General features: G+C 29.1%; 3 protein-coding genes and 1 pseudogene across 3 annotated transcripts; 2 read left to right on the top strand and 2 right to left on the bottom strand.

Annotated features, from left to right (window-relative positions):
• The first annotated feature begins 30,724 nt into the window (after positions 1–30,724).
• LOC111311124 (uncharacterized) lies at positions 30,725–32,507 on the top strand. The gene has a single exon (XM_022910494.2). The coding sequence runs from the start codon at positions 30,769–30,771 to the stop codon at positions 32,137–32,139; it is 1,371 nt and encodes a 456-aa protein (XP_022766229.2). The 5' UTR covers positions 30,725–30,768; the 3' UTR covers positions 32,140–32,507.
• Positions 32,508–33,833: 1,326 nt separating this feature from the next.
• Positions 33,834–35,622, top strand: LOC111310652 (uncharacterized; annotated as a pseudogene).
• A 106-nt stretch (positions 35,623–35,728) lies between these two features.
• On the bottom strand, positions 35,729–36,449 carry PSRP4 (plastid-specific ribosomal protein 4). The gene is made up of 3 exons (XM_022910492.2): positions 36,253–36,449; positions 36,097–36,161; positions 35,729–35,998 (listed from the first exon to the last, which is right to left on the bottom strand). The coding sequence occupies exons 1-3, from the start codon at positions 36,416–36,418 to the stop codon at positions 35,864–35,866; spliced, it is 366 nt and encodes a 121-aa protein (XP_022766227.2). The 5' UTR covers positions 36,419–36,449; the 3' UTR covers positions 35,729–35,863.
• Positions 36,450–38,944: 2,495 nt separating this feature from the next.
• On the bottom strand, positions 38,945–43,515 carry LOC111311122 (auxin transporter-like protein 2). The gene is made up of 9 exons (XM_089762395.1): positions 42,969–43,515; positions 42,445–42,662; positions 42,156–42,341; positions 41,873–41,985; positions 41,586–41,769; positions 41,379–41,476; positions 40,583–40,790; positions 40,111–40,368; positions 38,945–39,505 (listed from the first exon to the last, which is right to left on the bottom strand). Exons 2-9 carry the CDS (start codon positions 42,616–42,618, stop codon positions 39,284–39,286), a joined length of 1,443 nt encoding a protein of 480 aa, XP_089618521.1. The 5' UTR covers positions 42,619–42,662; positions 42,969–43,515; the 3' UTR covers positions 38,945–39,283.
• Between the last annotated feature and the right edge of the window lie 28,574 nt (positions 43,516–72,089).

The raw sequence follows: 72,089 nt of genomic DNA, 5'->3' as shown, positions 1-72,089 counted from the left end.
TATTGTCGCAACAAACACTATCCGGAAGGTTCTATTACGGAAAGATATTTAGTAAGGGAATATATGACATTTGTTCTTGGCATTTAAAAGATGTTGAAACGAGATTTAACAGACCATCAAGAAATCTTGGTATGTGACATATTGACTTTATCTACACTTATCTTTTTGAAAGTTTTGGATAACCAATATACAAAGTTGAAGTGGTGGAGTTAGATGATAAATCTTAGGCATAGGGATATCGATATATTCTTTTCCATCATGACTCAATTGAATCGTTTTGCACCTAAGTTATTCGTAAGAGGAAATCATTCATTCTATTAAGCAAAATTTATAAACTTTGCTTCCTATTGTTAATACTTTATTTTGATGCATGTAGTGTATATAGAAATAATTTGAGAGCTTGTGCACATTATCGACAATCAAATATTTGAGAGCTTGATAAGTTGTTCACAAAAAATTTTCATGAAAGGTTAGGAAAAACTATAAGTAATACCATACTTCCCATTTTGAGAATTATACATAAAATGCTTAGGGTATGAATAAAATTAATAACATATATTTTATTCTACTTTTATAGGTTTGGAGTGGAAGGCTTGTTAGTAAAGAGGTGAAATGTCTTTCATAAGGTCTAAATAGGATTGCAAAATGATACAAAAGGTTCATCATCAATGAATTTAGATTTTCCATCAAATCCCATAAGAGATTTAGAAGAACACAAAATTTAGGAGTTGTTACTTTGTCAACTACTAACTATGCTAATGCTAAGGACACACACCCTTTAGAGGGAAATGTTGACTACTATGGCATGATTAATGATATCATTGGGTTAGATTATTATGGCAAGATGAAGGTTGTCTTATTTCTATGTGATTAGGCTTATGTGAATAATTTGAAGGGTATTAAGAAAGATCAGTTTAGATTTACAATCATAAATTTTTCTCGATTAATTCACATTAGATAACAACTCATCGATGAACCTTATATTTTTTCCTATCAAGTCAAACAAGATTTTTATTTTGAAAACCCCAAAGAATCAGATTGATTTGTTGTTCTTCATCACACATCTAGGGACTTATTTGATATGGGGTTAAATACTAGAGATAATGTTGAATATGAAACTGAATATTTTCTTTTTGCTGAATAAAAATTGGATAGAAATATCTCTAATACATATACTTAGTGGGTTCACGAAAATGATGATGAAGACATTTATGAACGATGATGATCATCTATATTTTGTAATTAGAATGTTCAAAACATAATGTAATAAATGCTTTTATGTAATTTATGTGGCATTCGCTTTTGCATATTTATTATGTTGTAAATTATACATTATCTTTTAATTTAATTAAATCGATATGTTTTTTATATATCGTTGGTTATGATTTCTTAACTTCTCAATGTCTATATATGTTCTTTAGATATGTTCTTTATATATAGTTGGTTGTATATACAATGTTTGAACTTTTCAATTTTTAACTAATTTTCTTTTATAATGCAGCTAAGTTACAATGTCGAGGAATAGATTAAGGGGAGTAGATATCAGAGATATTAGCTTAGAACCATCTACGATACCTATTGATCTTGGCCATGGACTTAATCCTTTAAAGGGAAATGTGTCTACTATCGATTCTAACTTAGTTGCTTCTAATCCTTCAACTGATATTGGATCTGGCAATATAAGAGGTCCAAGCTTATATAGTATCCCACTAATTAATTCTGCTTCTAATTTGAATGTAGATATCATAAACCTCATATTTAGTTTTTGATTATAATCATTAAAGTATTGGTAATTTACTATTTACTTTTTATTTTTTATAGTTAATAACAATGGTCAACGAAAAACCAGAAGCAAGGCAACTTTAAAGGAATTATGGATAGCATCTTCGAACAAGCATATTGTAGTTAATACAAACTCTGTTAGGTAACCAATTGGTGAAGAGTGTTAATTGCTAGCTGGATTTTTAGGAATGATTGCCCGTAATGGCATGAAATTGCCTATTCATTATGAAACGTGGCATAAAGTTCCAACAAAACTCAAGACCAAAGCTTTAAACTTTGTTGAGGTATTAGTATAATTAATTACATATTAGAAATATTAATTCTTTTAAAGTTGGTCTATAAATTGTAACTTTTCTTTTTGTATTGTTACAATCAAGATTTCTACTTGAACTACCTACTTCATTTGTGCTTAAGTCATTGGGAAAGAAATAAAAAGACTATAAGCATAATTTGAAGAAAAATATTTCAATCGAAATAGTACTGTAGAGGTTACAATAGATAATCTACATTATGGCATGATTAGGTGGCAATATGAGCAGTTGGTTAGATTTTGGTTTTCAAGGAAATGAGAAGTACTAATTTATAACTTTTAATATTATTTTTAATAAAAAAGGTATTTTATGACAGTTGGTAATATTTGTATTTTTGTTATATACAGGATTATTTTTTATGACAGGAAAAAAAATTGAGATTACCAGCAAAAAGTAATGTAATATAGCCACATGAGTGGATCAAAAAGCTTTGCAAGAAAGCAAAAAAGAAAAGGTAAGTAATGCATCAAATAAAAACATTGTTGTTTATATTTGTTTAGCATTTGTGTCATTAAAGGGCAAAAATGTAAATATGCAATTATTTTTTTATTTTAACAGTTTGGATAGCTTCAATACATTATATTAAACTTTCCCAAATGATTGAACTTGGTTTTTATGGTTGATATGTGTGAAAAAGTTGTCATTTATGCTTTTTAAGGACTTTGTTATGCCATTAGAAGACAAAAATGCCATTTTGCAGTTATATTTATTTTTTAACAGTTAAATAGCTTAAATACATGATATTAAACCTTTTTGAATGATTGGACTTAGTTTTCATGTTTGTTTAGTACTTTTCTGTGTCGTTAAAAGGTCAAAATATAAATTTATGTTTGTTATTCTATTTTAACAATTTAGATAGCTTCAATATATGATATTAAACTTACCTGAATGATTGAACTTGGTTTTCACCGCTGATATGTGTGAAAAAGTTACCATTTATGTCTTTTTAGGACTTTATTACGTCATTAAAAGGCAAAAATATAATTTTGCAGTTATATTTAGGTTTTAACAATTTAAATAGCTTAAATACAAGATATTAAACTTTTTCGAATGATTGAACTTGACTTTTATGATTGATACATATAAAAAAGTTACCGTTTATGTCTGTTTAGCACTTTTTATGCCGTTAAAAAACCAAAATGGAAATTTGTGTTTATTATTCTGTTTTAATAATTTAGATAGCTTCAATACATAATATTAAACTTATCTAAATGATTGAACTTAGTTTTCATGATTGATATGTGTGAAAAAGGTATTGTTTATGTCTTTTTAGGACTTTATTGTACCACTAAAGGCAAAAATGTAATATTATTGTTATATTTATGTTTTAACAGTTTAGGTAGCTTAAATACATGATATTAAACTTATCCGAATGATTGAACTTGGTTTTCACAAATTGATATGTATGAATAAGTTATGATTTATATATGTTTAGGACTTTTTATAATGTTAAAAGGTAAAAATAAAAATTTACAATTATTGTTTTATTTTAATAGTTTAGATAGCTCTTATTACATTATATTAAATGTGTCCAATCATTATTGCCACGCTTGATATGCATAAATAATATATGGTTGATATGTGTTTAACAATAATAGTGTTTTTTATGTAGGAGATTGAGTTGGATGAAAAAATTGGACATGTGAAAATTTTTCGATTAACCTACACGAAAAAATATGGCTCTTACCTGAATGTCAAAATACAAGAAATTATGGTAATTTTTTGGATTCGTTTTATATATAAAGTAAATATTTACTATTTCAAATATATTATAATTAATTATTAAACTTGATAACTTTATTTGATTAATTTATGGGAGAAAGCAAAAGAGAAAATGGCCATTGAGATTAAAACAGCATGCAATTGTTTTGTTAACATACAAGAATTGAAAGATTGGATTTTCACAGAAGTTGTCAGAAAAGAAAAATACGGATGGGTTCAAAGCTTTGGATTGGGTCTAACACCATTTAGCTACTATAAAAATAGCTTTTAGCAATTTACATTCTCAACAAATCAATTTTCATGAGAAATCTTAATATTGAGAGAGGGGTTGCAAACTATGCAACAATGTGCAGCAAATGGAAGCAAAAAAAGCTGAGAAAAATGCTAAAATGGATGATGAGCGCAATTAGTTGCATAATCAATTCAATACTTTTATGAATTTTGTCCAACAATAATTTTCAAAGAACAATCTAGGTGGTCCACCCACTCATGTTTTATATTTAGTCATTATTTATATTTTTTAACATTAGAAATAACTTATTTTAAGTGTAAAAACTTGTTTTACTTTTTTCAATAAGCTCCTGAGCAGGCTAGTGATTGTTGTGGAAAAAATGCTTCATCAAATGGTAGTCCTCTAAATCTATCCAAATCTAAGTGGTTATTAATTTCATACATTTTAAATTTCTAGTTAATATACTGAAACAATTTGAATGTTAATATATTAAACTTTGTGATGTATACTAGAATACATTATGCATTTTGATATTTAAATATTAATAATATACAGTTTATGAATTTAAATTCGTTTTTATGAATTTAAAAATATTTATCTATTTTTTTATTTAATTATAGTAGTAAATAATTTGAATGTTAATATATTAAACTTTGTGTTACATGTATACTAGAACAAATTATGTATTTAGATATTTAAATATTTATAATATTTAGTTTATGAATTTAAATTCATTTTTATGAATTTAAAAATATTATCTATTTTTTATTTAATTATAGTAGTAAATATTTTAAAAAAAGTAAATTTCCTAATTTAGTGACGTTTGTGTCAAAGAACCACTAAATTAGCAGCGTTTCTGGACATAAATGCCTCTAAATGATGAATTTAGCGGCATTTATGGACACAAACATCGTTAAATTTATCTTTTAGTAGTGTTTTCGTCTGAAAATGTCGCTAAATTTAGCGACATTTTTGAATACAAATGTTGCTAAGTTAGAAATTTAGCTGTGTTTTGTTTGAAAACACTGCTAAATTTAACAACGTTTCTAGACACAAATGTCACTAAGTTCGTGGTGTTTTTTCTTAAAACGCAGCTATTTTCCCTAACACAAGTATAGCTTATACTTTTATGGACGTTTTTGGCAAATGCTACAACTCGTATAGTGGCATTTATAAATGCCACTAAACATGAAAAAAAAAGCCACTAAAGACCTATTCCCTTATAGTGAATCCAACAGAACATAGAGAAACAACTATTGCTAGACCTATAGGTGTTCCATTTTCGAAATGGGAAAAGTACTCTGGTAAGAGAGATGATAATGGTAAGAAAAAGAAAAAGCATTGAAGTGGGAAAAAAAAACATGAAAATGCTTTGGAGATGAAATAAAAATATAAGGAAAAACTACTGGGGTGAGTTCTTACACTCATAAAGATGGTAAAACTATCTAATGTTTATGATGGGATGTGGAGATGGGATATGGAGTATGGGGAGACACCTTCTTTTGACCCCATACCACGGGAACCTTTTGATGAGTAACCATTCTGTTTCTAAATGAAATTGAGTAAAGAGAAGATACAAGATGTTGTACCTACACCAGAACAACTTTAAGATCAACTTAAGAGATAAAGAGATGAACTAGAAGAAATAAATATGGCTAAAAAAAAAAAAGAAACAACTAAACCATTTTTCATTAGCAAGAATTTTTCAAGTGAACAAAGAATCACACTAATTCAACTCTTGAACTCTTGAAAGAATTCTAATATGTTTTCGCTTGGACGTATGAACAAATGCCTAAACTAGAAGAAAATTCAGTTACACATGAATTACACATTGTTTTTGAAATCAAACCTATTAAGCAATATGTTCAAGTGTTCCACCATGAAGTTGAGAACCAGATTAAGGAGGAAATCAACAAACTTCTCAAAGTTTAGTTCATTAAACCAATACATCATCCTACTTGGTTAGCTAATAAAGTTCTAGTAAACAAGAAGAATGGAACAATCAAGATATGGGTAAATTTTAAAAACTTGAATAAAGCATGTTCCAAAAATGATTTTCCTTTTCCCAACATTGATACTTTAGCTGATGCTACTAATGGCCATGAAATGTTGTCATTTTTATGGATGGATTTAGTGGCTAGAATCAAATCAAAATGGCCCAAAGTGATACGGAGAATACGGCTTTTGGAACTCTATTTAGAAATTTTTATTACACTATTATGCCTTTTGGATTGAAAAACTTATGTGCAACTTATTAGCGTGCTATGACAACCATTTTCCATGACATTATGCATGATTGTATAAAAGATTATGTAGATGATATAGTAGTGAAGTCCAAAAGAGCCTCAGATCATTTCCAAGATTTATGTTGAGTCTTTAAGCGGTGTATAAAATACATGTTAAGGACAAATCCTTTGAAGTGTGCATTTAGAGTTTTAGCTGGGAAGTTTTTTGATTTAGTGGTTTATAAAAAAGGAATTGATGTTGATATAGTGAAGATAAAGACTATCCAGTCCATGCTACCACGAACAAACTAAAAATAACTCAAGAGCCTATTAGGGAAAGTATCTTATATCCGAAGATTTATTCTAGCTTTGGGAGAAATAATAATTCTTTTTCAAGCTCTGTTGAATAAGGGAATTTCTTTTGATGAGGTGAACAATAATGGAAAGCATTTGATAGGATTAAAGAAATTTTAACTTCTCTAACAACCATGATAATGCTTGTGAAAGATCAGCTAATGATATTATATCTTACTTCTACTTCACATTCAATTGGTGCTTTATTAGTATAAAAAATAGAAAAGTAAGAATGACCTGTGTATTACTTGAGTGGACGTCTACATGGAAGTGAGTTAAATTACTCACCAATGGAGAAACATTGTCTTCCATTGATATTTGCTACTCAAAAACTTCGTCACTATTTTCTGGCCCATAAACTTATAATAGTGGTTAAATCAAATCCCATCAAACTCTTACTTTCTAAACCAGCTTTATCAAGAAGAATAGAAAAATGGCTTATTCTTATTGGAGGTTTGATATGTCGGTTGTTCAGCCAAAAGTTAAGGTCACAAGTATTTTTAGATTTGTTAGCACATTTTCCATCCTAATAATAAAAAGGTCTACACTATTCTATTCCAAATGAATTTCATGAAGAAGTATGTGCAATAAATATAGAAAAAGAGGAATGATACTTATATTTTGATAGTTCTTTTACAACGTCTAAAAGAGGTGTTGGTATAGTTCTAATATCACCAAGTAAAGAAGTTGATTCTTTAAAAAAGAGTATGACTTAAACTCCTCTTATTTGAGTAGAAGAGACATCTCCTAGGATGAAGAGGCAAAAAGAGAAGGATACTCCTTGATTCTAGGTTTAGAGTTAAACACCTTAGAAACAGGTAGAGAACCAATCTCCTTAACCTTCAAATTGGATTTTCCATGCACCAATAATGATGCAGAATATGAAGTATTAATTTTTAGATTGTTCATAGCAAATACCATTAAAGTTAACAATCTTTTTATTCATAGAGATTCTAATCTTGTTGTTAGGGAGGCCAATGGTGTATTCGCACTGAAAGAACCAATGTTAGCTTTTTACAAAACACTTGTTCACACTATATGAAAAAAGTTTTAGAATGTAATATGTGAATATAGCCTGAGATCCACAAATAGATATGCTGATGCACTTGCCACCTTAGCTTCCAAAATTTTGATCCTAAATGAGAATCAAAGTATTGTTGTATTAGTAATCAGAAGATCTCTTCTATATCTATTTAATGAGTTGTTATAGCCTATAGATTATGAAGATGATGAATATTGATGTTCACTTATCATCAATCAATTGGCCACGACTATTTCTACTATATTCCAAATTTGAAACATTTTATTTTAATCCATGGTGTTTTATACCATAAAAGTACCAATAAGTAATAGCAAGTTGTGTTTCTAAATGTAAAGCATAAAAAAGATTGAAAGCAACGCATGAACAATGGTATAGGGAGAAAAGCCTACCATTATATTATTTATTTTAAAGAGCTTGATACTTTTGGCCAACAATGTTTAAAGATGCACTACAACTTCAAAAATCTTGTAGTGAGTGTTCTAAACCTCTTAATGTCAAATAATGCAATTTTTTTAGGAATGTTGGTGATTGGCGTAGGCCCTATATTGATTATCTTAAAAAAAGAGTTCTTTCAACCAATTATCATAATGCAAGACTGCTTAAAAGAATAGTTCAAAGATTTTTTTATGAATGAAAATTATTTATTTTGAATTTCATTCACAGGAAAGTCTTTGAAATGTTTTTTTCTAGTTGACATACAATTATTGTTAGAAAAAATACGTTGTGGGAGTAGTAGAGAACATGAAAGAGGTAGGAAGCTCTATAAAAAACTATTAGATATTGGGTATTACTGGCCTACCATGGAAGTAGATGCTTTGAATCATACACTACAACTTCAAAAATCTTGTAGTGAGTGTTCTAAACCTCTTAATGTCAAATAATGCAATTTTTTGAGGAATGTTGGTGATTAGCGTAGGCTCTATATTGACTATCTTAAAAATAGAGTTCTTTCAACCAATTATCATAATGCAAGACTGTTTAAAAAAACAGTTCAAAGATTTTTTTTATGAATGGGAATGATTTTTTTATGAATGGGATTGATTTATTTTGAATTTCATTCACAGAAAAGTCTTTGAAATGTGTTTCTCCAATTGACATACAATTATTGTTAGAAAAAATACATTATGGGAGTAGTAGAGAACATGAAGGAGGTAGGAAGCTCTATAAAAAACTATTAGATATTGGGTATTACTGGCCTACCATGGCAGTAGATGCTTTGAATCATGCAAAGAAATGTTACCCATGCAAAGTTCATGGAAATGCCATACATGCTCCTGCAATAAAACTCCATAGCATTACCACTCCTTGGCTTTTCCATACTTAGGCATTCGATTTGATTAGGACTATTAGTCCTCTTTTCAAAGGTTACACATGGATACTAGTACCAACGGAGTGTTTAATGAAATAGGTAAAAGTTATTCCTTTAAAGAATGCAACAAGTCTAGTAGTAGCAAATTTCATCAAAAAGAACATTATTTGTCATTTTGAAATACCCAAAAAAATTCTTTCAGATAATGGCACTCCATTCATCAACTCAAATGTGAGAGAATTACTTGCACTTTATGATCTTGATGATGTGAAATCATCTCTTTACGATCTAAAAGGAAATGGGCAAGCTGAAGCCACCAATAAAACTCTACTTAAAATACTTAGTAGAATGGTCCATGAATAATCAAAATTATGGTGTGAAGCTTTCCTAGTAGCACTATGGGCATATAGAACTTCGAAACAATGACCTAGAAAAGCAATTCCTTTTTAATTGGTATATGGAATAAAAGTTGTACAACCACCTAAAATACTAATGCCTTTTATAAGACTAGCTTTAGATGCTTGGTTTGACAATGATGCTTTTACGAATTTTAGAACTAGAAACATTAAAAGAAACAAAAGATAAGGCAGAGAAAAACTTGTTAGTATACCAAAGAAGATTGTCTAGAGCTTATGATAAGTTGGTAAAAAACAAGGAATTTTGAAGAAAATGATTTGGTACTACATGCTACAAAACACATCAGAATCAGAACACCAACTTCAAAGTTCAGACCAAAGTGGGAAGGGTCATATATTGTATATGAAGTAAATGATAGTGGCTATTACAAATTGATGAATCCAAAAAACAATGCTATCATAACACCCATCAACTTTCAGTATATTAAGAAATTTCATGTATGAGACCTAAACTTCACTTTTTTGTTTGATAATTGAAAAGTGAATTTTACCTTAGCCAAAGCTTTATCGCATATATTTTGGCTGTACTTCATTATTTATAGTCACAATATTTATTGATTATGTTTTGGCTATATTTTTCTATTTATACTCCAATTGTAGCTTTATCGTTCATATTTTGGCTGAGATGTATTACATATGCCTATAAATCATACACTGGCCACAGCTTTAACGCTTTCTAAAAAGATTGAATTAATCTCCTGAACATTGAGTTAAGAGATACTCTTTTCTTAATGTAAAGTTAAGAAAACTTCTCCTTGGTCGCATATAAGTAGAAATGAACAACAATTACTAGCAATGGAGAAATAAAGAAAAGATGTCAGTAAAAAAAATGTGTTCAACCAACACTAAGATAGAAAAGTTCAAAAAAAAATGTTAAAGTAAAGAAACAACAAGAGAAGATCTAATTGACTATGTAGCCCATGAAGAAGAGTTAGTTTTACTAAACTAAGAAATAGCTTCCAATTTCTTCCTTAACTCAGTCTGACAAACTCTTTACAGCTTTAATTCTTTTTGAAGTGAGATAATCTTTTTTATAATCACTTCCAATTTCGCTTCTACTTTAGTTTTTTCAGCTCGTATAAAAAGAAAGGCTTTGGCTTTAGACATACATGTGTTAATACACCCAAGTCTGAATCTAACTTTTAAGGCATTATCCATAAATTGAACATTAATCACAATCTTTCTGAAAAAATATCAGACAATGGAGTATTTACAATCAACAAAGCTTTTCCCAAAACATCCAAAGTGCAAGAGATAAGATCTTCACTATGAAAAATATAGGTATTCCAAAATTGCCTTTTTCTAATAAATATAATCTAAATACTTCACATAATGCGATAGAACAAAAAAATTATGAAAATCCACTCTGGTCAAAACACTCCCAGAATGTGTTTCAAGAACATCAGAAGCACTAATAGCATCTTTGTGCCCGATACTGGAAAGGAAGAAACATAAGAAGCCATATTAGAAGCAACAACAATCTAAACAAGTTAAGTTTGAACAATTTAAGGTTAAGCACTCTGAACAACATCACCAACAACTTCATTCACTTTCGAGATTGCAATTTTGTCACTATGAATATCCTTATTAAAAAAATCAACAACATCAAAATCAACTAAAGATTTAGAATTATCTACTTAGACATTATTAGCATCAACTTCATTATCATCTTTTTCAACATCATCATCAGCATTAAGAAAGTATTCACTATCAGTCCAACTATAATATTCATCATCACAAGACTTTTCACCATCAGTAACAATAAATTTTTCTTTTTATGTAAATTTTCCTTACAAAAGTAAAATATGAAGATAAAATAGTAATATATGAAGATAAAATATACATCCTTACCAAAAAAAGGAAAAAAATGAAAATAGCTTACTTTATGAGAAGACACACATTTCTCTTTTAATTGACATGAAGCATGAAAAGCAACAATACTAGTGCTTTCTTCATCTATTTAATTCTCATATGTTTTTTCTTTTTTATCAAGCGCAAAGAAACATTAAGAATTAGGAGATGTTTCTTAGAATCAGACAACGCTATGTAAAAGGTTTTAAAATAAAAAATACACTCATCCTAATAAGCAAGCAATCCAAAACTATAGTAGCTAACTTTATCAAATGCTGGCGTAACATAGCATCTAACCTCTTTATATTTCTTCTAAACTTCATCAAAAAGAAACTAAAAAACACAAGAGGAGAAATCTTTATCCAAAGGCGTAAGAGGAGCACGTGGAACCATTTGATCATACCTAAATTGACGTGAAACTCTATATATTGAATATATTTCAACGAAAAATGCATCTCTATCATAGAAGATAGCATATGCAGTTGATCCAGAAATACAACTTAATTTCTTACTTGCTTAATGTCTGAGAATGAGGTTGGCTTGGAGTACCATAGTAAGAAGTAAGATCACCATAACCATTTTTCATCTACAAATATGAGCACTAAATAAACTGTTTAACATTTCAAGAACACTTTTCTTTGTACTCTGATTATGCCATGCCCAAGCTCTATAATTATTTTTGAAAAGAATGTTTATAAAGAAATAACAGGTGGAGGATATGTATTAGGTATTGTGGAACAAACACTAAATCTTTCCCATAAGCACATTTGAATGAAGAAAATATCAATATATGTCAGAATCTTATATTGACCAACTGATGCTTCAATTTTGGAGAGATATAGATCCAATTGCCTATAAAGAGATCCTAAATAGAAAGGAGCTAAAGAGAATCATATACCTTAGCAATTTTAATAGCTATAAAATGAGAGCTGGACTAATTCCATCATTTGGACATCTTGGAAATACATGTCAAGCTAACCACATCATCAATAGTGCCTTCAGTCATGCTCAGAATCAAAAAATTCAAGAGAGTTACATTCACCTTCTTTTGGTTTGAACTTATAAAAATAGAGTCCAACACAATTAGAGAATCAAGCTGCCTTTGATTTTTCCTTTTAAAACTTGAGCAAATACAAAAAAAGCGACAAACTTTCTCTTCCTCTTTAGACAATTCAATAGTACAAATATTATGTCTCTCAAGGTAAGGAAGTTTAAGAAGAATGTGCAAATATTTTAAAAAAAAAAGTGAATTGTCCCCATGTAGTGATTACAGTATGAGAAAAAGTACTCCATCTGGCAAGAATAACATGCCATACATCCATTCGACCTTCTTTACGAATACGAAGTTTGGAGGTAACTCACACAGCATTAAACACCCCTAATAAAGACAAAACTTTTCTATAAGTAGGCTTTTCAATTATTTTGTTCACCCAATCTTCCCAACCTTGAACAAGTTGTGAATTTGAACCAAACTTAGTAACAAAAAGTGGAAATTTCCATGCTTAAACTTGAACTTCAGAAAAGAGGAGCCTATAATATAAACTCTATAAGTCTATGCTTCAGAACCAATACTTTGTCAAGAATAGCCAACATGAGGACTTCGATTAGAAGAAATCTCTCTCATGCACTTATTCCCAAAAATGAGCTTTTCCTTATATTTTAATGATTTTACTGACCAATCTTCATGAACAGAAGAAAGTACATAATTCTTTCCAATGTGAAGACATACTTTCTTGTCAAGATACACTTTTGGAATAAAATCTTTTGGAATACTATTTTTTCTTTTTCTTACAAGAGCTTAAGTAGTGCGAGAAGGCTGGCCATAATTGACTCTTGACATTAAGATTGAAGAATACTTACAAGAAATCAATAACAAAATTCAAATAAGTTTTTCTTAAAAACATTCAATAATTTTTTTATTTAAAAAAAATCAAATAACTTAAAAAAATTCAAACAATAAATGAAAAGAAATTTGCTAGAGGTCTTGAACAAAGAATAACTTGTTAAAACATTATTCATACACACGATTAATACATCATATAAATACACATAATTGATACATCATATAAACCATACTCATCAGACTAACCAATTCTTTTTTTTTCTATAACGATTCATATGTATGACATAGAATGATGTAACATAAAAAAAATGAACTATAAAATATCATGTTAATAATGTATTAATAAATTCTATTCTTTACTTTATTTACATTTTTCTATAAACAATAGTGCCAGAACTTTAAAGTTTACTATTAAAACTATTCTTTATTATAAAACTACAATCCATCAAAACTATTATTAAAACAAAAACTATCCATCAATTTTTTTATTATAAACGTAGAAGTTATGATGCCATACATATAAGAATATCACAAACATTTTTTTTATTCAATTGATTTGATGAAAAAGGTTCTCCTGGGAATATAGTTCCCAAAGAATTCAACAGTGATCTAATCCACCAACAATCTTCATGAAAAAAAAATGAAGATAGACTAAAAAAGTAAAAAGAAAAAATAATAAAACAAAGATGAATACTTGTCCAAAAGATAAAAAAAATAATTTAAGAGAAACTAGACTTTTACTTTGAATTGAAAATTTTCTCAATATAATTTTATATTTATAGAGTTAAGAGAATCAATTTCTTTAATAACAAATATTTATTTTCTTTATTCAAAAATATTTTTAATAAAATTTCAAAGCCTTCAATTTTTATTCCTCCAATTTCATTATATTTTATTCTTAAAAGATTTTAATATTCTTGATATCTTATAGAAGATTCTACTATTTTGTAATTAATTTATTCATTGATTTGAGTAAGACAAAACATAATTGAAGGGCATGATTAAATCTTTTAAAGAATTTTGGCTCAATTCTAACATAACACAAGGTGAAAAATATCGACATACTAATTTTAACAATTTTTTTTTTTTTTAAATATGAAAGAGTTGCTTTGGCAGCTGCCATCTTCCAAATTTTGTAGTGAAAGGAAATTCAATGGATTCTTTATAAACTTGACTCATGGAACAGTAAGTCTCCTAACTTTCTCGTAGAACATCAATCAATGAGTTCTTAATACGAGTATGCTTGTCCAAGTTGTATAAACCCATATTCTCACTTTTTAAGCATATGTCAAATGCTTCATGTCTTGATGTTAAAGTTATATCCCATTACATATAAACAATTTTTTTAAGAATAGTATATAAACTGATTATGGTTCACTGAAACATCACATTATTAATAAAAACTTTTATCGACTTTCTTATGAAAAGAAGTGATGAAAGAAATAATTACATACTTCACTTTTTTTTTTACTAGAAAAAAATTTATATATATTACTCTTCTTTATTTTTGTTACATGAAAAAAAAAATTTATTGTTAAGCATTGAATTTATGCATATTCTTATTTATAGGAAATAGTCCCATTAATTGTTTCATTAAATTAAAAAAGAAAATATTCTTTTTTATTATTCCATTTAAATATTTCCTTATTTTTTAGAGAACACCCCATTACTTATTCTTTTTAATAATTTTTCTATATTTTAGAAAAATATTCTTATTACTTGTTCACCTATTTTTAGGAAAACATTTTAATTACTTGTTATACTATTTTTTAGGAAAACACTTTTATTACTTATTCTTCTATTTTTTAAAAAATAAACAAATCTACTACTTGTTCTTTTATTTTTTTCTAGGAAAACACTTTAATTACTTGTTCTATGCATTTAAAAGTTTTCACAACTTTTACAATTTGATCAATCTATACATGAAATATTATTTGATTTACATCAAACAATTTTCATGCAGGGGGCAAAGAATCCTCACATATATCATCAAAAAATATAAAAATATATATTTCTTATTTCCATATATATATATATATATATATTACTTTTTCATTGTACTAGTGCATGAGAATTTTTTATTCTAAGAATTCTCATGCACGGGGCAAAATATAAATACTTATTTGGTTACTAATATTCTATTCTAAGTTTCTCTAAAGTAATTAAAATTAAAAATAAGTCAGAACAGGTAACAAGACTATTTCAGTGAAGGTTATTTTACTAAACATGTGATAAAATTGTTTCAATAAAGTTATTTTACGAAAAAGCTATTCATAGAACAACTTTTTTTTATAGAATAATTGTTTATAGAATAACTATCATCACAAAAAAAATGATTCTCAGAACAACTTTCTCAAGGAACAAGACCAACACATTTACTTAAAACTCTTGAAACACAAGTTGCTTCACTAAGACTTATTTCACAAAAGGCACTTCACCAAATGTTACTTTACAGAAAAAAGAAGTGAAAATAACCATAGAATTAACCATAGAATATAGTAGGGTTCTTGGGTTAATTCCACTATTGGGATGTTCCGAAGAGTTTGGCTTAGTGGATTAAATATGGAGATAGTTATGAGATTTTCTCTTCACATTTTTTTTTTTAAATATGAGTGCTTCTTCCTTTCCTTTAAAATAGATAGTGAACTTCTATATTCACCATATTGATTGTCTTAACAAATAGATCCATGGACCTATCACTAGATATAGATTAGAAGGAGTCGCCACTAATCTTTTTTGTTTAGGTATGATTGGTCACCTGATTAAATCTGTCTTATTTAAATAGAAGTCTCAAAATTAACTTAAGTATATTTAAATAGTAGATTTTGATCTACAAAATCAGATTTTAGATTCGAAAGTGTGGTTACACGTGAGGAAGGTTATGGCACCCCCACAACGCTTATCAAAAGATAGTACCAGTTCGATTTTAAATTATCTAAACCTTAAACATGTTTGTGATTTACCAAAATATTTAATATTGAAAATTATTCTTAAAATTACCCTAATAGTTTGGTAGCAATTTAAAATAATTCTTTCACCTCAGGAGTATTCATGGAGACTACTATCTCACCCTGAAGAGGCTTCGTCATCAGATTTATTATAGTATTTTACTCAAAAAAATTAGTAAAGTCTCCTAATAGTTAGGTATGACTTACTTCAAAGAAGATCTCTTAATAGTTTGATGAGATTTTATTGTTTATAAAATTTTATTTTTATTTTTTAGAAAAAATTAATTAAATCTCTTAATAGTTTGATAAGATTTAATTTAAAAAATAATCTTATAATAATTTGGTAGGATAAAAATATTTCTTTTTAGAAATTGATTTATGAAATTTTCTAATAGTTTGGTGGATTCTATATTATTTAAATTCATGAAATTCTCAAATAGTTGGTAGGATTCATGAATTTGTTTGAAAAGATTTTTTTAATTATTTTTTTATTTCCTCCTTTTTTTGTTTTTCATAAAAAATATTTTTTCAAAAATATTTAATAAATATAGAGTTACTAAATAAATAAAAACTAGTAAAACAAAATGAATAAAAAATTAAAAATAAAAATAAAAACTTAAAATATGAAAATAAATTAAAAATTAAAATTAAAATAAAAAAAAACTTGCGAATCGAGCCAGGTCAGCACAAGGGTCAATGGGTCATGCACAGATCCTAGGTATGCAAAAACAACACCATATTAGGTCAGTATAAAAGCTAAGTCGCATGCATTTCCTTCAAAAAGCTAGTCTCATCTCTCTTTCTAACCTAAAAATGTTCTGACCTTTCTCTAAAAGGTCCCAAGAATTTCCATTGAAAACTAGAAATTTTATCAATTTCTAGAAAAGTCATCGAAATCCTACCGAAAATTCAAATCTCACTAGAAAATTCAACCAGAAACTTCAAACATTCAAACCTAAAACCCAGTTTTTCCAAAAAAACCCAAAAATTCTAGATTTTTTATATTTTTCCCAAAAATTCAACTTTAATCCCAAAATTCTAAAACCTCAAACCTAACAATCCAGAATAGAAACCAAAAATCCTAGCCCTCTCAATCACCAAAATCTCGAACCTAAAAACTCTCAAAACCAAAATCTCAGAAATCTAACTCCTAGAAAGCTTTTCAAGAAATTTTAAACACTAAGCTTTTTCTCACCCAAAATTAACCGTGTCTGTTCAATCAAACATTATTCAATTTCTAAGCATCATTATGAGAATCTTTAGGAAATAGATAGAACCAATCCAAGCTTAAATCTTGGGATTGGGTTTTGCTTGAGCATAATCTTAGGTCTCTGATTTGGTCCTAAATGAATTCAACAATTATTCTGACTTGATTCTACATTAAAAAACTTTTGACTATGGGATTCTAATTTGGCTTATTCAAAATTTCAATTTCTCAAAATTCTTATCATTGATTGAACAAGAAAGGAAAAAAGAATAAAAACACAATAATAATAATAATAATAATAATAATAATAATAATAATAATAATAATATACTATAATATATTATAATATACTGTAATATTAATATAATATCATATACTATAATAATATAATATAATATAATAGTAATAAAATAATAATATAATATAATATGCTATACTATAACAATAATAATATATAATAACATACTATACTATCGAAAATCGACCCCGATTGGTCCCAAACACAGATGGGTGTCTATAGCTACCCCATTTTGTACATAACTATTAGACGGGGATGATACAAAGACCTAGACATCCACTCTATTTCAGTCCAAAACAAAAGTCAAATTAGTGAAAACGATCGGGACTGAGTTGCAAGCCAAACAACTGGTATTGAATTGTGAGTCTAAAAAATTGACCTGAACCGAGTCGAGGTCAAATGACCAGGGTTGAACCATAAGTCTGGGAAAACTAACATGGACTGAGTTGAGGTCGAACGATCAGGATTGAACCACATGTTTAGATAACCAACCTAAACCGAGTCGAGGTCAGATGATCGGGATTGAACCGTAAGTCTGAAAAAATTGACCTGGATCGAATTGAGGGTGAATGATTGGGATTGAACCATAAGTTTGGAAAACTGACCTGAATCGCGTCAAAGTCAGATGACCAAGATTGAACCGTAAGTTTAGAAAAACTGACCTAGACCAAGTCAAGGTCAAATGACCAGAATTGAACTGCAAGTTTGAAAAATGATTTGGACATCGATTAAAGGGAGTCGCCACCAATTTTTTTGTTTGGGTGTGATTGGCCACCTAATTAAATCTGTCATATTTAAATAAGAGTCTCAAGATTAACTTAGGTACTTTAAATAGTAAATTTTGATCAATAAAACCAGATTTTAAGTTTAGAAGTGCGGTTACATGTTATGAAGGTTATAGCACCACCGCAATGCCTATCAAAAGATGGTAACAGTTCGATTTTAAATTATTCAAGCCTTAAACATGTTTGCGATTTACCAAAATATTTAATATTAAAAATTATTCTCAAAATTATCCCAATAGTTTAGTAGCAATTTAAGATAATTCTCTTACATCAGAAGTATTTATGAAGATTAGTGTCCTACCTTGAAGAGGCTCCGTTGTCAAATTTATTATAGTATTTTATTCAAAAAAATTAGTAAAGTCTCCCAATAATTTGATAGGACTTACTTTAAGGTAGATCTCGTAATAGTTTGATGAGATTTTATTGTAAAAGTGTTTACAAAATTTTATTTTTATTTTTTAGAAAAAATTCATTAAATCTCCCAATAGTATAGTAAAACTTAATTTAAGAAACAATCATCTAATAGTTTGATAGGATAAAAATATTTCTTTTTAGAAACTAATTTATGAAATTTTTCAATAGTTTGGTGAATTTCTTAAAATTTAAATCCATGAAAATTCTTCAATAGTTTGGTAGGAATCATGAATTTATTTGAAAAGATTTTTTTAATTATTTTTTTATTTCTCCCATTTTTTTGTTTTCCAGAAAAAATTTTTAAAAGAATATTTAATAAATATAGAGTTACTAAATAAATAAAAATTAGTAAAATAAAATGAATAAAAAACAAAAATAAAATCAAAAACTTAAAATATGAAAATAAATAAACAAAATCAAAATCAAAAAATAAAATTAAAATAGAAAAAGAAAAACCTACGAATCGGGTCAAGTCAGCACATGAGTTAGCAAACGGGTCAACACACAGGTCATTAGGTCAAGCACGGATCTTAGGTATGCAGAAACGACATCGTGTTGGGTTAGTATAAAAGCCAAGTCCTTTGCGTTTCTTTTAGAAAGCTAGTCTCCTATTTCTCTAACCCAAAAATGCTCTAGCCTTTCTCTAAAGAGTCCCAAAATTTCCCACTGAAATTGAAAATTTTCACCGATTTCTAGAAAAATCATTTGAATCCCACCAAAAAATTCAACTAGAAACTTCAAACATTCAAACCTTCAACCCAATTTTTCCAAAAAAAAACCCAAAAATTCTAGATTTTTCAGAGTTTTCTTAGAAATTCAACTTTAATCCCAAAATTCTAAAACCTCAAATCCAACAATCCAAAATAGAAACAAAAAATCCCAACCTTTTCAATCACCAAAATCTCGAACCCAAAAACTCCTAGAACCAAAATCTAAAAAATCTAACTCCCAAAAAGCTTTCCCAAAAATTTTAAACACCAAGCTTTTTCTCACCCAAAATTAACTGTGTATGTTCAATCGAACAATATTTAATTTATAGGCATCCTTATGAGAATCTTTAGGAAACGGACTGTAGACACCTATCTGTGTTCGGGGTTGATTTTCATCATTATTATTACTATTATTTTCTTTATTATTATTAGTATGATTTATACTATAGTATAATATGCTTATCATTGTTATCATAATTATTGTTATTATTATTGTATTATTATTATTATTATTATTATTATTATAGCATAGCTTAGTATTATAGTATAGTATTATATATTATTATAGTTTTTTTTTTATTATTATTTTTAGTCGATTTTTCTTTCCTAATCAGTGATCAATCAAAGATTCAATGCAGTCAAAGGGTTTTAATTCCTAATCAAAAGGTTTTTAGGTCAACCCAAGAAATCAACAATGAACCTAGACATATATTGAGGTTTGGGCAGAATCTTATCCCATGACTCAAGCTTGGGATTGATTCTATCCGTTTCCTAAAAATTTATCCTAAGAGGCCTATAAATTGGACAAGAAATCACAAAACAAAAACACAATGGATTTTTGGGGGAAATGGTTGATTTTTGGGAGAATGAGTGTTTTAAAAGATTTTGGCAGAATGGGAGTTTCTAGATTTTGATTTTTGATTCTAGGTTCGTTTGAAAAATTTTAGGATTAGATTTAGGTTTCTAGGATTGAGTTTAGGCTTCTAAGAAGTTTTCTTAAAAGGATCTAGGCAAAATTCGAAGAATTTGGAAATTTTTTTTTATTTTTGGATGAACTATAAATTTTTTGATGAAAAGTTGAATTTTTCAACCATTTTTTGGCTAGTTTTCCAGAAATCGATGGGTTTTCCAGTTTTCGATTGAATTTTTTGATAATTTGTTTAGAAATTAGTGGAATTCCTAATTTTCGATTGAAGTTTTCAGTGGGTTTCTAGAGAAATCCTAGAGAGAAGTCAGAGTTTTTCAATCTAGAGAAAAAAAGGGTAAAGGAGATTCTAAGGAAAAATGTTGGGACTTGGTTTATATATTGTCCCAAAACGGTGTTATTTTGACAGTGTAGGATCTATACCTCGACCCGTTAACCCTTGCATCAACTCGCATCCTAACCCTACCAGATCGCAAGGTTTCCCTTTTCCATTTTTATTTTATATTTTGATTTTTATTTATTTTCATATTTTAAATTTTGTTTTATTTTAAATTTTTTTATTCTGTTTTATTTTATTGGTTTTTATTTATTTTATTTAATAATTCAATCTTTATAAAAAAAAAAAAAGTCTTTTCTTTCTGGAAAAACATAAAAAAAATCTTTTCAAATAAGTTTTTGAGATAAAATTAAAAAAAACAAAAAAAAATCTTTTTAAGTTTTCAACAAAAATATTTATAAAAAAAGGAAAAATCCTTTCAGTAAATAAAAAATAAGAATCTTTTTTAAATAAAAATCCTTACAAAATAAATTCATGAATTCTACCAAACTATTAGAAAATTTTCTTAGATTTAATTTTTAAAATGGAATCTACCAAACTATGGGAAATTTTCATAAATCAATTTTTAAAAAATAAAAACAAATAAATAATAAATAACTTGTATCCTCTATATTATTGGAGGATTAATTCAAATTAAGTCCTACTAAACTATTGAGAGATTTTACCTTTTTTAAAATAAAATAAATCAATAAATCTGATGACAGAGCCTCTTCAGAATGGGACACTAGTCTCTATAAATCTCTTGAAGTGAGAAAATTACCTTAAATTGCTACCAAACTATTAGGATAATTTTAAGACTAATTTTTAATATTAAATTAATTCGATAAATTACAAATATGATCAAGGTTTGGATGATTTAAAATCAAACTAGTACCATCCTTTAGATGGACATTGTGGGGGTGTTATAACCTCCCCCATGCATAACCGACTACTAAACTTAACATCTAGTTTCATGGATTAGAATATATTCCATGTGGCTAATCACACCTAAACAAAAAAAGATTGATGGCGATTCCTCTTACACATACTAGTGGTAAGTCCATAGATTTATACGTTATGACAATTTGACGACTCTTCTTGGGACATCAAGAGTTAGGCTAATAAATGATTTCTTATTATCCAAGCCTTGCTTAATAAACTTGAGATTTTTTTCTGCCTTTCCTATTTTTTTCTTTTCATTGTCTATATTTGATTAATTATTTATTTATTTTCACTTTTTTTCATCATTTATATTTGCTTAATTACTTGTTTATTATATATATATATATGTCATTCATTTGCATGTGCATAACATAAGCTCTCCACCTAAGCTCTAACTTTAAGAGGGAGTGAAGTACCTATGCCCTTGTGAGATTTTATGTCTCCATATAGGCCTGTAAAACACTTCTATTCAAATGGGACCCTTTCCGCTTATAGTCTATGATAAACTATGATGTAAAAAATAATTTGGAAACCTTTTAAAGGTTGTCCAAACCACATATTGTTAACTTTAAGAGCCTAACCATAGATAGAGCAATATCCTTTCACCCTTTATAGTTAACCCAAATCTAAGGTCATGTTGTTAGTTTACTTACTTTGTGGTGTTTATTCTTTCTTTTAAGGTGACTAACTGATTTTTTGTCTTCTTTTATTTCTTTTATTTTTATCCATATTCATAAACATACATACAGATTACATTTTATGCTTACTAACCCTTTTTTTATCATGTATGCATGCATTCATGCATCATTGCATTCATTCTCATAGATCCATAAACGTTATCTTAAATTTGTACCATAATTGTGAGAAATCAAGGTTCAAGGAAATACTTAAAGAAAAATTAAACCTTAAACCTTGATTTCTCAAGTTAAAGCCAGAAAAATGGAGTAAGATAATGTAGACTGGCTTGAAAGAATAAAAAAGGCTTAGGAAATACTTGAAGAAAAATTGAGCAAAATCTTGAAAACTCTGAAAAAAGAAAATAGAGGAAAGGCAACAGAAGAAAACATCTTACATGAAGATACTGAGCCACTATTCCTTTAGGTTTTGGTCCACATTAGACTCAGACCACTTCAAGCTTTCATCAATAATAGACTACATTCTCAAATTTTAATTAAGGGAATGTTAAGAGCTATACCAATCCTGTATTCACTTAAAAGGCAGATGAGCCAATCTAAATTCCCAAAATGGATAAGACTAAAAAGAAAAAAAGATGTAGATGGTTGTATCCCTATAAGACTCTAAAATCGATCAAGCCATGAGTATGATTAAAAAAAGATTACGAGCTATAAAGGACATTGATTTTTATAGATCCATGGATGTTGTCAACTTTTGTCTAGTTCTAGATGTTGTGATTCTTTTAAAGTTTAAAGTACCAAAAATTGAGAAGTATGATCGTACCAAGTGTCCCACCATGCATAGCACAATATATTGTCATAAGATGGCAGCTTACACCGTAATAAAAAGTTACTCATGCATGTGTTTCAAGACAACTTGATCGAGTCTACTACAAGATGGTATGTCTAGCTGGATATAACTCACATTAAGTCATGGAAGGAACTAACTCGATCTTTCATTAACCAATATCACCACATCATAGATATGGTTCATGATTATCTCTCATTACAAAGGATGAAAAAGAAAGCATTTGAGTCTTTCAATGAGTATGCTCAAAGGTGACAGGATGTTGTTGCTCAGGTACAATTCTTTTTAATAAAAAAAAAGATGACAGTGCTATTTGTAAGCACTTTCAAGTCGCCATAATATCAAAAAATGATAGGGAACATAACTAAGAATTTTATTAATGTGGTGATTTCTTGGGAGATTATCGAAAATGCAATCAAGAGCGACAACTAGAAGAAAGAGAATCATTTACAATTAAAAAGATGCCCAAAAAAAAAGAAAATGATACTCAAGCTATGAGTTTTGATAGACAACAATATAGAAACTACCCTTAACCAATCTATCCGACATATCATTCTCTTACAAGTCATGTTTCTATTGCACTCTACCAATCAACTCCATGACCCTCTTATTCATCCCTTTTTAGGCCCTTCATTCATCTCACTATCCCAACGAGTGGTGCACAAGAATCACGAAATAGGGAAAAGCCTATATTTGACCCTATCCCCATGAGCTATACCAAACTATACCAAGAGCTTTACAAAAACCACTTGATTGCCTCCATTCCTACAAAAAAACTTAAACTTTTTCTATCCCAAATGGTATGACTCCACTGCTCACTTTGACTATTATTTTGGGGTGGTAGGACATTCCATTGAAAATTACATCCCTTTGAAATGTATGGTGCAAAGTTTGATTAAAAGAGGGTTGATAAATTTTGATACTAGTGAAAACACGACATCCAATGTCAGTAATAACCCATCGCCCAATCATCTAGAGGTATAATTTTGAGAGGTTGATGGAAATTGTCTATCACCTTAGATCTTTTGAGAATGTAGATCTTCTTTTATGTACTTGCATTTCATCTTATTTTTTATCATTTTAATAAAATGACATGCTTAATGGATTTCATGACATTCTTTTTTTTTATACCCATTATTTATTTTTACCATCTTATACCCTTTTTCTCTATCTTTTTTTTCAAATAATAAATATTCAAACAGTCGTGATGATAATTCAGGATTTGACTTTATTTTTATTGATAAATTTGATATTGTTGAGACTGCTGAATAAAAAGATAAATCTAGGAAAGAATTTCAAAAGTGATGCAACAAAGATGTGCAAAAAAATAAAAAACAAAGAAAAAAAAAGAAAATTGATGGGGAAAATGTCAAAATGCTCCACATGAAGAAATGTTCATTGGTTTGATTACCTTTCAAATACAATTTGAGACTGTTTTATCTTTTTCTTTGGCACTATTTACCTTGGCCTACATTATGTCTCTTAAAAGTCTATTTTGATGAAATATGATTACTTGAATTGGAGAATCATGAATTGAATTATGCCAGGTTTGCCATTAGATTATTTGAAGCTTTGATCAAAGTGTCATTGATGAATAAAGAAGAAAGAGAATTGGAAAAATAAACAAAGATGTGCAACAAAATAATAATAAATAAGGCAAAAACAAGAAACAAAAAAATTACAAAAAAAAGGAAATAAAAAAATAAATAAACAAAGGAGAAAAAAGCAGACTTAAACTAAAAACCCAAAAGGGTAGTTTAAGTGAAAATGAAAACTTGAAAAAATAACTTCTTGTGAAGGTCCTCGAATTGAGAATGATGATTAGCTCAAAGATTAAAGATATTAATGGAATGTATTTTGAAAGATGATCCTAAGTTTGAGTTCAAAATTATCTGAGCAATTATTATTTTGGATGTTAATGTCCTATTTGAATAAATTATAGCATTTTACCTTTGTTCACTCTTGAGTTGTTCTTGACCTTACCTTTTGATCTTTCAATAATAAAAATCTATTTTCTTACCCTTCACCAAATGAATATTCCCTGAATGAATCAAGAAAATGTATCATATTTGTCACTAATTTGAATGATGGCAAATAAATGAATGACATCTTTCATAAAGAGTTTTTCATTTTTAAAAGAAATCCAAGATGAGATAAATGAATGAAGCATGAGAAAATGATTTACAATGGGGCAATCAAGGTGCCCAATGACAAATTCAGTGATAGATTAGTTGATACGACTTGTGAGCTGTGACCAGATGAGAAAAATGACATAGATAGTTGAAAAAATTTACTTTAAGACTATTAATATTAAGAAGCTAAGAAGAACTAGTGGCATCTTGAAAACCTTGTCATCACAATGGAAATTTCATGACATCAACACTACATACATTACATTTGTATCCCAGATAGGACATGCATTGTTGCAATATCATGATCACTCATTTTGATCTTGGCTCAGTCTAGATCATTTTTTATGACTCATGGTTTCATCTTGATCGTTTATCTTTGACCTTGACTCAATCTTGGTTGCTTCATTTTGACTCATGATTTTATCTCAGTCACCTAATCTTGGCTTAGTCAGATCACCTCCTAACTTATGGTTTCATCCCAGTCATTTATTTTTTACCTCGACTTAGTCTTGGTCGCTTCATTTTAATTCATGGTTTCATCCCGATCACTTGATCTTGGCTCAGTCCAGATCATTTCATATGATTTGTGGTTTTATCTGGGTCATTTATTTTTTATCTCGACTTGTCTTGGTTGCTTCATTTTGACTCGTGGTTTCATCCCGAACACTTGATCTTGGATCAATCCAGATCATTTCATATGACTTGTGATTTTATCTTGTTCATTTACCTTTAACCTTGACTCGATCCTAGTTGCTTTATCTTCTAGACTCATAATTTCACCCTGGTTATCCGATCTTAGCTCAATCCAGATCATCTTTCATGACTCATGGTTTCATCTCGATCATTCATCTTTGACCTTGACTCAATTATGGTAACTTTTTTTTGACTCGTGGTTTCGTTTTGATCACTTGATTTTGGCTTAATCCAGATCATTTCTTATGACTCGTGGTTTCATCCTAGTCATTTATTTTCGACTTCGACTCAGTCCTGGTCACTTTTTTTTTATTTGTGATTTCATCTCGATCACCTGATCTTGGCTCAATCTAGGTCATTCCTTATGACTCATGATTTTGTCCCAATCACCCGATCTTGGCTCAGTCCAAATCATTCCTTATGACTTGTGGTTTCGTCCTGGTCATTCATCTTCTACCTTGACTCGATCTTGGTCACTTCCAGACTTATGGCATCATCCTCGATCATTTTCACTCATTGATTTAACTCGAACAAAATGGGTATCTAGGTCTTTGCATCATCTTTATCTAACAATAATGTGCAAAAAGGGACAATTGTAGACATCCATCTATGTCCGAGGTCGATTTTCATCATTATTATTACTATTATTTTTTTTATTATTAGTATTATTTATACTATAGTATAATATGCTTATCATTATTATCATTATTATTGTTATTATTATTGTATTATTATTATTATAGTATAGCTTAGTATTATAGTATAGTATTATATATTATTATTATTATTATTGTTATTATTATTATTATTATTCAATTTTTCTTTCCTAACCAGTGATCAATCAGAGATTCAATGCAATTAAAGGGGTTTAATTCCTAGTCAAAGGGTTTTCAAGTCAACCTAAGAAATCAGCAATGAACCTAGACATATATTGAGGTTCGAGCAGAATCTTATCCTAAGATTCAAGCCTGGGATTGATTCTATCCATTTCTTAAAAATCTATCCTAAGAGGCCTATAAATTGGACAAGAAATCACAGAACAAAAACACAGTAGATTTTTGAGAAAAATAGTTGATTTTTGGGAGAATAGGTGTTTTGAAAGATTTTGGGCAGAATGAGAGTTTTTGGATTTTGATAGGTTTGTTTGAAAAATTCTGGGATTAGATTTAGGTTTATGGGATTGAGTTTAGGCTTCTATGAAATTTCTTGAAAGATCTGGGTAAAATTCGAAGAATCTGGAAAAATTTTTAGATTTCTGAGATTTTTTGGAAAAATCTGGACTTTTGGATAAACTATGAATTTTTCGATGAGTTTTTTGACGAAAGATTGAATTTTCTGGCCATTTTTCAACCAGTTTTCTAGAAATCAATGGGTTTTTCAGTTTTCGGTTAAATTTCAATAAATTTTTTAGAAATCGATGGAATTTTCAGTTTTCGATTGAAGTTTTCGATGGATTTCTCGAGAAATCCTAAAGAGAAGTCAGAGCTTCTTGGTCTAGAGAAAGAAAAGAGATTTTGAGAAAAAACGTTGGGACTTGGTTTATATACTATCCCAAAACGGTGCCATTTTGACAACGTAAGATCTGCACCTCGACCCGTTGACCCCCGTGTCAACTCATGTCCTAACCCGACCTAATTGCAAGGTTTCTCTGTTCCATTTGTATTTTTTTTACTTTTATTTATTTTCATATTTTAAATTTTGTTTTATTTTCAATTTTTTTATTCTATTTTATTTTACTGGCCTTTATTTATTTTATTGAGTAATTCAATCTTTATAAAAAAAAAAAAAAAGTCTTTTCTTTATGGAAAAATGCAAAAAAACAAAAAAAAAATTTTCAAATAAATTTTCAAGATAAAATTTAAAAAAAAATCTTTTTAAGTTTTCAAAAAAAATATTTGTAAAAAAAAAGGAAAAATCCTTTCAGTAAATAAAAAATAAGAATCTTTGTCAAATAAAAATCCTTACAAAATAAATTCATGAATTCTACCAAACTATTATAAAATTTTCATGGATTTAATTTTTAAAATGGAATCCACCAAAATATTGAAAAATTTCATAAATCAATTTTCAAAAAATAAAAACAAATAAATAATAAATAATTTTTATTCTCTAAATTATTAGAAGATTAATTCAAATTAAGTCATATTAAACTATTGGGAGACTTTATTTTTTTTCGAATAAAATAAATTAATAAATCTGACGACGGAGCCTCTTTAGAATGAGATACTAGTCTCTATGAATACTCCTGAGGTAAAAAAATTATCTTAAATTGCTACCAAACTATTGAAACGATTTTAAGACTAATTTTTAATATTAAATTAATTTGATAAATTACAAATATGATTAAGGCTTGGATAATTTGAAATCAAACTGATACCATCCTTTGGATCGACGTTGTGGGGGTGCTATAACATTTCTTATGCGTAACCGACTCCTGAACTTAACATCTAGTTTTGTGGATTAGAATATGTTTTAGGTGACCAATTACACTTAAACATAAAAAGATTGGTAGCGACTCCTCTTACACATGTTTAGTGGTAGGTCAACAGATTTATATGTTACGACACGGACATAATCAATCCAAGCTTGAATCTTGGGATTAGGTTCTGCCTAAGCATAATCTTAGATCTCTGATTTGATCCCAATTGAATTCAACAATTTATTCTAACTTGATTATGCATTAAAAAACTTTTGACTACGGGATTCTAATCTAACTTATTCAAAATTTCGAATTTCCAAAATTCTTGTCACCGATTGAACAAGAAAAGGAAGGAAGAATAAAAACAAATTAAAAATAATAATAATAATAATAATATAATATCATATACTATAATAATATAATATAATATAATAGTAATAAAACACAATATAATATAATATAATATAATATGCTATACTATAATAATAATAATATATAATAACATACTATATTATAGAAAATCGATCTCAATTAGTCCTGGACACAAATGGATGTCTACATCGATTATCAAAAAACTAGTTAAACTCTCATTAACAATACATTAATAACTTTTGGAAGAGCTAACTTTTGGAAGAGCCAACTTTCATATTATTTACCATTATTTCTATTCAATACTTAATATATATAACTCTTATTCTTAAAACTTATAAATAAGAGTTTTCACAATTTATAAGGGTTTTTGGACTTTGATAGATTTCTCACCACTTTCTCTCAAACTCTCTTCCTAAATCCTTCTCTGAGCCTTATTTTTTTTTTCTACTCAACCTTACTTCATCACCTATCACCTCCTACCACTGCACTCAATACTTTAAGGTCTGCTCCAATTTTCCTCTTCGTCGTTTCTTGGCATATCTTGTTTTGCTTGTTTGCAACGCTTCCTCACCTCAACAAAGAACCCATTTACATCCTAAAATGGGTAAACTAACTAGCATGTTCCATGTCAAAAAATCACTTCAGAGACTTATTTCCACTGTTCGTCAATTTTAATAAACTGCTACTTCTGCAAGGAGAAGAAAGTGAGGAACTGGAAGCTGCTGATGAAGACAGGGAAGATGATGAATGAAGATGGAGACCAGTACAAAGATTTCTGATACTGGATTATCCGTCATGATACTTTCATTGTTAACGTCCTGAATTGATGAAATAAGGGTTCTCTTCATCCTTTTTTTGGGTTATCTTCGATCATAATCTAAAATGTTGCTTATCCAAAATCAATCAATAATGAATGAATTAAAACAAAGTTCTTATTTACATTGAAGCACAATAAGGTAATTAGTTATATCTAATATTTAACTTTTAAAAGTAATGAATGAATTAAACTCTTAATTTTAAAAAAATTATTTCATCACTATTAGTGAAGATTTTAAACTCCACAAATAGGACTAGTAAAATGACACATTTTTAGAACTAGTAAAATGACATATTTTTAGGATATGTTTAAAAATAAAAAAAAATAAATAAAAGATATGTCAATTTTTTAATTTCGCTTGTAAATTAAAAATTATATTGATAATTTATCAAATATTTACTTGTAATTTTAACTTTTAAATAAAGTTGTGATATCTAATTAATGATGTATCACGGAGTTATAGCACTGATTATCCAATAGGCAAGTTGACGTTGATGAGCATATAAAGGAAATTTTTTTTTTTAAATGTTTTTTTCGTGAGGTCTTTCTAGTATTAGGAATTTGATCAAATTAACATCAGTTGGTCATGTCATACTTAAATTTATAGTTACTAGTTTAATTTCATTAGAATATATTTTGCATACAAGTTGGTCACAAATGTCAGGCATATGCATCAAAATTAAATAAAAAATTTAATTGATTTTGATCACTTGGATGCATTTAAAGTGCAAATAATTACTGAGAGCAACTCTCCTTAATTGGAAATAAGGATGAAGGATTGATCATGTCCTCAATACCAAATAGCATGTTTTTCAACAATCAACAATGTTTACATACAATAGGTTTGTTGTTTTCTTAATGATAATAATTTCAAGAAGAAATTCTATCAACAATAAATTCAAGAAGAATTCATTGCTCCCAACTTTGGACCCAAGACGATGAGATCACTGCTCATCTCTTAACGGTATGATTAACTACCTGAAACTAGGCATGTTTCGATCACTTTCGCATTATATTGCACCTATGCCAATTTGGAAAGTCGAACTGGGATCAATCCATTTCTGATGTATCCAAAAAAATTCTACTTGAGATCATGGATTTATATTAAACAATTCATTACTATTATGACATATATAACCACAACCACGTTTATGTTGTTTCAAACCCGACCAATTTGCAAAATCAGCAACAAACAACAATCCCATTTGTTTATATATTATTATGTGTATGTACAAGTTTGGTTGTCTGAGCATGTCTCAAAAGAATTTCTCTGTCCTTTCAATGCTTGGGCCATTCAGAAAAATGTCGAAGAAGTCATTCACTTACCGATTGATTAGCAGAATGGCGAAATCGCCTGTCCTCTCCACCATTTCCTTTGCTGCTATACTTTTTTTTATTTATGCAGACAGCCTAATGTCTAATCTTTCCATTAACACTGCAAATATTAAGACTGGTGAGGTTCTCCCATCTCCTCAGACGACGACGAATCAACTTGTTGAAGGAGAAGGACAAGTTGCCACGAGTATAAATAGCGTGCCAGGGGCTACAGATACCAACCCGGAAAGAAAGATTGAAGAAGAAACTGAGAATGAAGATCCTTTAATTCCTCCTTTCAAAGCCTCGGTAGATGAAAGAATGGAATGGTTCAGGAGAAAACTACCCGAACTTGCAATTCTCCAATCAAATGAATTAAGTGAGAAATTCCATGTTCGGGTTTTGGAGTTGTTCAACAACAAATGTTCAGCTCAGTTCTTCATGGTGTGGCTCTCAACAGCGCAGTCCTTTGGACCTAGAGAGTTCTTGGCAGTTGATAGTCTGTTCAGCACCACACCTGATGGATGCTTGCTGATTTTGTCGAGGTCCATGGACACCCCAAAAGGGTACAGGATACTGAAACCACTTCTTGATCGTGGATTTAACGTTCAAGCAGTCACACCAGACATGCCCTTTCTAGTCAAGAATACCCCAGCTGAAGCTTGGCTTGATGACTTGAAGAATGGGAATATGGACCCAGGTTCAATTCCTTTATTCAATCATCTTTCTGATCTCATCAGGCTAGCAGTTTTGTACAAGTATGGAGGAGTTTACTTGGACACAGATTTCGTTTTTTTGAAAGATTTATCAGGGTTGAGGAATGCCATTGGTGCACAAAGTATCAATCAAGTAACCAAAAAATGGACCAGGTTAAATGGTGCAGTTATGATCTTTGACATCCACCATCCTGTTTTGCTGGAATTCTTAAAGGAATATGCCACAACTTTTAATGGAAACAGATGGGGACACAATGGACCGTACTTGGTTTCCAGGGTCCTAGAGAGACTAGGAGACAACTCTGAATATAATATTACAATTTTCCCACCAAAGGCCTTTTATCCTGTCGATTGGATTAAGATAGCCAAACTTTTTAAGAAGCCAGAAACAGAGGCAGACTCAAAATGGGCAGATGATACACTGGTTGACATAACCAGCGAAAGCTATGTTGTTCACTTGTGGAACAAGAGAAGCAAAGAATTGAAGATAGAGGAGGGAAGTGTCATGGCAAGATTGATTGCAGAACACTGTAATATTTGCGAGAACATATACGATCCTTGAAGAAAATTTCTCCTCTAATTATTGGTTGAAACTGAACCATCTATCTGAAACCATTTGCCCGACCAGGAGTAGCAAATCTAGAAAAAAGGCTCTATTTTTTATGAACAATTTCATATACTATACTTTGTTGCATGAATAAGTTACGACATCAAGGGCCAGAAGCAAGTCTTCCATCAAGTGTTATATTTTCTACCTAATTTGTTTCTTTTATTTTGTGTTTCCAATGTAGAACCAAAACAATTCTTTGATTTGCTGAGAAGTTGTTAGGACATACCTGTTGTAAAACATGATCTGCATATGAAATTTATTCGCTTCTTGTATTATTTTATTTGTCAAATACAAATGATATTGCTTAATTTAATAATAATCCGTCCATCACTCTGAGCAAATCCAGAATCCAAACATTGAAAAGCTAGGGAGTAGCTCCAAAAACCCAATTAGCAGTCTTCCATATCGCCAAATTGCACCAAGCTCTTCTAGGCAAAATAATGCGATAAGCCAACAAAGACAACAAATCTAGCAATTATTCAATCGTCCCATCCCATTCCATGAGCATGAAGAAAATATTTCACTGACTCTGCTTGTGGAATAACCGCTAACCAGGCTTCTTTCCCAATAAGAAACATGCAGAACATATATAGGTAGAAATTACAGATTGTGTAAAGTTTTCTACCAAATTAATTTTAATTTCATCTTTCAATGTATCAGTATGTTTGAGCTTAGTCCATCAAGTATAGACATTGAGATGCCAATTTACCAGGATATTAGAGGAACAAAAGTTATTTCAGCATTAATGTTTTAGAAATCTGAAGAAGTTGGAGACTGCATATAGATCGTGTCACATGCATCAACGTTTATAGTTACAACTTGTTCCGAAAATTAAAAAACGTTTGTAATTAAAACTGCTGTTTCTTGATTAAATCACTTGGATTTAATGCCAAAACAAATGCTGATAGTATGCTTTGATAAAGTCTGGATCCTGATTACTATAGATTACCCTGCCAGAATGTCCCACGCCTTATATTTTATTGATGGAAGATAATATTGGAGACAACGTGAAAGGCATATATGAAAGGAATGGAAGAGAAAAGCTAACTGGAAACAAATTACGTATTTCTTACGTCCTTTCCGTTCCCTTAATTCTTTTTCTCATATTTTGGAGATCTAAACGGAGGAAGGAAAATATTATGAGAATTTGATGATAAAAAGCTTTTAGTTTTTCTAAATTTAGGTTCAGTGAAGTATCATTCATCCAAAAACCAAGTACAAGAAGGAATCTTGCCGGTGTAATCACAATCATAACTGTTAAATATAAAGCAATTAGCTGTGCCTGTATCAGTTACAAGTCATAAAATGTCATACCCAGAATTGATTTTTAAACACATTTTTGTAATCGCATGAAAGGAAATTCTGATATTCTATTTTTTTTTTATGTGAAAAACACCATCACGTCAACATAATAACATTAACTCGTTGTTAAATCACGAAACTGTAACAGGAACAGAAATATGGAAGTCAAAAGAACCACTGCCATAATTGTTTATCTATGACTCCACAACTATTGAGAAACACCGTCCTCAATAGATTCAGCTTGCTGTTCTAAAAAGCAGCTTGAGGGCCTGGCAACCTGCTGAGCATCATTAACCTTCCTGTTTAATTCTCTACGGACAAAATTAGGCAGGTCAAGGTTCACGATGGTCTGTATTCTGATTTATCATTTCAGGTGCTGCATCTCATTGTTGCGGAGCACAGATGAAGATAACATCGATCGACATTCTGGCGGTATGCATAATTCCATTCAGATCTTTATTTTCGTGTAGTTCACTTGTAATGTCGTAATTGTACATATAAAATGCAGGCATATTTATCTGAATGCCATTAAATTAATTCATAATATTCTATAATATTACGTAATTATGTAGTTAACTATAATATTAGAAATTATAATATTATAATTAAAATATTATTTAAAATTATGATACATTTACGTATAAGATTTTTTTTTTTAAGAAGATTAGGATACGATTACAATATCGTGTGAAATTTTTTCTTCAATAAAAAATCTTGCGTATAATAGGACACTTCAGTTACTGTATAATATTTTCTAAAGCTATTGAATAAAAAATTTCTTGTCTTCTAACATCCTCGAGACTGACTCTTTTCAGGTTAATGTTCACTATTTAACTCTAATGGCCATGAGCAATTTGTGTCGGAAGAAAGTTACAAGCTATTTTTCCCTACTTTCAAATTACCAATCTTCTCCATATCATTGTTCTTTACCCTCTCAGTGGCTGTTGTATTCTTTATCATCTATGAAAATATCCTTCTAATCTTTCTATTGCAAAAAATAACTTTCTTATAGCACCACCAACCAAAAGCAAAGGACTATTCAGGTCAAATTTTAGCGTCAAACCACTGCTAATTACCACACAAGGAAAGATGGTAAGGAGTTGATAGTGAAAACTTGGATCCTCTAGTTCCTCCATTCTATCTCACCAGAGAAGAAAGAATAGCTTGGTTCCAGGAGAAACTTCCAGAACTGGAGTTATTCAAATCAAACAACTTGAATTCGCAATTCCACGACCAGGTTTTGGGTTTCTTCGACATTAACTGTGCTGTTTGGTACTTCATGATATGGCTTTCACCAGCTCAGTCCCTTGGACCAAGGGAATTTTCAGCTTTAGACAGTCTGTTCAAAGCTAGTCCTAAGCGATGCTTGACGATTTTGTCACCATCACTGGATTCCACACAAGGATACAGGATTCTAAAAACACTAATTGATGGTGGGTTTAAAGTTCTTCCAGTCACACCAGACTTGCCCTTTTTAGTCAAGAACACCCCAGCTGAGGGTGGGTTGATAAGATTAAGAGTGGGAGTAAGGACACCCTGGAAATATTTCATTACCTTGTAATCTTTCCAACCTGATAAGGCTTGCAATTCTGTACAAGTACGGAGGAGTTTACTTGGATGTAGATTTCATTGTTCTCAAAGATTTCACGGGATTAAGGAATGCAATTGGTGCACAAAGCATAGACAAGATCACCCGGAAATGGACCAGAATAAATGGTGCTGCCATGATTTTCAACAATGACCATCCACTTCTACATGACTTCTTAGAGGAATTTGCCATGACCTTTGATGGAAGTAAATGGGGGTTCAGTGGGCCTTACCTGGTTTCTAGAGTGATTGAACGAGTAAAAAATGCACCTGACTATAACCTTACAATCTTGCAACCTAAAAACCTTTTATCCAAAGGATTGGATAAAAATAGCCAGATTTTTTAAGAAGCCCGAGAAAGGATCAGAATTGAAATGGGTGGAAGACAAGTTGGTTTAACTAAACAGAAGCACTTAAGCGACACACCTATGGAACCACTGAACAAAAGACTAAATGATCGACGAATGAAGTGTGATGGAAAGACTAATCTCAACTTACTGTGCTATTTGCCAACAGTGGAACAATCAACAGAAACTGCCCATTTAAGGGACTACTATTGCTACAATTCTGTATCTCTATAGTCAAAAGTTGTCATAGAATGATTGTTGTCATGTTTCATTTTCATAAGTTCCCAACTTGACACAACAAAAAAGAACCCAAAACTCAATAGCAGAGAAGAAATCATATAAAAGAGTGTGTTAACAACTGCAAATACAGCATACCCAAGTTTTTGAGTATAAGAATTACAAGAGAAATAAACAAATTAACCATAATGGTCGCCTAGTTATTAGCTAGAAAAAAGAGACTCATCAATTTCAATCTCGATCTTCTCATCATCATCAAACTTATCTTTTCTCGGTGGAGATGGAGGAACCGGGACTCTTGGTGGCCCTCTCCCCTTCTTCTTGTTCCTAGGCCTTGCCTACTCAATTTTATATATAAAAAAAGAAAATCAAAATCAAAATCCATTTCCATTATCAACCTTTCAAGTTTCACCAAAATGGGGTTAATAGCACTTACATTGCCAAAGGAGTGATTAAAGCGCTTCCCTTTCTCTGTTTTCTTATCCCCTTTGCCACAGTACACTGAAAACCAAATAAAAACCAAAATTTAGTAATCTTAAAAAAGATACCCAGGAAAAAAGTGGAGATAAGAAGTTGATGTTCTTTTAGCTACCACAGGGGATTGACGGAGAAGAAGCTGCGGAGAGTGAAAGGGAGGAAGCTGAAACTGAGACAGCAGTTCCGAGGGTTTGGGAATGAGAAGATGAAATACGAGATAACGAAGAAAGATTGAGAGATTGAGCAGGTACTGGAGCAGCTGCAAGTAGCAGTGACGCCATGGTTCTTTTGAGTTTCTGAGGATAAGGTAATCACACACCTTTTATCATGGGTGTTATATGCCTCCAGGTTTTAGCCCAATTCCAACATTTACTAGTCTGTCCAGGCCCTGTTTAATTTTGGGCCTTTGCACTATTATTTGACCTTGGCAGAGGAAATTCGAAGGTAAGGTCCTTGGCAGAGGAAATTCGAAGGTAAGGTCCATGCCAGAGATTACCGGTTTGCAAATTTCCTAGGTAAGGGCTGAATGCAGTCGAGTCAATCCAGTGTCAGGCTTGTGCTCGGCTTCATTCAGAAATTTGAGACTTAAACTCGATGGAGTTTTGTTTTTTATATTTGAACTCCATTCAAAATTTACTCCAAGAGTTTAAGTTCGACTTAATAAGTTAGATTAAACTTTATAAAATCACAAATATAAATATTAAATATTATATTTTCGTTATTTATTTGTGTGTAAATATTAAAATATTTTTAAAAAAAATAAAAATTCTCTTAAGTTTGTATATTAAAATACTTGACTCGTTGTTGAGTAATTCGGCCTGATAACGATGGGTCAAACTTAAATATTTATTGAGTCGAATTCGAACAACTCATTACTCAATAATATTTTATTCGTTTAGACTCATAAAACAGTCAAAATCCATTTTCTTCTCTCTCCTTAAAACCTGACAAAGTTGAAATACCAACTACTTGAAGACAAGATTTGGATCTAACTAATTCTTCTAAAACTGCAGCTTTCACATGTATATAATATAGCATGTTAATCTAAGCAAAGAGCTTGCTTATTGTAGTAATCTTCCTTTAATAAGTACCCTAATCTAATCCATTTTTAAGGATGCTTTTATCAGAAGCATTTTATTCTTTTTCGTTTTACAGATTTTGTTGCTGGTTAACAAATGATGGTTCTGAATCTAACATGTAGGAATCATGGCACTTTAATCAATGGACGAGGTTCCTTGCCAAGGAAGGATACAATTCGTTTAAGAGGCTAAAGCTGGCATTATTATATTAATTTGCCATAAAAATGCTCTGAATATGGTCAACTAGAAAAAAAGATTAGACTTGAACTCAATCTAAGCAGTGAAATCTAAGAGGTCAGAAGGCAAAATTTTGCTTACAAGTTAAGACTGACAGCTTTGAGTGAACCTATAACCAAACTTCAGCTATCTTTGAGTCTTAATGATTTTTGACCCATTGTCAAGAAAATTAGACTCCATAAAATGAAGATACAAGTTAATGACTTGTTAGTTTTTTATAATAATCTAAATCCAGTATTACTGTCATTCATTAATGTCATATAGTTTATATATATATATATATAAAGATTGTCTGAGGATATAAAACATAAAGATAAGTAGCAAGTAAAGATAGATACAAAGGAAGATAGAATCCTAAGCTTTGTTTTCCAATCAACATCAACTTTGTGAGATTGGAATAATATCTTAGAAAACTTAAATATAACAGCATCGTACACACAGTTAATGAAGTAAGCATGTGCTAGATTTGGTCAATACCAACAAGATCTTAAAGGAACCAACCCTCCCCACATGAATCACAAATTGTGTCAATTCTTTCTTTACCTAATTATTAAGAAAAAAGAAGCCAACGATACCAAACCAGGTTATGACTTGGTTCAAATGACCACCTGAAATCCGGTAAAGCCCCTAATCATGCTTGTTCCCATTCTCTTTTCCATTAATTAGTTCTAATCAAACTTTGATTAGTCCGTCCGCACTGTCAAATGGGGACATTTACACATTTTCACTTTACAAATCTAAAGAACCCAGCAAGCTAGAAAAAGAAAAATGAACACAAATGAAGAAATGTGGAAATTATTAATTAATTTAACTATAATTATAGGATTCTTTTATAATTGAAATGTTTTTATTACCAATAGAAGCATGAAAAAATACCTACTACTAAAGAACATATCTTACAATCATTGAAGGCTAAGGAGAGCTTCCTAACTTAATGTTTCAATTATTACATAACATTTATACCAGAAGAGATAATCTAAATTAGATATCAACAGTAATAACTTGTAGGATTCTATCAGCTGTAAGAGTAGTATCCCCAAACTTCCTTAGTCCTTGTTGGCCAAATGTGATAGGTATATTCAATTATAATTATAGGGTTTTGATTAGGCACAAACCACATGAGATAAGATGCATCATGTATTTAGGGCTGGCATGGTCTGTTCACATGTGAAATTTAAGGAGGGAATATTTTGGAGTGAAGAGTGGCACGCGACAAACAGATGAGCCGAAGTGCAACCCATGTGAATGTGGGACGGGTCCACGGCCCACAGAATATAGCCTCAACAGGGCCATTAAAACATGTCCGAATGCAGTCTTTGAAATCAAGCCGAGTCTCAATAAAAAAACATTATACGCCCATACCCATTCAATTTTATTTTTTTTTTATGAGTTATACTTCGGAAACGTGATGGTAGTAATAATTGGCACTGCACAAAGGTATCACAATTGTTTAGGAAAGCAAGATTTTATATTATCTCAACAAAAGAAGGATTAGAAAGGAGGGAGAAAGCTAAACATATACTATTTTATCTGATTTAATTAGACCCATGCTTTGATAGCGATGGAATCATCACAATCCATCACACTATTTTTTAATTATAAACTAATTTAAGAGAAAGAGAGAGAAAAAAATAGACATACAAAAGGCAAAATCCAGCACACATCACATGTAGGGAAGATATTGCTATCTCCCCATGTATGATACAAGATATAGAGGAAAAACAGGGAATTCATTTTTGGGTTTTGTTTCTTTTTTTGGTCTTTCCTTTTTTTGGAGGGGGGGGGGGGGGGGGTTTAAATTTCAGATTGGGTTGTTTATAAAGAGTCAGCTCAATGGTGCGGTGCAGCTGATGCTCTTGCTGGTGTTGGAGGCTTGCATTGATAGCACTTCGCAAACAACCCGAAAGTGTCAATTTGCTTGATGAAATTGGTCATGCTAGCCCATCCACCGAACCCAAATCCAGCTACCAGAACCCACACCACAATAAAGGCGTTGAAAGCATACATTGCAGTCCAGCTTGGCATGAAGAATGGAGGCTTTTCTGCAGCATTCTGCTCAGGAGAGTCAAGAGAAGCACAAAATTAATTAAACTCCCTAAATTCAATCGGGTTGAACTTAGATATTGATTTTAAGTTTACAAAGTTGGGCAAGCAAATCAGTCAATTGGGGTTGGCATTTGTTGACAAAAAATGTGACTAACTGCTAGAGACCAAACCGGAGGGAAAAGAGTCAAGTCAGCCAGCTCATCCAGACAGAGTCCAACACTGCACTGTAGCATATAACTAAATGAAAAAGACATGCCAACCATCCAATTGTTCTCGTACTGTTTCCATATCCAAGCCTTGAATGCTTTTGCACATTTGCTGCGCACTCACCCCCACCCCTCTCTCTCTCTCTCTCCACACAATTTGGCCACAGCTATACCGTGGAATGTGGGAATCCTCGTCAAACCTTCCGCCAGTGCCCACTTAATTTTTAAAGACCAACATAACCCTAACAAATAAAGATAACTACAGCTTGAACCATATATAAAGTGATCAAAAGTGCTCTCCTGGCAATTGGGACAACAAGATAATGATCCTAATGAACTTTTGTTAAAAAAGAGGGTTAGTATCAGTGAAGTGAAGCAAAAAGTAAAACGAAAAAAATTTTCTACCTGTCGAGCTGAGGCTTTTCTGTAGGTGAGCATATGGGCCATAGCTGGGATGATGTAGACGGTGAAGCTAACCAAAAGAGCACCAACTGCAGAGTTTATTGGCCCAAAGAATGGGAAGATGATCGCCAGGAACCAGATAGGAATCACCACTGGCAGCCTTGCCAGCGCCCTCAAACAAATGCTTCTTGTGTCATGCATCCCTATCACTTTCTCCCACACGAAGTACAATGGCGTACAAGCAAACCCAAATGTTATAAACTGCAACCATTTCATGAAATCACACTGTTAATTTTTTTTACTATTAAAAGCATCATTACACATTCAAATGAAACAAAGTCGTTGCCTTAAAATACTAGTAGTACTTGTACTTTACGAGGTAAACTGCTCCTAAAATGCCTAGCAAGCAATGATTAAAAAATGTTAACCATGCAGTAAAACAATCTAGTAAAAAATACTTGAAAGTAAAGTAGACCTGGTGAATAAGCATTAAGATGACGGCGGCGTCACGGAAACCGGACTTAGGGAGGAGAGAGAAGGCATTGGAATGGTTGAGGAGCTGGTCCCCGAACGCCCAGTAGACGGCTGAAGCGGATGGAATGGTTAGGGTAAATACGTACAATGTGGCAAACAAGTATATGTACTTGAATTTTTGAGGCTTCCACATTGCATGCATGATTTCCCTGAAGAAAGGAAAAGAAAAAAAAAAATCCTTCAAGCAAAATTTTACCTAGAAAAAGAAGGTGATAAAACAAGGTAATTAAGTTCATCATTAACTTTTGTTAGTTTATACTTTATAATAAGTTGATTAGGAAGTATGCTTATAAGGCGTCAAGCCATTGGATGCTCAAGTAACAGGTGGGGGAAACAACTGACGTTCTTTGGATTTTTTAGTATTTTTTTGGGGGTGAATGAACTATGCACTATTGAGTCTATGATAGAGAAATTATGATACAAGGTAAAGACAAAGGAGACTCGACTAGATTAAGATCGGGATCAAGCTGTAACAGAGAAAAACAATTCGCAAATAGTTGAACATATGTCCATTTTACTGTTCAATTTCCTAGAGAAATGGAGAAAGAAGGGGGAATTGTAATGTTTGTTTTCGAGCAAGCAAAAGTAGTTTGCATGAATTTGTCTGGGTCTCGAACCCCAAGATGGCCGGCAAAAGCTGCAAAGAGAAGCCATGTAGAAACAAGAGAAAGAAAGGAGAAAGGGAAGTGTGAAGTCACTATTATTCTTCTAAGTTTTGAAGAAATTAAAAAGCGTACACAGTCACAGCATGTCCGCCAAAGGTGTAGAGAATGTTGGTGGCTCCGGTGAAGTAGAGCACTAGCTTTGTTGGACCGCTGTGCGTCACGCCCTCAGCCTGAGCAACAAAATATCATATGTAAAGAGAAAATAAAATGTATTGAAAACGGTTGTTTCATGGAAGATCACGGCCGTCGATTTGTTGATTTTAACATTACTTTTTTTACCTGGCCGTGAACAAAGGCAGCTATGGCCAAGTACCAGGCCGTATAGGTGGTCATCCCAAGGCCTATAAAAGACCAAATACGATAGTTATGAAAGGAGGGTATGAAAACTGTGGTTGCGCAGCAAGCTCCAAAAATATAGGTCCATGTCCTCTTGTCCAGTTTGTCATTGATGTAGTAAATATTACTGTTATCAAACAAGTAAAAAACCAAAAATAAATAAATAATGAAACCCAGTTTCAGATTCTGCTTAAATTTGATGTAAATCAAGAAGACAGATCGATACTAGCCTTGCGCAAGCTATAAGTTGTATGACAGATCCGAATAAGAGGAAAGTACAGTTGAAGGCAAGTCCAACTGCCTTCCAGTATGGACCCAGCAGCCCGTCAAGCACTTCAAACCACTGCAATCCGAAACAGTTAGTAGTAACTTTTTAGTATAGTGGAGATCGCTAAAAGAGCATTTGTTGGACAACAGCAATCCTTTCGAGATATTTTTTCTAGGGTTATGCTAAGGAAGATTAGGTATCACTGGTGGTGATGGGTTTCCAGTTTCTTGACAAGCTACACAAACCTGGATGACATGGTTCTTGAAGCTGACGTTCTCTTTCTCCTTCCTGCTTCTATACTCTATATAGAGTACACTGATGAGATATGCAGTCCAACTTCCCATCAGTCCATAGAAAACCTGAAGCAGAATTCCTGACAGCATACCCAATTGAGAGAAGGAATAAGGCAGTGTCAACAGCACTTGCGCCACCTATAAGAAAAACGGAAGAAACAAATTTTGTCACTTTAAGAGAAAATTGATGAGGCGAACTGATAGTTGAAGATAATTGGGTAATGGGTGTTGCACAGGGTACTTGATTGGAGGCGCAGCTGAACCAGGCATCCCAAGCAGAGCCACCATGCCAGAGGAGGTTCTTAACACTAAACATTGATTGTTCTTCTTCTTCTTTTTCTTCATCTCTGGTTTCAAGCTCCGTCTCGCTAAAGTTGGAGACTATTGCTTCTTCTGCTTGCTTCTGAGGCAACATTGTCTTCGTTTTTCTCTAGAGGCAACGTCTATATCCTGGTAGATCTGAAACATAAAAGAGACATCTAGTGAGACAAAAACTATACTCAAACGATGCAGCCCCAAGAAACCGAAAGTCAATAATACCCCAGATCCAAACTCCCGCCATTTCTTCCAGAAACGTAGAAAAAGATAAACTAAAACTTCCATTCCGTAGAAATACACCAAAAGAATATGGAAAGAAAAATAAGGAAAAGGTCAAGAGAGTTGAGAACAAAAAGAAAAGAATGTTAACATGTTTTTCACAAACCAAACCAAAGAGAAAGAAATCCCCCCCCCCCCCCCCAACCCCCAGTACTACTTTCAACAAACCTTGTTCTGAGTTGTCTCTTTCGTGTAAAAAATCGAAGAAAATCAACCAGAGATCTGTCAATGACCCCAAAATGAGTGTGATTTAAAGACTGTCCTTTGCTCTGAGTTGATCTATCGCCTTTTTTTCCTTCTTTTACTCCGAATGGAAAAAAAAAAAAAAACAGACTTTGATATAGTATTATATCAATCTGGATAGAAAACGAAAAGCCAAAGAGGCTAACAGGGCAGAGTTGGATATTTGCAATAAGAGTTTTTAAGCATTCTCCATTCCAAGAATTGGCAGAGAGAGCTTTAAATGCCTCCCCAAATAATTTCCTCAAATCTCCAGCTCCGAATCTCTTTGCCTCCCCTTCCTCCGTCAATAAACTTTAGCCACAGTAAAAGCTCCTCAATTTAATGCAGCCACCAAGTTCCTGCTGAAAGAAAAGCGGCGCCGCACCCAAAGACGGCGATACCTTAAAAGCAGGAATAAATCTCTCTCACTCCTCCCTCGCCTCACCTCCCTACTCAATGGTCTTCGCAGTTGTTGAACAAAAGACTTTTTCACTCCTATTCAACTGCTATAAAGATATATATATAGTATTTTATAGTAACACTACAGTTGCATCAAAGAGTGTTACTCTATTTTTTTTCTTTTCTTTCTTTTTTTTTTTTTTTTTTTTTGCTTTGAAATTTCCTCTACCTCAACAGTAAGGAGTTTGAAAGAAAAAAGTGACAGTGACTAAACCCAAAATTCCCTGTGTATTCCACTTCTGATTCGATTCTTGGGTTCTTCAGTTTCTTTTGGTGGGTAAGAGATAATTATAGACCTAAAGCGACTGAGACGTCGTTCTGATCACAAAGAGAGACTCAACCTAACGAAAGACCTTTGCTTTTTGTAGCCCTCCTGCAAACTTTGCTTCAACGGCTAACACATCTAATCTATCTACATTAATCAAAGTTTTTATCTTTACTCTGTTATTTTACCTGGCTCTGTCTCAAGTGTTTGCTTTATGATTATGTAACGGTGGCTCGGTGCCAGGATAATTTATTTCGACCACAGAGACAGAGCTTGTTTCCAATGCTATTAAATTTTGTTATATTTCTGTGCTTTTTAAGAAATGCTGCTGTTGTTGCCTGAACGCTTTGATCCAAATCCAAATCTCATTCAATATTGCCGGGGATTAAATTTTCCCAATTAAATTCCTTTTTTGTTTTGTGTTAATATCATAAATGGTTCTAGTAAAATAGTTAATGCAATATTTTAACTTTAAAAATTTTTAATATAATATTTAAATTATAAATTTATTAATTAATATGATATTTAAAAATTTATTTTTATGTCACATGTTATCATTTGAAATTAATCACATTAAAAATAAATATTATTTTAATTAAAAAAATTTATAATTAAAGTACATTAATAAAAAATTTTAAAATCTAAATATCACAATAATATTTTATTATAATTTAATAATCATTTAAGATATAAATATGTTTTCTAACGTTGGATTCATTTTTCATATTGAATTTTAATGGCTTAAATACAAAAATGGTCATGGATCATACAATTTCTATTATTTGGATAGCCAAAAAAATAAAATATATAATTAGATATTTAAATTTTCATTCTATCATACATTTATACTCAAATTAATGTTTTTAGCCAAATTGTTGACACTGTAACAATAACCAATAAAATCATGACACTTGTCAAAAAGCATCTAATCATCATCACATCATTATTGCTGCATCAATATTAAAAGAGAAATTAAAAAATTAAAAATTTTAGAGAAAATTTTGAAACGTTCATAAATTTTAGAAACAAAAATCTGAACATTTTCTAAAAATTCAAAATAATTTTCTGAAAAATTTAAAAATTATTAAAATCCCAAACTTAAAAAAAATTGAAAACCTTAAAAAATTCAAAAAGAAATTATTAAAACAAAAAAAATTAAAAATTAAAGAATTAAAAATAGTTAAAATTTTAAAAAAGTCCCAAAAATTCAAAAGTATGACAAATTTTTTAAAAATTTTAAAAGCCAAAAAATATGAAATAAAAAATTATAAAAAATAAAAAATCCTAATATTTTTAAACATACAAAAAAATTAAATTTAGAAAAATGAAACATTTAAAAAAATCTCAAAATTAAAAAAAAATTTTGAAAACGTTTAAAAAACTCCAAAATTTTAAAAATTAAAAATTAGAAATTTTAAAGTGCTAAGAATTTTGAAAAATACCAATATATAAATATGAAAAATAAAGTTTAGCCTTGCACGTTTCTTTTTTTCAATTTTTCTCAGATTTTATAATTTTTTCTTTTATGTAATTCTTTTGAAATATTTTAAAAAAAATTTCCATTTAATACGATTTCTTTTCATTTTAAAAAATTATTGGGATATTTTTAATTCTTTTGGATTTTTTAAGAATATGTTTTTTAATTTCTTTATATTTCATTTAAAATTTTCAGATTATTTTATTTTTCTGGAATTTATTATAAAAAAATTTTAGATTTTTTAAAAAAAATTTCAAGTCTAATTTTTAGTATTTGTTTTTTAATTTTTGAAAATTTTGCTTTAATTTTGTGGATTATTTTCATTTTTTACTTTTTTAAGAATTTTTTAAATTTTCATAGTTTTTAGATTTTGGGATTTTTAAAAATTTTTACTTTTATTTTTTAAAAAAAAATTAGTTTTTTAGAATTTATTTTTTATTTTTTTCTTTTTTAAATATTTTCTTATTTTTTAAAATCTTTGGGAATGTTTTTATTTTTTTAGCTTTTTTTTGGAAATTTTAAGAAATTATCGAGTTTACAGTCTTTTTAAATTTTTTTGTAGATTTTTTAAAATTTTTAAAAAATATTTTGAACTTTTTTAAAAAATAAGATTTCTTTTAATTTTTGAAAATTTTTTAAACTTTTGAAAATTTTTTACTAATACGAGTGGGATCATGATAATGTGAGGATAATTGAATGTTTTGACACGTGTTATAATTTTTAGTAAAAAAATTTATGATAAATAAAAAATTAAATATCTAATTGAAATTTATTTTTAAAATATTAAATTGATAGAAAACATACAAAGATAATTTTTGTATTTAATCCAATTTTAATTGATCGAGCCTCCGACGAACACAAACTTCCAGTTCCCTCCCCCCCTCCCCTCCCCCAAACCAACTGAAACGAATCCCATCACCCACTCAATTTCACCAACGCGTGCAATATACTGTCAAGGGAAACAGGCTATCAACTGATGAGTTTAATGGTATTGTTTTTGTCACGCCTGCTAGAGGCGTGTGGTGGTAGCACATTGGCAAGTCCCCCATGAAGGATGCGATGATGATTTCTTACATAATGGCCCGCCTAACTCATCCAATCAGTGAAAAAGGAGGCCCATTCATTGTTTTTCCTTTTTTTTTTTTTGGAAAATACAAGGTTTAGACTTTGTTATTTTTGGGGTTTGATGTTACAAGGCTTAGACTTTAATACTCTTTAAGCACTAATCAAGATATCTTTTAAGAGAGATAGCATTATATTCATTTTCTAGTTTTTTATCTTTAGAGAATAATGATATATAAGAAAATTTTATGATATATATTCCACAAATTTCATCAACAAAATTAGAAAGTTTGATACATATATTTAATGCATAAGATTATAATAAAATAAGATATAATAATATTATGAATAAAATTAAATTAAATAGTATTATTTTATTTTATATTTGATATATAAAAGGATTATAACATAATAATTTATTTATTAGTCAAAATTATATTTTATTAAAATTTAAATAATTTAAATTATTAATATAATTTTTAAAGATATAATAGAACATGTAAGTTTAATCTCATGAATTAAAAATAATTCTTTCTACTTTAAAAAAATTGAATCATCCTATAGTAGGAGAATGATTCATCTTTTTTATAATTCTATCATTTTTTAGATACAAATCAAATATAATATAAGATGACTATCATTTTATTTTATTTATCATCCTATACATCACATGTTACCTTATTTCTTTAAATTCTATTTAAATATTAATAAATTAATATAATAAATATATATATCAATCTTTTAATATTCATGTGTAAAATTTTACTCTCCTTTAAAACTTGAAATATAAATATTTAAGTTTAATATTTTTAATTTTTTTTAATTTTTAATGTATTCTTAATTTCATTTAAAGAGGATATTACGTGTTTAAAATTTTTTAAATTTATAATTTTTAGAATTCTGTCAAACATATATATGATTTAAGTTAATATTCTGTTGATATTTATTTTGTAAATTAATAATATTTAAAATTTAAATTCTATTTGTAAAGGTTTTTTTATAATTAAAAGTTTTATTATTTGAAAAAATAAAAAAGAAAAATGGAAGTTTGTAAAGGAAAAATGGATGAAGCGGAGCCAAGATGGACCCGCCACAATGCGGCACGCTTTTAAAGGAAGCCTTGTAAAACCACCACTATGCGGACGGCTCATGACACAAAAATGCCTTTTAATCGGACGGCTTAATTGGTTGTGGCCTATTACGTATGCTTGGACCAGCCCTTTATTATCTTTACAATTCAACCTTTTACTTTCTCCATTCTTCCAATTCTTGGATTCTCTTTTCATTTACTTTTGTTTAAAAAAAATCCACGCAAGTCATTGACATGCATAAAATCTTCATTTATTTGAATTTTCTTTTGTGATAAGAATAATTGTGATGCATTTAATTGTTGAGAGTATTTTGGTTAAAAGTGAGCAAGAAGTGATACGGACTTACAGTAAGAAAAATACGATAAAAAAGCATTGGAATTTGATTTCCAGGATGCATGTATAAAGTTAGGGTTTAAGAAAACTAAGTTAAGTTACAAAAATCATATTTGATACATAAAATTATTGACAGAATAGAATAATAATCATTTTATATTATATTTGATTTATATCTAAATAGATAAATAAAGATTATAAAGAGGATTAATATCATTTTATCATAAAATTATTCAATCCTCTCCACTTGGAGAGGATTGTTTTTAATCCTTAGTATTAAACTTACACATCTAATAATATTCTTAAAAATTATTTTAATAATTTAAATTGTATAAATTTCAAGAAAGGATAATTTTAACTAATAAATAAATTATCCTATCATAATCATTACATATATCAAACATAAAATAGGATTACATTATTTAATTTAATTATTTTTATAATATTATCTTATTTTATCGTATCATAATCTTGTGTACTAAACATGATCAAATAATATTAAAGAAGTTTAAAAATGAAGGGTTTAGAATAATATACTTGAACCTCCTTTTACTTAATTTCTAAATAAGACATTAGGTGGTGATATGAACTGAGTAGGTGACAATTGATGGGGTTTCCTATGGAACTTACGAAAGGTCCATGTAGATCAAGGTTGTTAATGTCATATTGGATAACATTTCGATTTTTTAAAAAAAATATAATATATACCGATACCAATTGTTTCAATATATTATTTTGGATTTTTTAGTTTAGTACAAATATATTTATAAACATGCATGAACTTGTACGTTATAATATTATTAATAAGTCACAAAATAAATATGTAAGATATTCATCAAATAAATAAGTTTAAAAACATAAGAAATAATATCATAACTTTTTTATAATATTTTTAAACACTTAATCTGATTATATGATATTTAAATAAGTATTTTTTTCATATAAATATTAAGATAAAAATAAAAAGATGAAAAAAATCAATTAAAGTTTTATGATTGTTAAACTTTATAAAATGAGTATAATTGTTTTCTTAAAAAAAAAAAAAACTAAAATACTTATAAACTTTGGTTTGAAAAAATAAAATATAAAATTATAAACTTTGGTTTGAAAAAATAAAGTATAAAATAAAAGTTAAAATAAAAAAAATAAAAAAACTCAACTTTTAAGGATTATTTTGTCAATTAATTTTATTTTTATTAAGTTAAAAATTATAAAATATATTTCACAGTCATGTATCAGCGGAAATATGCTATTCTATCGAAATTCACCGAAACGAACCGAAACTAATAAAAACAATCGGTATTATCCTATACCAAATTCGACACAAAAAATCATCCTTAGGTATACCGTATTTTGGTAGAACTGAAGCATATCGGCTAGTACAATTGACACCGAAATGAAATTAACAACTATGATATAAATTAAAGTGAGCTGCATTTAATGATTTCAGACAAATTGAATTATTGTAAGATGACTTATTTATTAATAGTTTAGAATATGGTGCATAATATATCGGATAAAAATATATAATTATTGATGAATAAAATTAATTTTTATATTAATTTTATTCATATTTTCAATAATTATGTTTGAATATAAATAATTATTATATGATAAATGGTTATAATTATTTGAATATAAATAGATTATTATTCATAAAGGTCATGATTATATAAAATGTTATAACTATTTGAACAGAAGTTTATATTTGTTTATTCATTATAAATAGATCTTTTAATATAATCATTTTTAGTACTTTTGCTTAGAGAATTTTGAGACTTTATTATATCATAAAGACATAATTGCCTTTAAAAAAGTATTCTTCACACCTCAAAGCCAAAATTTTTTTTTTATTATTTCTATTCTCTTGTTTATGTTTTTCTAGCAATTTAAAGGCAATTATAAAATTCATATTTCGTATGAGAACGATACAAGAAAAAGAAATTGGCAAAGTTGGCAAAATTGACTTTTGAAACAAGCATAGAAAGCTTCAATTATCCAAATAGTTTCTTGATGAAATAAACTACAAGGTAAGTTTCTCATTATTATCTTTCTAGTTTTATATTCTACTAAAATAATTGATGATTAATAATTCATAAGAGACCTTGAGGCTCATTGAATTTTACTTTTTTTTATTAACTATTCTTTTAATCTTTTGATTCTGAATTAAATTATTTAATTTATGATTTATGATTTTATGGTATGTTATATGTGAATTTTTTTTTATCATGGCATTGAATGATCATAAGTATAAAATAAATATGGAGTACTTGCTAGCTTTGGTAATGAATCTTTTATATTCTTATTATATTTTGGTAAAACCATGGTTATCAAATCAAAATGATAAAATTCTCAAAAATTATTTTAAGACATAAAAGAAATTGTGAATTTATAAATCTTTTTGAAAAAGAAGCAAGTATACATGTTCTTATCATATAAAATCATATTTTATGGTCCATATTCCATGACTGCATTTAATTGACAAGAGAATAATGTATAATTCATATTATTTGATTTATATAATATTATTTTGACAAGACATAAACATATTATCTAAGATAACTTTAATTCAATCAGAGAAGTTATATAATTCTTTGTAACTAGTTAAAAACACTTTTTATTTGTTAGGTGAAAACTTTTCATGTATTTTATAATTTAGACATAAAATTTATAGTATTATGTGGTTATACATGAAATTTTGACTGTTTTTAATGACATGAACCGTGGTGGATATGGCTTTAGTATCCATAATTAAATAATTTTTAAGTATATAAGAGTTGGAATGAAAGTCTCAAAAAGAAACTATAATAAGCATGAGTTTACTATTTTTGAAAATGATTATATTTTGTATCATACTTATTAATGCATACTATCATATTGAGTTGAAATAAAAGTTTTAAAACTTTTACGAAAAGAAAATATTAAGATACAGAATATTTGCTAGTTATATTTCACTAAAAGTGGATTTGGAGGTCTTCTACTTAAAAAAGAAAAACCACCATATAGTGAAAAGATAAATGAAATAGCAATTTGATTCAGTATATATGATATCTTAATAATTGAATAGGACATTCTTTAATAAAAGAATTACAAATTTGCACATGGTAGTGGTGATAAGAATAAAAAAATAAAAAAATACCACCATAGTGTTGTAAGGTTTTAGTATAATTTTATGAGCAAATTACACAAGCTAATAAGTTTAATACAACTTATTAAAGTAAAATTATGTAAAATTCTTTAAATATCTTAAAATAACTTGGTTTATTCATTGAGTTTATTCAGCTGTACTAAAAATATAATTGTATTAAAGATATATAAAAGTATGAAAATAAAATGATTGAAATTTATGGGTATAAAGTTGTGGCTACAACCAGTACCATCTATTTCTTAAAATGACAAGAACGAGACAATAATATCTAAAGCATATAAATGATATACAAAACAAAAAGTTAGAATATATTAAACTAAAGTAATTACATTAGAGATTCAATCTCAAATGAGGATATCTATCATAAAATAAAATTGAATTTCAAGATATTTTGTTAGTAGTACTACAAGTAGAATAGATTTAAACCCTTACTAATAGACACCAATAATGAGAACTCAACTTTAAATTATTAACCTTTAATTATAAAGTTTAATGGGTAAAAACAAGTTATTATTATGTGTTTGTTAAGTACTAGTAAAATACATTCAAATTTTAAAAACTAATGTGATCCATTGCATGGAGAGGATGAAAACTCTAACTATATAAATATAAAAGTAGTGCAACTTCAACAAGAAAAATTAAGGTCTCTCTTATAAATGTTTATGAATAGGATAAACATATAGCCATAATAGCATTAAAGCAGTTATAAACCTCTGACAAAATAATAAATAAGTATTATATGTATTATATCTTCAATTTTAATACTAGGAGTTGAGGTTTAGTCTACAGTTACTATCAACTTTGTTAGAATTTTAAGATATATATACTAATTAAAGGTTTAAATCGAGAGATACTTTTTTGTATTCATAATATTTATTTGTGTTAAAGGTAAAGATTAAGCACCAATATTCCAAACTAGTAGAGGATTGTTAGTAGTTTAAAATGTGGTGCATCACACATTAGATAGAAAGATATAATTATTGAAGAATAAAATTAATTTTTGTATTAATTTTATTCATATTTTAAATAATTATGTTTGAATATAAATAATTATTATATGATAAATTATTATAATTATTTTAATATAAATAGATTATTATTCATAAAAATCATGATTATAAAAAAAAATGTTATAACCATTTGAATAGAAGTTTATGTCTATCATTCATTATAAATAGATCTTTTGGTATAATCATTTTTACTACTTTTGCTTGAAGAATTTTGAGATTTTGTTATATCATAGAAGTATAATTACTTTTAAGAAAGTATTTTTTATACCTAAAAATCAAAATACTTTTTTATTATTTTATTCTCTTATTTATTTTTTCTAACATTGTTGGAATATTAGTAGAAGTATATAGGAGAACCATAACAAGAAAGTCCAAGTAGGTAAGCAACTCTAAAGGCGAGCATGTATGAGGGACAAAGAGCCTAAATGTTGATCCTCCTTCATGGTGTCGTGGCAAATGAGTGTATGCTAGCTTGACGAGTATAAAAGGATTCGGTGAGTATGGAAATTGACTTTATTGACTAGGTCATTAGATGCGTGAATAAAATCTACATTTATTTGAATTTTTTTTTGTGATAAGAGTATTTGTGATGTATTCGTAATAATATGAAAATTGTTTAATTTTTGATAATTTTAAATAAAAAAAATTAATGTATAAATAATTTTATACAAAAATGTGATATTGGAATCTTTATTTATTAAAATTAAAAATGTTATTTTAAAATCGGCTGAACATGCCCATAAATATCAGTTAAAAATTATTAAAAATGTTATTTTAAGAAATTTAACTTTATAGTTTGCACGCAAACTTATTGTCAATGACAAATCACTTTATTTATCATAAAACTTTTTGCCATAATTATCCAAACTAATACAAGTAAATGAAGGTGGTGACAATGGAAGTGACGGTGGCAATGGTGGTGGTGGAGCCACAAGGTATAAGGGCGGAGGAGTGTCCATATAAAATGGGGGAAATTAATGTTAGTGATATTCCAAACAAAACAGCCTCATAGCCCCATTCAAACGGGGATTTGTCTGCTCGGTGAGGGTTCTGACCCTTGGCCCGTTGGCCACCCAGCACATCTTCCACTTGCCCACTTCAAAAGATCCCCCCCAAGTTTATTCCACACTACACTGCTACTTTGTCCTCTTTTTCCATCTCCCCTTTGAGCTAAGTGACTAGTCGTTTTGACTGATAAAGTGCTTGTCGAAGTGAAGTGAGGTGGGATGAACCAATCTCAATAGCAGCCGTATTCTTTGAATTTTTTTTTCTCAAACCATTAAAAAAAATAGTACTTAGATTTTTTTTTCATTGGGTAGATAAATGCTTAGTGGGAGAAGCAATGATTAGTGAACAGATTTTAACGCCCTCGCTTTGGTCTTTTCTATGAGGATAAAAGTTTGCAGCATGTTCCATCCATGCCCCTCTCATGGGACCTGATTTTGCGTTTCTCTCCCACATTTGCCATCTTTACTTCTAATTTTCTTACTTTGCTTTGTCGAAAACATATTCCCTCATTGATCGGTAGGTGTGAAAGATTTAAAGATTACCACAAATGTTATAATTATATTGTTCAACTTTGATCTTTTCATCGTTCATTTATGTACGAGAAATAGTTCAAAGTAAAATTTTCACTGTAATAACACGCATTGTTGGCAGAGATAAAAGTTATGCTCTATCATTTTTATTCCATGCAATTTTCAATCATTCTAGCAAATTAATTGTACCACTGAGTTCAAACTAATGAAAATTTTTTCCATTAAGAAGAAAAGGTGAAGAAATGTGCAATTGTGGCGATGCCTTTTTTTCTTTTTTAAATCCTTTTAGGTATCCTATAATGTCAAGCTGATAAAGGTTAATCCAATATGAGAAGTCTTTGTAATTTTGTCGGCCAAACCACTGAATTAATGAACTTGGTTACATGAACCATGAGTTAAACTTTCATGGGAGTTAATAATGTAATCATGAATTAATGGTTAGTGGATCTTCTGTCCCAATGCTTTGGTAAACAATGGAATCTTAAATTAAATAGAAGAGGGTAGAAGGGTGTGGGGTTTTAGTGGGGGGTCAGAATATCAACCCAAAGACGGGAAATGCCTTTTTGGGGTTAGGGTTAGTTCCATTAGTGGTCACTCGATGACTATACTCACTTAGCCTTTCACTTTTACAGACGGCCCTGTAGGACTCACCATAGCCCCTTCATGCCAAATATTAGTCATTTAGCAATTAGCATGGTTTTACCAATATACTTACATGACAAGAAATATAAGGAAAGATTCTGTTTACTTCGGGGCTTGTTGAAAGTTAAGGCAAAACTCTTAAATTGTAACCAACATTAATTTTGATAAAGTTTCCAACGATCTCATCCCTTTTTCATGTATCACTCCATAAATTGCAGCATTAACTATGATTTGTCCTTGAATGATTGGAATCATATATAAAGTCCTTGTCAGGTAATAAACAACTGATCTCTCCAACTTTGTTTGAAGGAAAAGCGTCGCTGTATAGCACTTTCACTCGTTCGTAAGAAATACTAAAAGCAATATGTAGGCTTATCCCCGTATTAATGTTTTCAAAGGAGTACGTGAAATTGGCATGATCTGTCAAGCCTATAGCAAAAACATTTTTGAAGGACCAGTACCTGTTTCATCCACTTGAAGGGTAATCCTCCCCTATATATGATACTACCAATTGTATGGTTTTAAGTTCAAACACGTTAGCCAAATTTATGGTGGTCCATATATTAAGCTTTCAATAACACCTGATATAGTGGATGAGTAGTTTTTTTTTTTTGCATTCATTATTTCATTTCTTTAACGACTTCCCAATTAACTTAATTATGAAACAAATGACTTTCGAACAAGTTTGATGGTAATCAATCTCTAATTAATTAATTTACATTTGAAAATGATGGTTTTATTAATAAAATTAGGAGTTTGATAATTAATCATGGCACCGGCCAAGAAGTATGAATATAACTAATTAATAAAGATATATAATCACACAATTAGTCAAGATTATCTAAATTTGAACAATCATTATTTTGCATAAATATGGTAATTATAGAAATGTCCTTCAAACATATATTTCTTTTACTATATCTTATTCAATTCTTGTGAGCTAGGGACTGTTCATCACTAAGAACTGTTTTCTTTCTTTTTTTTTTTTAATCTTAGTACGGGAAAAACATATATTTCTTACCATATAGGAACCAAGATTTTGGGCTATATTTATAGTCTCAAAGGTCTAAATAATTTATGGTGAATGTAGCCAAAGAAAATTAATATAATTATTACAGAAGCAGCCGTATTAATTGCTAAACGAAGTTTTCGAGAAGAATAATGAGGTGGGACATAAATACCATATGCTAAGACACAGCACAATGTATATTGTCTATCCCTTTCATAACTTCAATAATTTCCATACATTCCGCTACTTGCAACCCATTTATTTGAAGGTGAATTATTGCAACCCCATCTATAATATAAACTACCACTACTATAATTTAATTTAATTTGACCAAAAATTTAAAAAAAAAAAAAGAGAGAAACGCCGAAAACTGTAAAAAAATAATAAAAAAAAAAGATATGAGTTTTTTTTTTTAATTTTTCCATATATTTAGAGGGATCATAGTCTAAATCAATTAAGCATTAAGTTAAAAAAAATTAGAAAGAGAGATTAAGTATATAACATGAAAATATGTTAAGCATCCAAAACTTTAATAAGAGTTTTCGCAGATTAAAGAAAGAAAGAATATTGTTATGGGATTTAATAATTGGTGATCATTGACCAGACAATATAAAAAGCAAAATTCGGATAAGAGACGAACCATTGCCGTGGTATGGGGCTTAAAAATGGGGACCTTCAAAACAAAACTGATGTGTAAAGGGTGCCAAACTGCAAGCCTTGGTCCCCACTGGCTACGGGGCGCCTTACCATCGAAGCTATAAATGGCTACTTACCAAGATACTTTGCACTCAATTCCACATTGAAGCATAACCTTTCGTTTTTCATTGGAATATTAACAGTATGAATTTGCTTTCCAGATTTATTGTTCAAACTTCAAATTATATACTTTTTATAGGTTTGAGACTAAATATGGATCGATTGTGCATGGCTGCTTGATCCAATCGTGTTTACATCAATCCCTTCCCCCCCCCCCCCCAAAAAAAAAAAAAAAACTTATTTACATGCAAATTTTACGTATAATTACTAATGTTAAGGTGAATTGAAATGTTTAATCATGTATTCATAAGTTATACTATCATCCCATGTTAGCAGTTTGTCTTATTCTAGATTATTAATGCGATATTTAAAGTTATTTATTTATCATGTGTTATTATTTAAAATTAATCATGATAAAAAAAAGTAATACATTAATAGATTCATAGTTTAAGTATCACATTAATTAATAAATTCATAATTTATATATTATATTAAAAACTTTTTAAATTCAGATACCATATTAAATATTTTATTATAATTTAAACATTATTCATGATATTAATCCTTTTTGAAAAGTCAAGGGCTTGTGTTGTTACCATTTGCAAAGGAATAGTCGACCTCTAATGAGAATTTATGGCCAACCAATTGAAAGGAAAAAACTAAGAAGAAGCACAATACTATCTATCAAAATCATCTCAAGTAGATTGACCGCCATCGAAACATGAGGGTGTGTGTTGCAGATCATGCTTCATGGGAATTACAGTTGGACAAAGTTCAGTCCATATCTAGGCATCACTTTGGGGGTTGGGTCCCAAATTCTCATATATCAACCATGTGAATGCCCCCTCCACACACTCACACACAAAAGTTTCCACTTCCTTGCTACAAAGGGGAAAACAAAAATTTCATACATACATATATATATATATATTTTTTTTCTTTTTCTAATACTTATTCGTATGCAATCATCAGCATGACGATTCTGTCAAAGTGAAGAAAAAAGAAGGAAGAAAAATGTTGCTTTGTTTTTGTATTAATCAAAAACATGGTAAGCTTTGAAATCATGATGAGAACAAAAACGAATTTATTAATGCAAGAACAAAGAAGAGGAAATTGATTAGAAAGATAAACAGTGTTGATCAAGTGGAATGAAAAAGGTGAAACTTGTGGGTTTCCAAGTTCCCAAAAAGTTTTCTCTTGTGTTTGTTTATGCAAATTGTCATATGATGGTATGGATAAGTCAAGTGAAAGTGTGTGAGGGCTTCTTCCTCCTTTTGTTTTTTTTTTTTTTTCTTTCTCTCTCTTTACAATCTTTTTCCAATATTGGTGGGGTTAGGAAGGGCCTGCCACTTGATGATCAATTTCTCCCCTAAATAATCTCATCTTAAGAGAACAATTAATGTTAGAGATTTACAGGTTATTTGAGAGCTTGGTTAGAGGACTCCCACCACATCAACACAGCGTTTTATAATTAACTCAATACTTGTATATTCTATTCATAAAGTGTTACATTCTTGGTTTTAGTGATATTTTAATTCTTAATATTAAAAAAATGGTAATTGAATTGAATTATATTTAACAAACCTAAGATTTTTATATAAAAACTAAATTAACTGTGATTGACTAAAGCTTATTTGACTGTAAATGAATATAAAAAATAACCATACTTTATTTTAGCTAAAAGACTGAGAAAGTTTTATACATACATATATATATATATATATATATAAAAGTGTTTGTCACGTTTGAATTTTTATCTCTAAAAATTTATTTTAATAAATAATTTTTTATACTTGTCATAATGGTTTTGAAATCGCTAGATAAATTTAAAAATAAATTGAGTCATCATCAATCTTTTTGGTTATGTTTGATTGGCCGTCTATTAGAATTTATCATTTTAATAAAATCTTAAAACTAATTAAAATTTATTAAAAAAATAATTTTTTGATTTGCGAAAATAGTTTGAATTCGGGTGTCGGTTACATATAGAAAAAGATTAACACCTCCATAGCACTCGTTAAAAAATGATACTAATTAATTATATGTTATCCTTTAATTTTGACAAAATGGTCTTAATTTTGGTACTTAAAAAATAATTCCCTTGACTATTTTGATTTCTACTCATGTTATTTCACCCCTTTTTCTTTTTTATTAGTTTATCTTTTTAAAGATTAATCTATTTTATTTGAGAAAAATAAATAAAAATTTTATTGTAAAAAAACTCTTAAAATATTCTAATACGTTGATAACATTGTAAGAATTTTTCTCATTTAAGGATTTCTTAAGAATCACTACTTAAATTTCTTTAAAATCTTGTCCTTAGAAATTCACATCTATTTTTCAAAAATAAAATGATATGCACATGATTAAATATTAGTGTGCATTTTTTATTTATCCTTTATTTTCTTTTAAAAAATTGTTTATTAATTTATTTATTATACTTTTTTAAAAAATTAGAAAAAAAGAAAAATTTTATTGTATTAAAATTTTTCTTATAAATACTTCAATATATTATTAGTATTTAAAAAAAATTTCTCACCTAAAAATTTTTTAGGTATTACTATTCAGATTACCTTAAAATCTCATTATCGAATAAAAATTTCATTTTCTACATTTTTTATTTATTTTTTTGTCATTTTTATTTTATTTTTAAAGAAAATTTTAGTTTTGATTTTTTAATGAAATTTAAAATTATAAAAAATTTAAACTTTATTTTTATTAAAAATAATTATTTTGGAACATATATAAAAAAAGTACTAAAAAATATAGTAAAAAAAGTAAATAAATAAAAAAAAATTGAACCAGACCGATGAACATCCAGTCAATGGTTTAAAGTGGTTCGCAAACGGGTCAACAATTCAGAAGTGGTTTTCTATAGTTCAGGAACGGTTCCCTATGGTTTAAGCCAGCTGGACCGATTCACTAGCAGTTTGTTTGAACCGATATGAGCCTTGGAGTTGAAACGGGTGGTCAAGTCGAGCTTGTGGATCCTTGGAGTCCTTAAACAGCGTCATTGTGAACTTTTTTTTCTATAAGAGCTAACCTTTTTTTTTTAAATATTTCATCATTTTTAAAAAAAAAATCAGAGTAGCAAAAAAAAAAATCATTAGCTTTCTACCGTAAGCCCAAAATCTAGAGCTGTGTCATCATGTCGGCCATCGTGCCTTAGCCTCCAACCACCATTTTCGATGGTCGAAATCCACTTAAAGAACACGAAAATGATGCTCCAACCTTTCACGTCCTTGTTTTGGTTTCCATTCCACCTGAAAACTACCTCAATCTCCTTATATTGGCCTTCAAAGTTTTGGCCAAACCTTATTTTTTATTATTTTTTGGCGTGCTTTTTTTTGTGTAAGTTGGTGCTAGGTCCCTGTTCCAAGGGTTGTAATGATTAATTTTGGGTTTTTTTATTTTTGGCTTTTTTGGTTTATGCTTTTTATTTTTATTTTTTTGGTTTCTATGGTTATGGATTATAGGTTGCGATGGAGGGTGTTTGGGTGTTTTTTGGCTGGGGTTGTGGTAGGTTTAAGTTATGGTTGTTGCCACTGGTAGAGGCTTATGGTGGCTTACAAGACTATAGCCCTAGGTTCTGTTTGTTTTTGCATAATGTTGGCTAGGGTTTTTTAGCAATGTTTGGTATTAAAAAAAGTTGACCTCCCTTTTGTGTCAAATTCAACTAGGTTTTAATAGATATTTTCAAGTTTTAGGCTTGGGCAAATATTCAATGGATAAGGTGGAGGTGCCCGGCAACTGAATTTTAACTGCCATAGTGGCTGGCGCAGGGTAGATAGGGAGCTAGTGCAAAGTAGACAGGTGGTTGATGCAGTGAAAGACACTAAGCTTTAGTTTCTATCTTTTTTCCCTTTTTTAATTATCTATGTTTCTTTTTTTTTTAAATTAATCAATATTAAATCAACTTGGTAAAATTTTGAAAATAAGCCCCAAAACCAAATTAATTTGGAATACGAAATTATCAATTTGGATAAAAATCGATGACTACAACTGTCAATCTTTACATATTTCTAAAAATCAAAAATAGGGTAAAGATATAGGCAATAATTTTATCTAGTCCCATTGACCTCACACATATATTTATTATTTTTTAAACTTTTAAAATTTTGATTTTTTGATATTTTTGATTTTTGGATTTTTTTCAATTTTTGGATTTTTATTTAAAAAAAAAAACTCCTTTCTTTATAGGCTTCCAAACTATTGAAAATAAATTAAAGTAAAAACTTCTCTCACTAGAGGCTCCACAATAATAACTTGAAGATTATGCTTGGAGGTCTTACAAATCAATTCTAAAAATTTGCTTGTAAAAATGAAGCATTCTACTTTTAAGATTTCTTAAACTTTAGATATCACCATCAAAAGAAACTCGAATATCACCACCAAGTGAATTTTAATGATATGCAAACATAAAAACTCGAATATTACTACCGAATAAATATGTAAATGACTTTTGATATCACTACTAAAGGAACTTGGATATCATCACCAAAGAAAAATAAGTAATATCTTCAGATATCGTCACCAGAGAAACTCGAATATCACCATCGAGTGAATGTAGATAACTTTGGATATTACCACTAAAGGGAACTCGAACATCGACACCAAAAAAATGTAAATGTCTTTGGATATCACCATCGAAGAGAACTCAAATATCATCATCAAAAAAATGTAAATGTCTCGAATATTACCACCGAAGATAGTTATGCAAATTTAGACTTAGATACTCAAATATCACCACTGAGTGATTTGTAAAAATTCAAATATTACTACCAAGAGATTTTTAAAAAGGCTTAGATATCACCATTGAAAAAATGAAATTCAGATTTCAATACTTGAATGTCACCACCGACAAATTTGAAAACAATTTAGATGTCATCACCAAAGATTTGAGAAATTTTGGATATCACCACCAAAAAGTTTTAAAATAGTTTATCACTACCGAAGGCCATGAAAAAAATTTAGGTATTGCCACCAAAAATTCAAAAGAAAACTTGAATATCACCATCAAAACATCTAAAAACAATTCATCACAACATTTTTCTTGATTGATGCTAATTTCACTGAGCTTACAACTTTTATGCCAACTAAATTGAGCTTAAAGCTTTTGTCTTAAGCTTAAAATCTCGTTAAAATTTCTAAAACTTTTTTTATTTTTTCTCTCGCTTTCTTGGATATTTTTGCCACCTTTTTTTTAACTTTATTTTTCTGTAATGTTTCCAAAATTGGCAAATTCCACTATAATGCAAATGTCTATTCTTAAAATGATGATGCAAATGCACATGCTAGTATAGAAATGCCAATGATATTTACAAATAATGCAAAAGCAAATGCCATTTTACGATACAAATGCCTCTTACAAAGATGTGAATGCATACTCTCTTACCACTGATGAACATGTTAATAATGTAAAAGCAAAGTCAAAAGTTGCAAATGCTCAAAATCTTCATTTCTTAAATCTTTAAAAAAAAAAAGCCAATTTAAAATATGTAAATGCTCAAAATCTTTTTTTAAAAATTTTTCAAAATTCTTTCTTTTCCAATCACTTCATTTCAATTCCAAATCCACTCTTTACTGCTCATTTTCATCCATTTTTGCTTTTTTTTCTTCACAACTTGGATTTTTTGACTTTTTTTTATATTTTATTTCCATTTTTAGATCAAACATGCATATGATCAACTTGAACTTGATGTATGAATGAAAGGGAATCCAATGGATCTTGATGAAACTCAATCAATTAAACACACTTTTGTGTTAGAAATGTCTTCCTTATAATGCCACTTATTTTCCTCAAACTCAAAATTTTTTTTATTTTAAAAAATTTTATTTTAGTCAACCTTTATGAAACATGTGACTTTTGAGACTCTTTAAAAAAATGGTAATAATTATTATAAACATCTTTGGACGAAATGGCAACTTGATCTTTTCAAATGGGTTAGATTATCAAATTAAGGTCTTGGTTATTAAAGATGCTTCACTACTCAACGAGAGGAAATGAATTTTGTTTATCTAGGCTCAACAACGAATTCCCTTGGAAGGTTCTTTTGAGATACAATTAAATTTGATACCTTTTTTAGTATCAAGATATTACATTTTAATAAATGTCAAGATCAGCTGTGATAGGTTCAAAATCTTGGAAAATCAGTTCGAAAAAAGCTAGAATTTTCTTTGTTAGCTCTTACGCAAATCTCCACCATTGGCTACAATGAGTTTTCATGCTGTAATTTCACTTTTGATCTAGACTGCTCATTTTAGGTTTTTACACTAGAACTTTATTCTTCCATTTTTTTTTTTAGATGATTTCATTATGCACTCAAGTATTCTTTTGAATGAGAAATTTTTATAAAGAAAAAAGGTAAAAATGAAGTTGGTTTTGAAGATTTTACAAGGAATATACTCTTCAATTCAAGTATCTATACTTGATCAAAATAGACTTTTCAAGGCACATAATGTAACTAAGGTTTAAGGTTCTAAAAGAATAGATGAATAGGCCCAAAACATGTGTTTAAAGGTGATCAAACCAATGATCATTTCATGTTATGTGAAAGAATCTATTTAAGGCATTTGTCGTTTTGTTTCTTCAAATTTAACATTCCATCATCTCATTTTTTTTCTTTCCCTTTTCTTTTGTCTTTTTTTTTTTTTTTTGTTTTGCATCATTTCCATTTTTTGCTTTTTCTTGCACATCTTTAATTTTCTTGGAATATGTTCAAAACTTAAATTATCTGATAATTTACCATCATAATATAAGGTATTTTTTTTTTGTCAGTAAACATAACTTTATTAGATAGATTCTTCTTTCTGTTTGCTCTCTAATATAAATGGTGATCCTTAGTCAAAGTTTACTTCGAAAGAATTCATTAGACTCAAAAGGGTAGCAAATGGATAATTGTTTGTTTGTGAAAAGATAAAGAAAGATGGTCACTTGTGATGAAGAGTTGAAAAAAAATCATATTTTGTTTTTATCACCTTTTTTTAAACTATTTTTAATTTTATGGTTTTCTAGCTTTTGGTTTTATGGATTTTCTTTATCTTCTCTTTTTTTTTTTTTTGGAATTATTTGAATATTTAGAATGCATAATGTAATCATCGATCTTTTTTTTTTCATGCTTTCTTAACTCATATGACAACTAATCTTTTCTTTATTTTGAAAAGTTGACAAGGTTTATGTTTGAAAGGATTTTTTTTCTTGGTTGTGCACATCATCACCAAATTAGATAGTGGTATAAATTAGGTCGTTCTGAAGCAATAGAAACTCATGCATTTTATTGATATGCCCTCAAATTATGATGCATTTGTGTGTTTGTGGTCGTCATAACGATATTGTGTTTGGCCAATTTGAAACATAGTCTTAACATATATCAAGTTGCCAACATTTAGATTAAAAAAAAGCATCATATTTGTTTGATTTTCAAAGAACTCAAAAAGGTTTTTGCAAATTAATCATTTTAAAGTTTGTTATATTGACAAAAGGTATCACAAAATTCAAACTTAGGGCATTAAGGTTTTTTTTTTTTTCAGTGGTTTGGGATATGAAAAAAGAATAATGACCACCAATTTTTTTAAAATTTTTATTATAAAAAGAATGAATTTTGTTTTTTTTTTTTAAACCTCAAGACATAAAAGAAATAAAACTTCAAAATATTCTCTCAATTAATATTCAGATCCAAAGCTTCCATACAAGTTATGAAGTTCATATGCATGTTTAATACAAAAGAAAATATTAAATGGGAAACAAAAGGACCCCTGAATCAATCAACATTTTAGCAAAACTAAATGAAGTGTTCCATTTCCCCACAAAAACACAAAACCATTCTTCAATCCCTTTTCTTACCATTGCATCAAAAATCATTCTTATCGATGCCTTAACACCTTCAATTCACATTTTTTTCAATATATCATGGTAAAGAGTTTCTAGTGGCACAAGGATCCCTTTTCATTCCAAACTCTATTCACCTAGCTTTAATGAGATCTCAGACCTTTTATTTTACTACGGAGCTATTTTTTGTCAAGTGACCTCAATTACAATTGTGGTAATTACATCGTGCATTAGGATCGTATCATTTTGGGTAAGCAGGTTGAAGAGGTTCTAGATGCACAAACTTCAAAAGTTGTTTCTGGCTAAGTTGGGGTAGTAATTCAATGTAAGATATAGGTATAAGGTCAACAAGACTCTTTTCGTTGTTATTTTACTCTCTTTATTTGGTATTCTTAAAAGCATTTAGCTTATTGATTGGTTAGGGTGTAGGTGTATGATCGACTATTTAGAGGTGAAAGCCTGGTAAGAATCTTAATTGGCCTGAGTAGGGATCTAGTAAGACATCATTTATAATAGGGTGGCAATAGTGAAAAATTAGGTGAGGATGATATGAGGCAAAACTACTACCTCATGACTCCTCATAAGTTATAATTTGGACATTTTCTTTTTTTTTTTAAATGCTTTATATTTCTTCATATTTCTACCATCGAGTTTTTCACTATTGATCGCATTTTCAATTATCTTTCCAAAAATCACCATTTCTGTAAAATTCTTTGTGACATTCTCAATTACATTCTCATAATAAGGTTCTCGAACAGTGTTAATGAACAAAATAGTAATTTTTTCTTTATAAATGACGACTGAACTTGGGTGGCTACATTTTTCCATCTTTAAGTATATTCTTTAAAGCTCTTAGTAGCTTTTTCTCTATATTTTACAAAAACAAATGATTTGGTGTCAAATCTAAAATATGCTTATATTATACAATGAATGCCCTAGCTAGCTCTTTCCATGAATAGATGCGACTTTTATCTAATTAAACATACCATTGTGCAATAGATCTTATAAAACTATTTTGGAAGGCATAGATCAATAGTTTATCATCATAAGCATGATAAACTATATTTCGACAGTACTCCTGTCATACTTTTTGAATTCTCCTGTCATACTTTTTGAATTCTCGAACTTTGAATTTTGGTGGAATAACCACATCAGGCACCAAGCGTAATCCAGTTGCATCCATTGATACATAAATATCCATCCTCTCAATGACCTATAATCTTTCTTCAATAAGTTTCATCTTCTGCATGAACTTTGAGTCTTCTATTGCTTTTGCCATACTTGTTTTGAGTTTTTCTTATTCCTTTCAATTGCCTAAATTAGGGACATGAATCAAGTCTGATGACTTCATCCCTGTAAGTGTTGCAACATGCCTTAAAAATTAAGTAAGTCCTTGTGTTATTGACATGGCAATGTAGGTGGATGGGCGTTCTTCAATGAAGGGTATAGATTGCGTCTATACCACTCGAGAAGTCTAGGCTTAACATGGGGCAAAACTTGGTCGACACGGGGGGTCATCATTATAATCTTACTATTGGCGTTCCTCTTGTGTAGCTTCTCCCCTCATTATTTCCTTTCCTTTATCCATTTTTCTCATCATTTCCATCATCATATTAAGTTGTTCTTTTATTTCATCATGTGTTTTCTTGTTTTCATCCATTCTATTGGTCCGTTCTTCTTTCATAATCCTAGCTTGAGTATTGTACAAATGGTGGACAAGTTGATTTGAAACCTTAGATAGTTGAGCTATCCTCGGACCTTTTATTACCATAATTTCAAAACTACACTCTTGTTTCATTTATTTACTCATGCTAGGACAAAAAGAGTTTTTTATTTTTTGTAACCCAAATAAATGGAAGAATTTAAAATTCCCTTCCTTTTAACATGTAAACTTAAAAAAAAAATGTTATTTACAAGTGTACAATTAATGTGTGATATACATGGATGCAATGATGAATTTATGTATGAAAGTGCAAGGTAAAGCAAGATAAATTCTCATAAATGCATGATACTAAAAATAAAATGTAGAAACAATGAATTTTTATATATACATGATAAAAAATAAAATAAAATAAAAAATATTAGTAATTTAAAATCCTTTTATTTTCTTTCAACGAACCACCTTTTTTTTTCAAGAAATTTTTTGTTTAAAAAAATACACTTTTTCTTATTTTTCGTTTTGGACAAACAAATGACAAATCGCAAAAAATAATTCTGCCCATTTTTGGACTTTAACACATTTTCTTTTACTTTAGAAAAAAAAAATCTAAATAATCTTTTTTAGAAAAAGAAAAGTTTATATTTTTGTTGTTTTTTTTTAGGAAAGAAAAAAACTATTTTTTTACAACTTTTTTTTAAAATGCAAAATATAAAAAAAAAAAAAAAAACCCATGGAAGGATACAAAAATTAAGACAAATATATAATAACTTAAGTTAAACGAAATAATAAATAAAAAGTATTTTTTGTGAAGTTTTTATTTAAATTTTGGTAGTAATATATAACCATTTTATTATTAGTCCAAAAAAAGTGTTGTCAAAAAGAAAGATTTTTCTTCACACATCATAATTAGGGTATTTTTTTACAAAAAAGTTTGACATGGCTTTACCCCTAGGTTGATTTTTTAAGGTTCACTATATACCGAGTTGGGATTTATACATCTAAAAGTTCTCAAATTATTCTTTATATCATCATCTACTATAGACTAATAAAACATCCCAATCCTCATTCATAACAGACTACGAATAAAAAATGTTCAATTTGAGTGAAAGTATTTCACTTACCGTTACAAAAGTTATCAACTCACGAGAGCATTAGTATTTTACTTCCTCCTATAAAGGATAGAGCTGAGTATAGAGCTCATGCATGAAGTATAACATGTCATTGTGTATGCAGACTCCTCCTAATTTATTGAAGATAATATATACAATAAATAAATAATGAACAAATGGCACAAAAAAAAATGCAATGCAAGTGATTTTTTATATTATTGTTATTGTCACTTAAAAAAATTAAAATCAAAGAAATTAAGGTTAAATACCAATTATGAATAATGTTAAATCAAAATTAAAGATAACTTATAATTAATTTTAGCTTGACTTTCCAAAAAATGTGTGCTCAGTAGAGTCGTCAAACTATCATAACAGTTTTAGGACTGCTAGACAAATTTAAAAACAAATGGAGTCACCACCAATCTTTTTATTTAAGTATGATTGGTCATATATTAAAATTTACCATTTTTAATAAAATCTTAAAACTAATTAAAATTTATTAAAAAGATAATTTTTGAGTTTACGAAAACAGTTTGGATTCGAAAGTCGATTATACATGAAGAAAAATTAACACCCCGAAAGTGCCCGTTAAAAAACAATACCAATTAATTATATGCTATCCTTTAATTTTGACAAAATAGTCTTAATTTTGGTATTTAGAAAATAATTCCCTTGAATATTTTCATTTCTACTATTGTTATTTCACCTATCTTCTTTTTTTACAAATTTTTTCTTTTTTACTATTTTATTTTTTAAAAGATTAATCCATTTTATTTAAGAAAAATAAATTAGAATCTTATTATCAAAAAATCTCTTAAAATGTTTCAATACATTGGTAACATTGAAAGAATTTTTCTTCCCTTAAGATTTATTAGAAATCACTACTTGGATTTTCTTAAAATCTCATCTTCGGATGTTTGTATCTATTTTTCAAAAATTAAACGATATGCACATGATTAAATATTAGTGTGCATTTTTTATTTATCCTTTATTTTTTAAAAAAATTATTCATTAATTATTTATTATATTTAAAAAAAAATTTAGTGTATTGAAAATTTTTTTTATAAATACTCCAATACGTTGGTAGTATTTAAAAAAAAAAATTCTCATATATAGATTTTTTAGATATCACTACTCGGATACCTTAAAATCTCATCATCGAATAAAAATTTCTTTTCCTACATTTTGTTATTTTTTATTTATTTTTGGTCATTTTTTATTTTATTTTTATTTAATTTTAATTTTTTAATGGAATTTAAAATTATCCAAAATTTAAACTTTATTTTTATTAAAAATAATTATTTTGGAACATATATAAAAAAAGTTACAAAAAAGTATTGAAAAAAGTAAATAAATAAAAAATTAAAAAAATGAACCGAATCGATCAATATCTATCAACAATCTAGAACGGTTCGTGAGTGATTCAACGATTTTCCGCGGTTCATTATGGTTTAAGCTGGCTTGATTGGTTCACTAGCAATTTGTCTGACCAATCTAGGCCCTAGAGTTGAGGTGGATGGCTGAGTCAGACATAGGGACCCCATGTGGGGTGGCTAAGTTATGCACAAATCCTTGGGGTCCTTAAATAATGTTGTTTTGAACTTTTTTTTCTTTTTAATAAAAGCTAACCTTTTTTTTCAATCATTTTATCTTTCTTTTAAAAAAAAAAACATTCAAAGCAATAAAAAAAATACTAGCTCTATGCCATTGTGTCGGCCATTACTTTCAGTAGTTAGAATCCACCCAAAGAATACCAAAATGATCCCCTGGCCTTACTCGTCTTCGTTTTGGTCTCCTTCCCACCTGAAACTGCCTTAATCTCCATAGATCAACTTTTAAAGTTTTGGTCAAACTTTTTTTTCTTTTCTAACTTGCTTTTTTTTGTATGTGTGTTGGCATTAGGTCCCTATTCCAGGGGTTGTGATGATTTTTTTTTTGTGTTGTTTTTGGCTTTTTTGGTTTTAGGTTTTTTGTTTTTTTTTTTTTTAAGGTTTCTATGGTTGTGGATTATAGGTTACAATAAAGTGTGTTTGGAAATTTTTTAGTTAGGGTTGTGTTAGGTTGTGGTGGGTTTAGGCTGTGGTTATTGCTGCTAGATGGGGCTTTTGGTGGCTTACAAGGGTACAACCCTAAGTTCTTTTTATTTTTACAGAATATTGGTTGAGGTTCTTTGGTAGTCTCTGGTATAAAAAAAATTAACCTCCCTTTGTGTCAAATTTAACTTGGTTTTAATAGATATTTTCAAGTTTTAGGCTTGGCCAAATATCTAGTAGACAAGGTGGAAGGGCCTAGCAACTAAATTTCAGCTGCCATGGTGGCTGGTCCAGGATAGATGGGGATTGGTGTAAAGTAGGAAGATGGCTGGTGCCATGCATGGCATCAAGCTTAAGTTTCTATTTTTTTTTATTATTATTTTTTTCAGATTAATTAATATTAAATCAACTTGGTAAAATTTTGAAAATAAGCCCAAAGATTGAATTAATTTGGAACATAAAATTATCAACCCGGATAAAAATTGGTGTTTATAATACTATGATAATAACGATAAATACTAATAATTTAATTTTAATTTTCATATTGACATAATATGAGTAAAATTTGATAACTTTTAATATAATTTTTGTTTTGATAACTTTTGACAAAATTTTGACATCTTTGATAGAATTTTGATAATTTATGATATAATTATGGTAACCATTGATACAATTTTGCTAATTTTTATAATAAAATTTTAGTAACCTTTTGATATAATTTTTGTAATATTTTGATAACTTATGATATAGTTTTTGAAATTATAATTTGGTTATGACATTTAAGAGATGACAAAACAGTAAAAAGGCAAAATGATGCCATTTTAATCCTTTCGAATCCGTAGGTCAACCCATTAGTTGACTCGTGGTCCAAACACTATGTGCCTAAACCAGCTCCAAAAGGGTTAAAACAACATTGTTTTGCCCCTTCGCCTTTTATGTAAAAGCCTTTTTTTTAGCTTATTTCTCTTTTTATTTCAAAAAAAAAAAATTCAAACACTTTTAAACCTTCCTAACAAACCCAAATTAGACCACTATCCGTACCGTAGCTCGCCAAGCCAGTTTTCACCATCAGTTACTGACTACCATGCCGATCATTAGAAAATGCCTAAAAAAACCTGAAAACTCCTTACAATCTCTTCTACCTAGTTCCAACCTTTTTTGCACCAAAACCACCTTATTACCCCTAGATCGACCTTTAAACTTTTGGTCGAACCTTTCATTTTTTTGTCGATTTTCTTTTTTGTTGCTGTGTTATTGCCATTAGGTCCCTATTCTAGGGGACTGTGGTTTTTATTGTATATTTGGCTTTTTGGTTTTTTTTCTTTTTGGCAAAGTTTATTTTTTTGTTTTTTTTTTTCTGGAAAGGTTTTCTATGTATGGTTTCTTTCTAACAAAATCCCCCTTTTTGGTTTCTTTTGGCAAGATTTCTTTTTTTATTTTTTGGCTCTTTTCTAGCAAGATTGTTTTTTGGGCAAGGGCTCTTCTTTTTAGGTATTCTGGCAAGGGTTTTTTTTTTATCCCTTTATAAGGCTTAAATGGGGACAAGCCCTACATTTTCGACTGTAATCCCCACTACAAAGGGATGGTGGTAGTTGTGGCTAGGTAGGTGGCTTATAGGTTCGGAGGCTTGAGGGTTGTTTGGGGTAGCTATAACTCAGGGTTAAGGTGTGGTTGGGACAGGATGCCAATGGTGCCATGCACAACACCATTGTCTTCTCTCTTTTTTTAAATTATTATTATAATTGATATTTAATTATTAATTTCAATAAAATTAGACAAAATTAAAAATCGAGGTTTAATATGAAAAACTCAAATAAAATTCGGTGTCTACAGTTATTGATAAAATTTGTGTCATCATATATTTAACAATGGATTCTTGTATGAAAGTACAGATTCAATTCCAATATAAGATAATTTTATTTTTATACAAAACCATTATTATTTTATTCAAATTAAAATTTTTTCATTAAAATTTTTTTTTGAATAGGTTTATGGTAGGTTAATCCTAGTCTTCCGAAATAAATTTTCTAACTTCTTTTTTGCTAGTAACAAAGATTCCATTCCTAACAACTTTAAGTATAAAAAAATTTATCAATATTGACAATTAAGTTATCATTTATTCACTATTATGTTATCAATGATTTACTATTAAACTATCAATGAATTATTACTAAATTATTAATGATTTACTACTAAATTAACATTTATTATTACTAAATTATGACTAACTTACTAATAAATTGTTAATGATTTGCTACTAACTGATGATTTGTTACAAAGTTATAATTGATTTATTTTTAATTTATCGATGATTTACTACAAAGTTATAATGATTAACTAATTTGCTACTAATTGTCATTTATTTACAACTAAATTATTAATGATTTACTACTAAGTTATCAATAATTTACATCTAAATTATCAATGATTTACTATTATGTTATTATGCATTTACTACTATATTATCATTAATTTACTACTTAGTTTTCGATTATTTACTACAAAGTCACCATAGATTTAATACAAAATTAACCAAGATTCATTATCAAGTTATTATTTATTTATATTAAATTATCTATAATTTACTATCAAGTTATCATTGATTAACTATTAAGTTATTGATAATTAACTGCTACTAAGTTATATTGATTTACTTTTAAATTTTTAATGATTAACTACTAAATTATCATTGATTTACTATTAAGTTATCTATGATTTACTACTAAATTTATCAATTAATTACTATTAAATTGAAATTGATTTACTATTAATCACTAATTTACAATTAAATTATCATTGATTTCTTATTAAGTTAACTATTTTTAACTATTAAGTTGTTACTTATTTTTTATTAACTTATCATTAATTTACTATTATGTTGTTATGTATTTACAACTATAAAATATGAAATTTTAAAAAACTAATTTAACAATATACGAGATAATTTCTTTTTATACAATAACATTATTATTTTATTCAAATTTATAACTTTTTCACCAATTTTTTATTGAATATGTTCATGATAGATTTATCTTAATCCTTAAAATAAAATTTTTGACTTCATTTCTACTAGTACCCAGGGTTCAATCTCTGGTAACTTTAAGTATAATAAAGTTATCAATGATTGACAATTAAATTAGTAGTTGTTTATTATTGACAATTAAATTAGTAGTTGTTTATTACTAAGTATCAATAATGTAGTATTCGTTTGTAAATGATTTGTTACTAATTTATGAAGGATTTGTCGTTAAGTTATGAATGATTTATCAATTATTATTGGTGATTTACAATTAAGTTATTAATGATTTATTATAAAGTTATAACTAATTTACAAGTAATTACTGATGATATACTATGAAGTTATCAGTAATTAACTAATTTATTACTAAATTTATCACTAATTTATAACTAAATTATTAGTAATTTGCTATTACATTATTAGTGATTTACTACTGTAGATACCAATTTTGTTCGAGTCTCAGTTTAAATATTCGAGCTCTATCGAACTCATGGGTCAAGGCTCGATTTTTTCTTTGGGCCCGAGCCCACTATTGTTGTTTTTTCTTTTTTTATTATTTATTAGATATTAATAATAATTTATTAAAAATTAATTAATTAATTAATTAAAAAAATAAAACAAAAAAAAG

Source organism: Durio zibethinus, chromosome 1, assembly GCF_047325235.1.
Source record: "Durio zibethinus cultivar Kanyao isolate XHJ-2024 chromosome 1, ASM4732523v1, whole genome shotgun sequence".
Classification (NCBI taxonomy): Eukaryota; Viridiplantae; Streptophyta; class Magnoliopsida; order Malvales; family Malvaceae; genus Durio; species Durio zibethinus.
The sequence above is the reverse complement of the archived record's forward strand: the minus strand, read 5'-3'. Positions and strand labels throughout refer to the sequence as shown.

Excerpts from the sequence above, each read along its gene's own strand:
- LOC111311124 (XM_022910494.2), top strand. The coding sequence starts at position 30,769 with ATGTGTATGTACAAGTTTGGTTGTCTGAGCATGTCTCAAAAGAATTTC.
- PSRP4 (XM_022910492.2), bottom strand. The coding sequence starts at position 36,418 with ATGGCGTCACTGCTACTTGCAGCTGCTCCAGTACCTGCTCAATCTCTC. Across the intron at positions 36,162-36,252 it reads TTCTCCGTCAATCCCCTGTG|TGTACTGTGGCAAAGGGGAT; the intron begins GTAGCTAAAAGA and ends TTTGGTTTTCAG. Across the intron at positions 35,999-36,096 it reads TTAATCACTCCTTTGGCAAT|GCAAGGCCTAGGAACAAGAA; the intron begins GTAAGTGCTATT and ends AAAATTGAGTAG.
- LOC111311122 (XM_089762395.1), bottom strand. The coding sequence starts at position 42,618 with ATGTTGCCTCAGAAGCAAGCAGAAGAAGCAATAGTCTCCAACTTTAGC. Across the intron at positions 41,770-41,872 it reads CAACTTATAGCTTGCGCAAG|TAATATTTACTACATCAATG; the intron begins GCTAGTATCGAT and ends GTTTGATAACAG. Across the intron at positions 39,506-40,110 it reads GAAAAGCCTCAGCTCGACAG|AATGCTGCAGAAAAGCCTCC; the intron begins GTAGAAAATTTT and ends TCTCCTGAGCAG.